Below are 72,089 nucleotides of genomic sequence, written 5' to 3'. Positions count from 1 at the left end.
ACGTATAGCTACAATTTACTTCCTGCCAAAGGTGCACAAGATGTTTGACACCATCCCAGAGGGCAGGCCAAGTTCTATAGGTTGGATAACGGAGGCATTTGTCAAGTACATTAACAATGTTTTGGGACCTGAGGTCAGCGAGATACCCGCATACCTCAGGGACAGCATGCACACTCTACAGATTTTGGAAGAAATGGATTGGAAGGAAGAGCACCTATTTGTGACATTGGATGTCAAAGCTCTATGCACGCCAATTGAACACCATCTGGCACTGAAAGCGGTGGACTACACATTTCAAAAAACGTCTGCATCCTACTACTCCCACATAGAAATGACCAAGGAGGTTTTCGGGTTCACACTTAACAACACTATCTTCCTATTCAATAGAGTTTTCTAACGCCAAACCAAGGGGATAGCAATGGTGGCTACTTATGCACCACACTTGCGAACCTATTTAGGAATCACTTTGAACAGGTGCATGTCTTCTCCAACAAGGACTTTGTGGCACATGTACATGCATTGCACATATTTATAGACAATGTTCTAATGATATGGTCAGGAACTGAGCTGCAATTAGCTGACTTTAAGGAATAGTTGAACAAGAACCAGTTTGGAATAGAGTTCACAGCAACGCGTAGTGCTGAGCAAATAGTATTCCTGGACTTAAACATCTCGGTCAATCAAGGCACAATCCTCACTAGGACGTTTAGGAACCAACTGAAGTAAACTCTGTGTTACATGCAACTAGTTGCCATCGGAAACCAACAATCAACAATATTACCAAAGTTGAATATACAAGAGTGAGAAGGAACTGTAACAATGAGACAGCATTTGCAGCAGAGTGTGAACTACTCAGAGAGTGCTTCACGCAAAGAGATTACTGGCAAGAGCCCATAACAACAGCCAGCAAGAAAGCTGAACACACATCAAGGAAGAATTTACTCAAGCCAAAAGATCAGACCAAGAGCATTGACAACACATTAAGATATGTCACGCAATATCAACAAGAGAGCCATAAAATCCAGAACATTCTAGCCAAGCACTGGCATCTACTCCAAATCTATGAGGACTTAAAAACATGGATAACGGACAAACCACTCATAGCTTACAGCAGAGCACCAACATTAAAGACAATATTGAGCCCATCATATATGAGAATGGAGGAACCAAGAAGGGATAACTGGCTATCAGCAGCAAAACCAAAAGGTTTTTACAAGTGGCACATGCTCTATGTGAAGTTTTGCTCAGGACACCAAAACATTAATCTTTCGAGACAACCTCAAACATAATATAACAGACTTTGTGAATTGCAAAACCAAGTATGTTATATATGTAATAATATCTGTATGCAAGCTCATGTATATAGGCAGTACCATCAGGGAACTGTGAATAAGGATACGTGAACATCTAGGATCACTGAAGTCACAGGATGCCAAATTCCCCCTGGCACAACACTGGCAGGAACAACACCAACTGGAGAGAAAGGAGGACGTCAGATTTGTGAGCCTGGAAATCATCAGGCCAGAGCCCAGAGGAGGGGACCGTGAACTAAGACTACGCCAAAGGGAGGCTATATTCATTTGTAAATATAGAAATGTGCTGATTGGCCTAAACACAGAACATTAACTAAATGTGTTTCTTTGATATGTTTAATACTGTGGACTGAGTTGATGGTCACTAAGATGACTACAGTGATTTGAAAGTTTTTAACTAGAATGATGGATGTTCTTCAACCTATAAATTAACATCCTTGAGAACACTTTAACCCTTCTGTGGCTGGTTACACCAGTGGAGGGGACATGTCATATATGCCCCCATTTGCAATGTGAACGTTTCTTCAGAGATCATCTTATTAGCAGCAATCACTAGAGATGTTGACCATCCATCTATGGTGGCCACAGACATAAATTACTGATACATTCAATTACGGAGTGTTCATTTTCATCATGGGTCTATGGAACACCTTTCTTTGTGGGGCTAATGGAATACCCAAACACCCGTTTGGTGACACATCATGTTCACAATTTTATTGCAAATATTTTGAAACAAGACCACGGAGGAGCCGTGTTTGAAACTAATCAGTATTCCCAACAGAACACAGTCTTCTCCCCTTTTTTTAATACAATAGGGGGCTTTGCCAAAACTGTAACTTCACTGCACAAATGGGCCCCAAATATTATCCAGTGCAATGAGGGGAGCAATCGAGCCGCGTCATTGGCTCATCCCAAACAGCTGACCATGGATATATAAGAAGGTTTTTTGGCCGGGAACAATGGATGGACAGCTTACACTTTAATGGTAGCACTCTTGCAGTCTCGCGGTGTCACTCACTGAAGCAGATCACTGCGAGACCAGGAGACTACACGGACACTCACCAGAGAGTAAGAGGTAAGACTGCCAACAATTCTGGGCCCCACATTTAGTTTATTTAAAAGTGCTATTTGGTCACAACTAGTGATCCTCCTTATAATAGAGAGCTAACCTAACTTTACGGAAGTTTGTGTCCATTGCAACCCCTTCTCTCCTTCCCTTTTTAACAGGTCACATCGCACTCACGGCACCATGCACTAGGAAATGGGCACTAATATAGGCACCTTGCAACGCTAACGATAACAGTGCTTACAGACAAGCGAAAATTTGAAAACTACACTCCTTAAAACCACCTGTGTTTTTTGTAACTTACATGAAGCTGAACCAACACAGCACTTATGCCATAATCACTGGGGCTACATTCAACTATTTGGGCAAGATAAAGGGCCTACTTCTAGAGTATAGATGCGCCCACAACAACTTAACTATTTTCTGAAACTGACACGTACAAACGGGAGTGGGCAACACACTTGCCTCAGCACAGGACAATTTAATTTAACGCACTTGGGACCCCCCAAAAAACACCATGAAGGAACTTCCGCGCATTGAGAATATTGATTGCTGGTTACATAGTATTCACTGCATCGGTCGGGTACGCAAGATCCTCAGCACAGGAGCAATAGGATAACGCACCACGGAACCCCATTAACGCTATGGAGGACTCTCCTCATTTTGTATGTACTGAGCACTGGATATGTAGCAGTGGTACCTCGGAACTTTCAAATTAATGAGGCACCTTGTCATTTATGCAACGTTAAGGATTACAGCACTTATAGGCAAGCAAATATTTGAAAACCACACTCCTTAAAACCACGTGTGTTTTTTGTAATTTACGTGAAGCTCAACCAACACGGCACTTATGCTATAATCACTGGGGCTACATTCAACTATTTGGGCAAGATAATGGGCCTACCTCTACAGTATAGAGTCACCCACAACAACTTAACTATTTACTGAAAATGACACGTACTAAATGGAGTGGGCAACACACTTGCCTCAGCACAGGACCATTTAATTTAACATGCCTGGGACCCCCCAAAAAACGCCATGAAGGAACTTCTTCACATTGTAAATATTGATTGCTGTTTACATAGTATTCACTGCATCGGTCGGGCATGCAATATCCTCTGAACAGGAGTAATAGGTTAACGCACCATGGAACCCCATCAACGCTATGGAGGACTCTCCTCATTCTGTATGTACTGAGAACTGGATATGTAGTTTTCACTGCATTATTTTGGCACGCTACTTCTTTAGCCAACTAACGAGCACAGCCAACACTGATCGGTGGCATGACCAGGCCTTGTGCCCCCTTTCTCTTAAATCTGGTGAATTGCACCTAATGGAGGCACTAAGAAACCCAAGCTAACCATGGAATTATTAGCATTAGGACCAACAGACGAGAATTCATTACTACCTCAATCTCTTTCCACATAGGTGTCACCTTCTACCATTGCTGAACATAAGAATTCCAATTCCAACCATCCGGGAACACGCTAACCCTACATTTGGTAAGCTTTACTCAACCAACCTCATAGTCTTACGCAAATCTTAATTAGACCAACATATAAGGCAACTAATGAGCAATTTCTCTCTCTTTTTCTCTCTCTTTTTACCGCCCCAAAATAATTTTAAAAACATGTTTTCCCTGTTGTATTTTGCTAATAACGCCATGAAACAATAACAATTGCATAATATGACTATAACTCACTGACAATGGTAAAATACAATGGTAATTTAACCCATCTGACCAATTAACATACACACAAATGCCTTGCTAATACGTGAATATGTCACACCTGACAAATGTCACGGGACTATTAACATTGTTTATGAACTTGTCAACTATGGTCTCCCTGTCAAATACTGACAACCAATTATGGGCTTTAATGTAATAATTATGAATGTTCCTCTATCACCACTCACCATGCACCATGTCACTAATGTCACTAATATGGAGCCTTGAGAAAGACCTCAAAGGTTGAAACACGTGTCGACACTAATGGAATAAAAGTATATCACATACTCTGTACCAAATATGAAGTTTTAGCAAAGAATCTGTTGGTCACAAGAGTGATAACCAATGCGTGAATTACTGAAGTAAAAATAAATCAACACATGTTGCAAACACCTAACGTGTGTGGAAATTGATACTCATTGGATACTAAGGAACCATCTCCAGTGCCTAATTTCAAGTTTTTGGATCTCAGTAACCCACAACAACCCTTGCAAACATTGGGACCTTAGGAGCTTGGTCCCTCTGAGATCCACCTGACTGGCGGCAGGCAACGTAAAGTAGATAGCAACGCACACACTAGCGCAAGACCCACAGTCCTAACAAGCTCTCAAACCACTTTAACTATATGTACAATAATGGCTCCAAAACAGAGATTCTGTTCTTCCCTGCTTCAGTTATTCCTACTCTCTCCTCATTCTCTCTTCTCCTCTCTACTATCATATTCTCATTGTCTGCATACAACCTTGGAGCCCTTTTTGACTCCACAATTTCTTTTCACCTTATATTCCTAATATTTCTCACTCATCCTTTCTTCGGATCTATGATATTTGGGAAGCCCACCCACTCTGTCGTTTCATGCAATATCATGCTTTTCACACTGAACCTTTCTCATTTTGATGATTGTTCCGCTCTGCTTCTTGGCCTACTAGCCTATCAACTTCCTCCCTCGCGCTCCATTTAAAGCTCTGCCATTTGTACTTACGTCTGTCCCTCCTCTCGTACTTCCATTTCTGCTTCTCCTCAGTCCATCTCCATGCTGCCCTTTGACTCTCGCTTTATTTTTCTCAATCTATGTATTGTCTTTAAATGCATTCATGGCTTGCCTCCGCATTCTCTTGTCTAAGTCTATATGCCAGCTCCTACTTCACGTTCTCAGACTCTTTTTCTCTTTTTAGTTACCAAGCCTCCCTGTGCGCAACCTCGGTTCTGCTTACACCAAAACAGCGGAATTCTCAACCTCCTGCGATTGGATCTTCCGCTACTTGTTCCATATTCCGCTGTAGCCGCAGAGTTCCCTTTCTCTCTGCACTTCTGTAATTAGTTTAATTCATTTATTTGCATAAAGGTGTAGCTTTTATTTTTGCATAGCTCATTGGTGAAAGTGCCTAATAGATAGAAACAGACATATTGAAAAGAAATCTGCTATTATTACTTCTGCGATGGAAAGAAATTGACGAGTTTGAGATTGTATTCATTTTCCTATATAATGCGACCTATGAACCTGAGTTCAAACTTGAGTAGACACAACTTTCCAGAAATAAGTCCAATTTAGGGAGTGATGTGTCCCCTAATGCTGCGAATTCCATGAGCAGAGCCCCCCAGAGTTCAGCCAGCCCCATGAGACAACGAAGAGACCAGCCGACACCAGTGTTTTTTTAATAGATATATGTTTTGTAGGGGGAGGATTTATCATGCATTAATAGCCAGTGTTAATACTATAGAGCAGAGGTCTTCAAACTGTGGGGTGTGCCCCCATAGGGGGGCACGGCCGCATCCCAGGGGGGCGCCAGAGCCCAGCATGAAATGTGTGTAAAAAAATAACTTTTTTTTTTTTTTTTAGATTGTAGTAAATGGGAAGGGGCAGCTCACATGGTCAGACTGGAACATAAAATGGTCTTAGGCACCAATGAAAAAATGGCCAGCAATTGCAAATGAATATTCCGTCCTTTAGTCACAGACTGTTTGAATAGTACCCAAGGGGTTGTTTTTTGTTCAAATGTAAACAAATTGTGATATTTAAAGAATATTTATTTAGCAACAATGGTCAAAACTACTAGCTGCATAGTGAAGTAACTCCTCAAAATGGCCCACATTGGCCAAAAAAGTGGCCCATTTTGACTGGCCTACACTAGCATTTTGCATTTTTGGTATGGTCATCGCCCTATTGCTATATAGGCCAGTCCAAGCCTGCCAGCTCATCCATAATGGGTGAGGGGGCGTCCACCCACTGGCCACCTCACCCATTATGGAGGAGCCGAGGAGCCAGCCCAGTGAAACACTGAGCACTACCTCAGCTGCTTTTTCCAGCTGAGGGAGTGCTCCAGGGCTGGCTGAACTGTCAAAGGGAAACACTCTTTGCCTTTGACAGTTCATTTCCCCAGCCGCACATGATCACTGAGCCATGGAACGCTGGGGGTGTTTTGCTTCACCAGCCTTGCATAGCTCATTGGAAATGCTGGCTGGGGCACTGCATGTATGTATGTGAGATGGGTGCTCCTGCGCCTCCTCACACATACGGGCAGAGCAACCTGGAGCGGGGCATTTTAGCAACCACGCGCAGGCCCCTGCAGAAGGTACGTTTATGGCGATTTATTTTTTATTTAACTGTGTATGGATGTGTGTATGCTTGTGTTATGGGACTGTGGTGGGAGCAGGATGGGCGGCAGCACTGGGATAGTGGTGGGAGTAGGATGGGGAGAGCCCAGGGTCTGTACTGGGAGTAGGGTGCGGTGACTGCACGCAAAAGTTCATAGAGATTTCTACATACTGTCCCTCTGGCACTTTTGGGGGGAGCCCGGCCTGCCCAAACTTTGCTCAGGGGGGGGGCAGGCCAAAAAAGTTTGAAGACCACTGCTATAGAGTAACTATTGCTAAATGAGCATTTCCGGTGATGAGCTATTCAAGGTCAGTCACCTGAATGTGCTCCTAAAAGCCGTGGAGGGTGAGGCTTGTGACACCCCTGACTTCAGCCCACACCCCCTAACCGTATGAGCGAGTCTGCAACTGGTGGCTAGGCAGATATTTTGGATTACAACTCCCATGATCAGTAACTTCTGACTGTGCTGGCTAATGCTGATCAGATTTGTAGTTCAAAGCCTATGGTGAGCCACATGTTGGAGGGTCCTGCCACCAGGGATGGGTGGAAATGTTAGCAGTCCTACCCACTCCATTACATGCAGTCCCCACCACTCTCCCCGGGCACTCAGTGGAACTGGGTTTATGACCTGCTGGACTCTGCTCACCTCCCTCCACCTCCTACTTTGAACAAGCTGTATAAAGCTGGCCCCCACCAATCATGCAAGGCTTTGTATGACAGCCCCATGCACAAACATTCAACCCAGTACGTGAGTGATGTTCTGCGAGTAAATGTTCAGAATAGTGTGCAGTCGGGGTAGCTTCTAAATTGAGTCTTTTAGGCACTAATAATTAACTACTTTCATAGCAACAAAAATTGCCTAAATGTCTATTGACTTAATGGTCCCCTAGGGTGTCGTTGTTTGACATAGAGTAAAAAAATCCTAGCTGCAAAATAAACAGGCGATTCCAATCAATAGTGCCAGAGGACTATATTGATTACAAGAACTCCATCCTTTAGTCATTAACCCTGTGAATTCTTTAAAGGCATTCGGGAGAACTCCCTGAACTCAGTAATGCATAGAACAGGATTCACGTTTACTGCCTGGAATAATGTGTGACTTGTGTTATCATGTCTCAGATTATCAGGGTAGGAAATTGGCTTCTGGGACTGAAGAATAGTCTCAAATAAGAGGAATGTGTGTAATTAACCAAAAAAGATAGACATCCCTTACAGAGGGTTTTAGTTTGAAATACAGAATCGCAGTTGTTATATGAATGAGTCGAACTTTACACTCCATAGTGTGAAGAAGTCAAGTGACTACACCAGAAAAGTGAGTCTGGGGAACCGTGCGGGTCAAAGGATGCGACCCGCTTCGTGTGTGGCCCAGCATCTCCTGGCAGTGATCAATACCGGAAACTTCCCTTGGTTCCGGTCGTTATTTTGAAACATCGTGTTCCTTTTCGGGAACACCATAGGCTATGGGCAGCTTTTCTGATTTCTGCAAGGGAACAGAGTGTGTTGTATGCCGGATTTCGAAATACAGTTTACATCTAAAGCTTGGGGAGGCCACTTCACTGCGGTTATATAGTCTGTAAAAAGAAAGTGTCAGGAGCAGTGGTAGAAGGGTACCGAAAAAAGTAGTGGAACTGTGGTCTCAGCAGGGAGAGGGTAGGAGGAAGCCTAGTGCAACCTGTGACAAGGTGTTGGAGCCGGGGCATTGCAATGGTCAAAGGGACTAGAAACTAAGGCGCCTATTACAACTTTACTCACACAGGGACGTGAATGGACAAATCCTCTATAGAGTATGGTGAATATGGTAGTAAAAAGTAGAGGAATGGTAAACAGAAAAAAATAAAAGTAGTGGGATCACTGGTCAGGAGAGGGATTGACTCCCCAAGTGTAAACTCAGAGACTGCTGTCTGGATGGAACGTACGGTGCAGTTCCAGAAGCCCCTCGCCTTATGGAAAACAGTGCAAGGCTGGTTGATGCCGAGAGCATGGAGTTCCTCAATCCATCCTGCAGGTTTACTGGTTATTAAGGAGGGAATATTGTTTACAAACGAGGTGCTTCACATCACATATGTGCACATGACCGTAATGAAGTTTCATCAAGTCTGTCAATATGGGGATGCCCAACAAGGGTTCCAAGCCCTGAATCCTGGTGTAAGAACTCCATGTGAGGAGCAGAAGTGAGGTATTCCTATGGGATTGGGGTTGGATCCTGAGTACTATAGATTCCACCTGGAACACCTCTGCCTACAACCTGTAAAGAGAGCCCCTCAGTTGTCAAGGAAGTACTTAACAAATGGTTGGTGGATAAGACCTACTGCGAGGTTAAGGAAAGGCCTGTGTGACATCAGTTCATTGATTCACTGCCTCCCTACCTTCAGAAAATTAAGTTATACTAGGGGAAAAATGCTCAGTGAAAGTTATCACTGAGCCTGGAAACGCTGATATGTAGTGAATACTACTTCAAAAAATAGTTTAAATGCTTGCAATTTAAATCTTTGTTTGTAGAAATAAACTGCAAAAAGTCTTCTAGTTTTCAGAGATCAGATATGTTTCGGTTTTATTTACTGAAAGAGTTGTTTGCAGAAGCCGTGGCCCATGCATTACGGACTCGAGTTCCTTCTTCAGGGCGGGCTACGTCAAAAACAGACTAGCGAGTGCGCAGCCATGTTCGTCACTCTTTAATGCGTTTGCAAACTAGTCTGTCTAGAATTCATCGGTACACATTGCCTTCACACAAATCCAATCGTCCTGTTCTGAATGGTTCTAGGACCAAATTACGGATTCAACAGGCGATGCGTCCGTATTTCAGGTCCCTTCATGCTCGGTAATCAATGCTTGCTAAGTTCAAAGGGGTATTGCAGAAGATCTGCACGATGATAAGGCAGAGTAGAACTCAGTGCGTTCTAGCTCCATGGCATATATACTCTTCCTTGCAGTGGGTGCCGGCGCGTCTCCGTGTTGGCGAACACAGACGTTGTCATGGGAGCCTGTGTTACATCAGTTCATTGATTCACTGCCTCCCTACCTTCTGAAAATGATAAGGCCAATTCTTGAAGAAACCATCCAATTGTCATGCCTCACTCACCTGTTGCATATGGTACCAGGAATCTGTATGCTTTTAGAACGGCAGCAAGACCGTTCTATAACAAGTGGAGTCTATTTTCCAAACTCCCCGCTAAATAGCATTGTATTCCAGCACCTAAAGTCACATAATTACGTTTGGGGCACATCAGTCACGTGCTTTTGGCATGTATTTAGGTCCTTTCCTCTAAGCGCCCCGTGCTTCTGATTGTTGCTACTTTGTTTCCTGTTTTGCAGTTTGACTTTCTTGGACCTCGTCCTTTAGCCCTGTTTCCTTAGGCTGCTACTGTTTCTCAGACTACTTCGAGTATTTCTTGTTTCACAAGGTCCGGGTTCCGGACCTTTTTCTCCACGCATGCATTTCTGTGCTTGGAGGCACTTTTTTGGAATACAGAAGCTGGTTGCTGTATCTTGCGGAGGTTCGCCGCCATAACCTTCATCAACCGATTTCTACAATACCAGTCACGGAGGTGTCCTGCCCTTATCAGAAGTAAGGTGGAAACTTCTTAGCGCCTGTTCCGCTGCCACACGTTTCCATATGCAAGAATAACATTCCATGATAGATTTACACTCCAAGTTGCGGGAGTTGAATATTCAGTACCTTGTTCAGTTATTTCTTGCCCAAAAACATACAGTCACTGAGCCATCACCAGTACTGTATTCCAGATGGGATTATATTTGTTTTCCAATGTAAAGCAAGGGTGATTAACGCACTACAGACCAGAGGAAGTACTTTCTGTTTGAACACTACTGGCGATGCAAGGATTATGTTGTATTATGCTTTGATACTAGAGAACTAAAGGACGCTATCCAGAGTGCACCTACGCGACACTAGCTCGGCCCTCGTTCCATTCGGGATTAGTTTCCTACTAACTTCCCTTTCCTTGTCGCTGTGTTTTGTGGTAGGATTTATCTGGAGCATCACAGTTCACCTCGTCATTCAGCAAACTACTCCTACAAGGTTAGTGTGGAAATAGTGGGATTAAGTGAGGTCAGCTGAAGTTTATTATTACTTACCTTATATTTTCTTGTATACAGATTGGAGAGTGTGCGTAATTACTCATCCTTTCAATTGATTCCTCACTCTGGCTGTGTTAATACATCGGGCAGTGGGTGTAAAGAATAGAAAGGATTCTTCAGTGAAGGTTAAGAAGAAATAATTTGGATCAATATTGTATCCTCTCATGTTAATATTCCACCCGTATCCTTTGTTGGTATAATAAACTCTTGTTAATGCCCTAGTGAATTAAGGGCGGCATGTCACCAATCTGCTCAGACCCATCAGAGAGCCATTTATGCCCAACCTACAAGTAGGGGCAGCAAGAAACCTACGGACATTATGCCACTGGAGTGCATAAGAGAAGAGAGCGCAACTGTGACCTACATCAAGAGACTGGTAAAGGCTTGAAATTCCAGCCTGTCCAGAGGTCTTTAAGGGTTATTCCTGTGGGAAGTGTGGACACCTGGCCCAATTCTGCACACAAAACATCAAAGAAGAACCGAAGGTGATTGGGCGTCTCCAAAACATCGCAAGCAGGAAGGACAACCAGACTTGGTGGACGAAAAACAACAACCCGAATATCTCTGTATTTCCTGAGGAGGAAGAAGGAGCAGAACCCAGATAGCAGACGCTATGCACTACTGGAGAAACTAGTTGGATGTGTCCAAGATCAGCATTCTAAAGGTGTCATCATCATCCAGCCATTCAACCACAGATAAAGGGAGTCCACAGGAATGAATTACAACGATATAACAACATTTATTTATTAATACAAAATAATGTGATTTAATCATGAGCAAATCCAAGAAAAAAAATTAATCAAAGCAGGAAGACAAGAAAACACTTTTCAACCGTACTGACGATGAATCAATACAGTCAACCATACCCATACTTTCAACAGCCATACATAATCACAATTTCTTCATGCTTTATTCCAAAAACCAAAAAGAAAAACTGTTCTAAAACATGGGACAATGACAGATTTTATTTGCACATGTGGACCAAAATGGAGAGAAAATATGTTTTCATATTTCCATTTTCTGGCTGCTTTAAAAAAAAAGACCGGTTTCAACTGAAAGTAATTAACCACGTCTTCATCAGGAAAACACAGTTAACCATGGAAATGTGCAGCCACCATCTCCAAAACGAGGTATAGGTTGTTGTTTATTATTTTTATATATCACAAAGCATTTGAGAATGTGCACCTTGGAGAAGATTAGACCGATGATCAAGGAAGGTCACAGTTCCAATTTAGCTTTTTAAAAGAACACTGGAGCCACAATGCTCTTATTACCAGGAATGCGGAGCCGACTCGATTTTCATAACACTGTGGCAGGAGACATGCTGCTCCCTATGTGAATCAGCTGGTGGACATGCATCTTCTGATGAACTCATTTGGCCAGGCTCCCTAATACATGCTCAACTCCTGTCATCTGAATGCACTTACAAAGATTAGACGGAAGTCCAAGTATTGCACAAATAGATCACTATGCCAATGATTGTAATCCTGGGGCTCCCAGAGGAGGTTCTGTTGGGTACAGATTTCCCAGTGTTAAACCTTTGTCTCCAGGAGGTCCTAAGGAAAAACAAACCTTGACATCAGGGAAGCAAGTTTTCTAGTGGCCACGACAAAGAGGACGACTTAGGAGAAAAGGTGGAGATGTGTCAAGCAACCTGCCCTTGTCTCAAGTGGATAGGAACCCCTCTCAACCCAGTGTGGGATGTCTACCAGAGTGGACGTCAGTCCTCCCTCACAGGGGGGAGGTGATAGTGGACAGGGCCCCATTTCCTGTCCCCTCCACAAGTACCTGTTTATAGATACGTCCAGAACCAACTTGCATCACCCCATACTTCTTCAAGAAAGTGCTGTCCAAGTGTTATCTTTTTATCTAGAGCCACAAGTGAGGAAATAGTAGTACAGAAGACAAACCCCAGTACAGCAACCCATCAGAGCCCATTGCAACTTTCCTGCAGTTGTATGAGCTGATGGACAGCATGGAGAGAGAGCACCAGAGAAAGAAGAACCAGAGATTGTACACAGATTCTCCAGATGCCGCCCACTGCTCTGAACCACAGCTACACATAGCCGCCTAACCACAGCAACCTACCTAGATCATCAGGGACAAGAGAGCAGGTAACTCCCACTTACCTTGGGAGTCACTGCACTAAGGCTCGCAACGCAAACTCAGACACTTTACATCGTAGGCCACCATTCTTAAATTGCTGCGGCAGAGCACAGAGAACAGGGGTGGGGGTTACACACACTATTTGTAACCTGCACCGATTGTAACCCTTCCCTGAGGGTGAAGACAAGGCCTGGTCTGGTTCAGTAATTCAATGGCAGAAGGAAGGGTAGGATAAGAGGGGAAATGGGAAACGGGAAGTTGTTGGTTATTCAGGTAAGGTCATAAGAAGAAGAGATGGCACACCAAGAGACCAGCAGGAGGAAGGACGGTAGATTGAAGCATGGAGATGGTTTGTGGAAAAGATGAGCTATTGAGTGGTGATAGCAAGTGGTACTGAGTGGCGAGTGTGCGTGCAAGGTCCATGACTAAGAGTGTTAGAGGGAGTGTAGGGAGTGAGTGGAAAGTGATTGTGAGCGTGAAAGCAGTGTAACTGGGAAGAAGGTGGAGAGAAGTGGTAGTAATGTGGAGGAGTAGTAGTAGTGTGGAGGAGGGAATAGTAGTGTGGAGGAGGGACTAATAAGACTGAAGGGTGGAGGCAGGTGAGAGAGATCGAACGGACAGAGGAGGAAGACAAAGAGGAATGAAGGGGAGACATTGGGTGGAGTAGGAGGCAAGATAGTAGAATGAGTCAAGGGAGAGTGATAGGAAGAGACTGGGAGAGGACATCAGAGTGTGAGCGTATGAAGACAGTGTGGAGCTTGAGAGTCTGTAAGGCACATCCCTATAGTAACCCTTAGGACTAAACTCAGTGATAGTGCAGGGCCTGTCTAGGAGGTCCCTGAGGGAGCTTAGACAGATAGGCCATTTGCCTTTAGGCTCTCCTTCATATCCAAGACAGAACTTAGACAGTAGGAAGAAACCAGCAGCATATACTAACATGGGAATCAGGTATGCCTGGTTTAGGGGGAAATTGGTACATTTAGATGAGAGAAAGAAGGGGACGGACCTATCGTCCTGATAAAAAAAATCATAATAATGTTCTGTGAGCCATCTGTGACATATGTTTGTCTACCTTGTTTCCAGCATAATTTGCCTCCGTGCGGATGTGCAGCCTGAGTGCTTTCTACCATTGTCAGGGAATTTACCGGCGGCTCCAATTTGCGCTTCATGATAGGGATCACGTGTCCACTCACAGAGGCCCACTTCATGCGTGGAGCCTTGAACTGTGCTGAAAGGAGTACACAGTCATTGATGCACGCCTAATCTCTGCAAACGTCTTTCTGAGAGTGGTCTTCATCCGTTTTCCTTTCTTAGGCAGCCAGCAAACCCATCTGTTAATGACACTAAATCATGGATGCAACTGTCACAAGTCTGGGGGTCCCCTTCTTACCAGCTCCAGGGGTCACAGCACCGAGTTGGTGTCTCCACTGGGCCTCAGATCTCCCAGTATCCCTCGGTGGTTAACAACCTTGTGACAAGTATCCCATTACTTTTCACCTGTACAAAGAAAATAACACAAAGTTCTAATGAAAGGCACAGGCAGATTATTCATAAAGTAAACAATACCTTTCTTATGACATTAGTTTGCTAGAAATGAGTTTCAGAAGCGCAAGAGATGTGGATAACATTCTCCTTAGGAGCAGCACATGCAATGCAAAGGGTCATGCTTTCAGAGAAGTGTTTGTGCCTTTCAGCACAGGTCGATGCACATTAGTGTGTCATTGACTACTTTCTAATAGCCGCTGCTAAAGTCATGTCAAACATAACCCGTATCTCTTGATTGTAGCTAGGAATAAGGCATTCTGCATTGATACAATCATTTTGCATTTCTCCAGATTCAGTATTTAATAAAATACACTATGATCCCCCTTAGCACCCCGCATTCAAGCATTGGGATCCATTCTCAACCACCCCTAATAGCACCAGCATTTAGGATGAATCCACTTAAACAAGCTTTTTCAAAAACACCACAAGTAAAGGGAATAGGAGTCTTTCTATGGCTAGTCGCTTCACGTACAAAGTGGCAGGCATAAACCCTTCTCTTGGAAACATGGAGCAGGCCCTTCTTCACTCCAACTGTTGCCAAGACCTTTTTACTCTTGACACCACTGCCCAACTGGACTGTGATGTGCCGGGTCAGACCCCCCCCTCCCCTTTATTACATGCCCCTTCATATCTGGCAAGTTATAGCAGCAAAGAATATTGGGCAATCCATTCTCTGATAAAAAGTCCAGTGGGTCTCGCATCCCGGTCCTGCAGAAATCCCTAACTTCCGATTCCTCTGTGCCGTCTGGAAATCCCACCATTCCCATCAAGGATGCTCTCTGGTGGTTTCCATGGCACACAACCTATGCTTTAATGCTTCATATTCCTTAAATTAAGGTCAATTCAATTTATTTTAATTTACTATTCGCTTTATTTCAGCTGTGCACCATAAAAGCAGATCAAGCACACACAACAATAAAAATGATAAAACCACTTTTCATACAATTTCGCTAAATAAAGAGAACAAAGTAATCAGGGGAGGTCTCAGTTGCTCAATACATCGTGAACACCTTCACTCTTCACTGGTCAGGGTTGGAGAGTGTCAGGGATCAACATTTCTAGAACTATGACATGCATCCAGCTGATCTCTAACAGTTTTTGAAGAAACGTTCCCTTGTTTCAATTCGGCAAATAAGAACATCGATATTGCATTAAGAATATTGACGACATGCATAGTTTCATGACAGTAGAGCTTCTCTCGTGGAATTAGTCGTCTGCAAGATTAATAATGGCTTCAACCATCTGACTCTCTGTTTTTTGCACAATGGGCAGAAGAAGATAAAATACACTTCGTCTTCAACTAGGGTGGGGCATACTGGTCAATATGGGTAGTCCCTTTCCCCAGTGTCTTGTACATTTTGCAAGTGGGAGGATAGACAGTTGAGGTTTTGTGAGAAACATTTCTTCCTTATCCCTGCTGGATAGTCGAGTGAAGACATGTCAGCGTCTGTCAACTCCTTGAACTGGAAAGCATCAGGAAGGCAATTGAGGAGCAGGGTCTGGGAGTGAAAGGGCTCTTTCCTGTAAAAGGTGAAGCGGTGAGCGGAATGAGGCCTTTATTTGGGGGGCTGATGAGGAGACCAGAAGACTATTAGACTCACTGGCCAGGGTTACACAGACCTCTCAGGGGCTGGTAGAGAGTGTGGCAGAATCAAAGGCAAATTAGGCTCCAGAAGGGATACAAGGGGCTCCTGCGGAGGCATACGTGGGCCTGGTGACTAGCATGCAAGGATTGTCATGGTCATGTCTTTTTAGGGGCTCTGTTTATTGTTGGATTGTTGGGGACTTGGGGTGTGAGGCACTGGGGTTTACCTCTATTGCGGTTGTCAACTGGGTGACAGGGACCAATAACCAGGCCAAGATGGAAATGTACGCTAAACTATTTTCTTTTATATAAAGAATGCAACACAGGACGACTAAAACAACAAACTGGCCCTCCAATGTAAATCAGGGCACTCTTGAGTCTTGTGAAACCTTAGGATAGCATCAGGTGGACTTGCAATGTAGTCCCAGTTCAAATTTTAAGGGGTTCCTACAGTCTTTATTCACCTTCTCCATGAAAGGACTTCCCTTTAGTCGGGGTGAAGGGTTTCCTGCACCTGTCTTCTCTGTGCCTCTCAAGTTTCCCCACTCCTGGGTTATTAGTCTCAGGTTTAAGTGGTTTCGGTGTGCTACTACTCTGTGCCTTTTGGTTTTACTGATACCTAAATACTACTTGGGATTGGCTCATTCCTTCTCTTGGCTGGTCCTTTCTCCGACTGAGTCTGCCTGTTCCTGCATTTCTGTCTCTCTGGGGTAAGGAAACCCAGACACATATCTTCAGGCAGCTGTTGTAGGGAGTCCCCACTGGGCCCCACCTCTGAGAATGACTTCCAGTTCTGATGTGGGACTTCCCCTGACTATTCCCTCCCACTGAGTGATCCTCACTCTGGTTCTCACATCCTGGCCCTGCCCTTGGGCTGGAAACTCCGTTGTTCTCAACTGTGTGACAATGGAGGCCTATTGTGATGACTGACTCCTTGTTTTCCTCTTCTGCAAGTGGCTTCCCCTTATATCATACTTTTGAGTATATGTATTTTATTTATTTATTTGCATAGCGCTTAAACCCGTGGGCGTCAAAGCACTGTGACCTGAGACAAGTGCCGAAACTAGAAGCAAGTATAAAGGAACAATGCAAGTGTTTCTGTGAGACCATTCGCAGAACCGCATGTTCTTGTGCTGGATAAGCACTGGACTCCAGCTGAGCTCCCGATCCAGGCTTTCAGACCACTTCTGGCCCCAAGATTTTCCGGTTCTGTAGTTCTGGGCCGTAGTAGTGTGTGTGTGCCAGATGAGCAGGCAATGCGAGGTGGAGGTGCACGATATCCTGCCTCTAGGGGCAGTATTGCAGAGCAGAGTGGGTCTTCCAACATTCCAAGATGGTGAGTGAAGATTTGGAAGAAGCTGAAGGCCAGTGGCAGGCTAAGCTTAGGTCTCCTCTAATATATGCCTCCTATTTTGTTTGTGTGTTGACAGTTATGAGAAATGCACTAACAGAATCCACAATATTATCAACCCGCATTGTATAATATTACGTCATCAATACATACCCCGCCTCGTTATTGCAATTATTGGCGTACCAGAAAGCGAACCTGTTTCGCGTTTAGTCTAGCCTTGAGACGTCAGCGGCGGAAGTTCCCGCGACATAACACCGGATTGTCTGTTGTGCTTGTTTTTTGAAAAACCTACATGAACATTGTCCTCCTTTCAGAGCCCCCCAGAATGATGCAAAAGAAGCAATTTCTCATTATTGACAAAATGTAATGTCATAATGTCATGGCCTTTCTGGTCATCATCTTTGTAAGTCAGCCATGACATTACCACGTTTTATAATGAGAACAAATGGCCATAAGGTTTGCATGTCATTTTCGTTGGCTATTTTAGATTTCTGAATTGAGCACGTGAAGAAGAAAAAAATGGCATTAAGTGCCGTTCCACTAATACAAAGCTGTGCTTGCTAATGCGCTACTGGACGGGCCGAAGTGATGCATTTTACAAGGTCAATAAAGTGTCACCAACCGTAAAAGCGATCTAAAACAAGTCATTTATTAGAAATTCATGTCAAATGTTGAAATGTGCACCACAGAGGCAGGGATCGCATTATTATATTGTGCACGAATTAAAAACGGATGAATATTTAGTATGTAATAACGTTTAACAACAGTTTCTAATGAGTATATCACTATTGTTTAAAGTACACATCACTGCTGGCTCTGACGTTACTCTCCACGCACTGAGTGATTCTCCAGTGTACCGGGGCCATCCCAGGCGCCTGTGTCTACAGTGAGCTGCTGAGAGCTCAATGACCCCTTTTCAGTGTGTCTGTTAATGTGTATCGTGTAATCGTGTATAGCGCTTGTCTATCACGCAATCGAGGAGTCACTGGCTCCCTTCATTGTTGGAAGGCATCCAAGATGTGCCAGGCACAGGAAAAGGAAATCATGTTGGTCCCTGGTGGATCCTAACGTCAGGGTTCTTGTTTGCTGGAAGGCAAGCTGGTTAGTTTTGAACCCTGGGAACAGAGGTGTTGCTGGGGTGTGGGGGGTGGAGGGGTGGGGCTGAGGGGACTATAGACCCGGGTCTTTTGGTTGTAGCCCCGGATAGAAGCTCAGGGGTTACAACCCAAAAGGCTAGTCCCAAAATTTGCATAGCCCCGGAACTTTTCCAAACCTAGCAACACCCCTGCCTGGGAATCTGCGGGCGTGTATGGATATGGGATAGTTGCAAGGTCAGACATTATAGTGAACTGCATATTTACAATTCCATTTACAAGGCTCTGCGACATGACCACCTAAAGGAACTCAAAGAGAGCCAACACTAGGTGTCCAACTTGTCTGGGAGGGACAAACCAGCTAGGGTGGAAACTTCAGGTTTTGTGAAGGGCAGGACCAAATCAAGAGTGCTCTGAGTTTATTGAAGCAAGAATTCTCTTTCCCTGCTGAAAAGATTTCAACCAGCCTCCCACAAAGAACAGCTATGAAACACTGCATCTGACATACCATTGCCCAATTGAGGACCTGAGTCTTAAGCCCCTTGACAAAAGAGACTATTTACAGCTAATGAAAGATTAGCATCTGAGGCAGGCGTGGCCAATGAGGTTACTCCGAACCTGGGCTGAATCGAACGATCTTAGCCCGGGTTTGCAGCAAGCTGCACACTGCTCACACCTGCCCTCCAGCTTCCCATTGGCCCCCCACCATTTTATGTCCACTCCTCTATCTTGCCACCTCCCAGCCGGTCTCCTCTCCCTCCCACTTAACGGTCTGTTTCGAGGGAAGCACTGGGCCACTCTTCAGCTGCTTCGAGGGCCGCCGTGTAAATGGAAGAGGGTATCCACATGATGCCCCGCCTTCCATTTCCATGGCAACCATGTTGGGTCAATATTTGTACCATTGGTATCTTGTAGGGATTTGGTATTATCCTGCATCCTAATGGAACCTTTGGTCAGTGTATTGATTGACAATGGAGTGTTAAGGGTTAGAATGTTTATGTGTGACTGGGGTTCTATTTGGTCAGTTGGGAGATGTAAGCCTACCTGGGAGGATGCAGGTGTATGTTGCCCTGAACCCAGATGTACCTGACATTATATGACCATCATAATGTACTGGAACTAAATAAAGAAGTTACTGGAACTTCACCTGAGGTCATGGTCATCTGTGGGGAACAAGGAGTTCTACATTGGCGACGAGGATGCTGGCTGTGCTGGGGGGACAGCATTGAAGATGGCACATACACCTCCCCCCAACCCAAGAAGAAGTCCTCCCAGGTAGGGCGAGCGCTTAAAACTGTAGGCGCAGAAGGGCCCAGCGCATGGAGCTCAGGGGCAGAAAGTAAGGGGCTGCGCCAGAGCCAGGGGCCAGCTGGCCTGTCACTAGAAGGACAGGTCAGGGAAAGAGGAAAGCAAGAGACTGAGGAGGGGCTGAGGGCCCAGAGACTGATTGCTTAAGGGGTCTGGGACCACTAGCTGCAGCATGGAGGGCTTGGTGCCCATGGCAGTAGCAATTTGAAGAGGCCTGGGGTCTAGTTACGCCTGGAAATTATGAGGAAGCCATGCTGGGCAGCTGAGGGATATAGCCAAGGCAGTAGCAACAGGAGAGGCTTGGAGCCTAAGCTCCGCCTGGAAATTAAGCAATGAGGAGGCATGCTGTGCAACTGAGGACTATAAGCCCAAGGCAGTAGCAACAGGAGAGGCTTGGAGCCTAAGCTGCGCCGGGAAAAGAAACAATGAGGAGTGATGTTGTACAGCTTGAGGCCTGGAGTTGGGGCAGCAGCAATAGAAGAGGTTGGGAACCTAAGCTGCGCCTATATGTTAAATAGAAGATTGGTGGCGAAGGTGAAAAGCGCCTGGAGCAGAGGAGGGTCCAGGGGGGCCATTCCAGCGTTTGAGGGGACTTGGAGCCCATACCTGCACCTAAGAGACTTGTAGCCCGTGGCTGCACCTTAGGGGCTTAGAGCCCATGTGCAGAGATGAAAGAATATTGCCCAAGACAACATGTGTAGTGCCTGGAGGGGCAAGGGCCCATTTGCAGCAGCGCTAAGGAGGTGCATGTAGGAGCTATCACTTATATGAGGTGATGAGGATCTTTGAGGGCATGTTGTCAGTAGTTCCTGAGGGGCTTGGAGCCTACTTAAGAACTGAGAGATGCGGTAGGAGGCAAAGGGAGTACAATTTTTATAGCAGGCGGCTGGCAGAAATGAAAAGCAGCATTATGAACATACCAGGAAAGGAACGCTTTGGGAGGTGATATTTACAAAAGGAAGTGTGGCAGATGGATTGATAAATCCATTTCTGTTGTGGGCGGCTGCATTTCCGCCCGTTGGAATTTTTTTCAAAAAGCTTAAGTTGTGAATGATCTTAATTGCCGGAATGAATAACAGAGGTACTTTTAAGTTAAGAGATGATGCTTTCACGAGCATAAGTAAAGGAAGCAATTTGGTCTTGCCTTCATTGAATTGGTTAAGTAGTTATAATTAGTTATTGATTCAGAATCTGTTGTCATGTGAGGCCTGAATGGCATTTGGACAGTGTGAGTGCATGAGAGCGTGAACCTGTATGTTGTCAGGTGTAGTTTCTTGTGGGATAGGTTGTCCTGTAATAGGGGTACTTCATGGAAGTTGTTGAAGCTTAAGAGCAGAGAACAAAGTTTATAGTTTTTAGATTGGATTTAGGTCTCAAGGGTGCTTGTAATTAGTCAACCAAGGGATTAAGTGATCCAAATGTGAGGTTTTATTAAGTAGGTTAAAATTGCATATTAGTAGAAAGAGATTGAGATATGCGTAGTAATAGTGTTTTCTGAAATGCTATTTGGTATTTATGTTGTAGGTACATTGGTATGAGAGGTATCTTGCAAGTGGTAGTAAGCATGTTTGATAGGTGTGCACGGGGTGTGTAAAAGTCGTGGCCTCTGTTACCTCTGTCAACAAATACTTGGTAATGTTATGATGCAAAGGCAAAAAATTGTGGTACGGTCATGTTTAACTAACACGCTTTTCTGTCATGATCTCTGCTTCCAAAAGGACAGGGTTTTCCCAACTCCCTTGGAAGCAGATCCATAACCCAGGTTCTGAGTGCCAGCCAGTCCCAATTGGGACCTTTTGGACCCAGTCCTGGCGCCAGTGGCACCAGGCTCATAAATATGCCCAGTCAGCGGCGGGCTCATAATGCTTGGGTGGACTTACCTGCAGCAGACCATGCTGCTTACAGTTGAGCCTCTGATCCTCTTTTGTTTGGAACTACTTTTCCTGTTGGGTGGGGCAGGAGCCACTCCCTAGGTGCAGAACACTGGAACTCTTCTGGAAAGCAGGAACTCTTTTCTTACCTAGGCGTGGCTGTGGAAGGAGACACCTAAGCACTACAGGAGGCTATTTAAACCACACCCGATGGATGAATCTTGCTTTGCGTTATTCTGCATCCTCTGCAGCAGAACGCTCATCGTGTCTTCTGCATCTGATCCTGGGCCTAAGGAAAAAGGCTTACCATCCTGAATCCAGTCTTCAGCAACACCTATAAAGACAAGAAAGAACAGGTTAGCATTACGGTCTTCAGTGACAGCTCTTCACTTACCTGGTCCATCGGCTGTCACCAACGCCTCGCGCTGCATTCCGGCATCTGAAAGACAAAGGCTTACCTACTCTTCGTGCGCTCCGGAGGTCTTCACACTGCATTCCGGCATCTGAAAGACAAAAGCTTACCAACTCTTCGCACGCTCCAGAGGCCTTCGGCGCTGCATCCCGCATCTGAAAGACAAAACAAGGTGCGTTTAAAGACATTGGGTAACTTTAATACTCACGTGCCATTACTCCTTTCCACATCTAACCCAGTGGGTATTCTGGCACCGTGCAGCCGCTCCGAACTTGTACCTGCAAAATAAAAAGACAGTTAGAGCGCATCGTGAAGCAGGCAACAAGCGCTTACTTACGTGCTTCCAGGCGCTTCTATTCATCACACGGGTTCCATCTTCAACTCACTTCAGCCCGTCATCCGCCATCGCGGGAACCCTGCAAAACAAGAGACATCATTACTAAAGACTTTAAAGACATTAGAATTACTCGAAACTTACCGTTCGTGCAGTAAACGACGGACAGCAGTCCTCTGAAGTCAAGAGGCCTGCTCCCCTTATCCAGTGAAGAAACTGGTTACAGCACCCTGCCCCGAGGCAGATGGAGAGCACGGCGTTCACTTACCTAAGGTGAGAGCGTTAACCTTTGGGGTTCTACCGGAGAAGAGAAAGGGAAGAAGAGAGAGACATTCAATAACCCAGTTCATTAATCCCATATTGTCTATCTGCAGACATCTTACCCTTCGAGTCAGACATACAGTGCACAGAGGTCCAGCCCAAAGAGCCAGCTGTGTGTTACACATCACCTTTGAAGATACGGTATACGCCCAGTCAAGACCGGCGCCTCTACGGGAATCAGGTGAGCGTTACAGAACGCAAAGCCTACCACAAAACTCCCGTCCAGGCGCTATGGAAACCTCGGATACCGACCAGCTAGCCCAGTTACTTGGGGAACTAAGGGCAGAAGTGCATGCAGCCCATCAGGAACCGAACGCTCTAAGAAGGGAACTGATTATTTCCAAGGAGCGAACAGATGATCTCGCTAGACAATTGCTACAGTCACAAGCCGGACAGACCCCGTTACCCGCATCTGGGGGAAATCGTCCTTCTACATCCTCTATGAATCCAGTGCAGATCAACCTACCTGGGAATGTACCTCTGGCTCCGCCCAAACGATTTTCTGGTGACCCAAAGAGGTTTGCAGTATTTATCAATCAGTGCCGGTTGCATTTCTTATGCCGGCCAGCAGCCTTTCCAACTGATCAAGCTAAAGTAGCTTTCGTGCTTTCATACCTTAGTGGCAATGCGGCAGACTGGTCGATCCCTCTAGTAAATCAAGATGATCCGGTCCTCCATGATTTTCAAGCTTTTCAGCTCAGTATGGAAAAACTGTTCACAAGACATTCACAGGGGCAGGCCTTGGACAATGAGCTTCTTTCGTTGCGACAAGGTAATCAAGACCTTTTGGCTTATATTGCGTCTTTCAACAGACTCATAGTGGAAACTCAATGGCCTGAGGACAAAAGGATTACGCTGTTTTATAGAGGTCTACGTGGAGAGCTCAAAGATGTGTTAGCCCAAGTAGTGAATCCCCCACAAGATTGTTCGGACTATATAGAATTAGTCGTTCAAATAGATCACAGACTGCAGAACAGGAAGGCCGATCGTTCCAAGTTTGATGCACGAGTATTTTCCAAACCGCCAACTCCTTCCAAAGGAGTAGACTCCGGGGAACCCATGCAAATAGCGGGTCTGAAAGGTCCTCTAACACAAAAGGAGTGGGAAAGGAGAAAACAGTTGCAATTATGCCTCTATTGCGGAAACTCAGGGCACTTTCTTCGAGACTGTCCGGTGAAACCTGCCAAGAAGGCAGTAGAAGCTGCAGTTACCAAAGTTACAAACTCTGAGCAGGGAAACGACCTCGCCCGACAAGAATAGAGGTCCTCTTGCCGAGTGTAAAAACCAGTTCCGTGACCTCGCATTTCGTGATACCTATGGTCCTCATTAGCCCTGATAATCCGGATCGATTACATGCAATTGAAGCTTACGTCGACAGCGGTGCCATCGGCAATTATGTGGATCATGAAATGGTTTTGAGGATGAATCTAACTCTTTGTCCCAAGGCTGTAAAGGACGTCATTACTACGGTGGATGGTACGGAGATAGCCTCCGGGCCAGTAACGCATACCACTCAAGAAGTGACGCTAGTAAGTCAAGATGGACACCATGAGAAGATCGTGTTCGATGTGATCAAGGCCCCTCAGTTTCAGATTATTCTAGGAATACCTTGGTTAGAGAAACACAATCCTCTGATCGATTGGCGAGCAAGAACGGTCCAGTTTTCAGAATGTGTCTCTACTTGTCACCCTCCACCTGGTGTTGCACTGGCAGCAATTTCTTCAGAGACTCCCCAGTTACCTCCCAAATACCTAGAATACCAAGATGTTTTCCGGAAGGATCAGGCTAACTCTCTACCTCCTCATAGGTCTTATGACTGCCAGATAGACCTGATACCTGGATCTACTCCTCCTTGTAGTAGAATTTATGCCCTCACCGAGCCTGTGAACCTTCACCTTCGACAATACCTGGATCAATACCTGGCAAATGGGTTTATTCGTCCTTCCAAGTCCCCTGCTTCTTCAGCTTTGTTCTTCGTTCCAAAAAAGGAAGGAGACCTTAGAACTTGTATAGATTATCGCTCCCTGAACCAGATCACCGTTAAGAATAGATATCCGTTACCTTTGATCCCTGAACTCCTGGACCAAGTCAGAAAAGCATGCATATATACAAAGCTGGATCTTAGAGGAGCTTACCACTTGGTACGAGTAAAAGAGGGCGATGAATGGAAGACGGCCTTCCGCACCAAGTATGGGCTATTTGAATATCAGGTCATGCCCTTCGGACTTTGCAATGCCCCGGCCGCCTTTCAATATTTTATGAACGATGTCCTCAGAGAGCTCATAGATGTGTGTGTTGTTGTTTACATTGACGACATCCTCGTTTATTCTTCATCGGAATCTGAACATCGGAAACACGTGAAAATGGTCCTCGAAAGATTGCGTCAACACAAACTTTTCGCTAAGTTGGAAAAATGTGTTTTCAACGTGACTGAAGTTGAATTCTTGGGATTCATATTATCACCTGGCGGAGTGCGTATGGATTCAATGAAGGTCGATGCAGTTCTCAAATGGCCATCACCATCCTCCGTAAAAGGTGTGCAAAGCATGTTAGGCTTCGCTAACTTTTACCACAGGTTTATCCCCGAATTCTTTCGAATAGTCCAGCCCATCACTGCCTTGTTAAAGAAAAACAAACGTTTTGAATGGTCTACCGAGGCGGAACAAGCTTTCCACGATTTGAAGACTAAATTTATCTCTGCACCAATCTTAAAAAACCCTCGCCCCGAACTCCCCTACATCGTGGAAACTGATGCTTCAAGCCTTGCCATGGGGGCAGTTCTATCACAAAAGGACCCGGTAACCAATCAGTTGCATCCCGTGGCATTTTGGTTCCGCAAATTCTCGCCTCCTGAAATCAATTACACGATTACTGACAAGGAACATCTGGCTATCAAGTCTGCCTTTAAGGCTTGGCGGCATTATCTGCTGGGGGCCCGACACACCGTTACTGTGATTACGGATCACCGAAACCTGCAATATTTGAAAAACGCAAAAGCCCAATCCTCTAGACAACTCCGTTGGGCATTATTCTTTGCCGAGTTTGACTTCATAATTACCTATCGACCTGGTACAAAAATCGGTAAAGCTGATGCCCTTTCTCGGATGGGAGTGGAAGAACACTTGATCAACCCTAAACCTGTACCAATCATTCCCGAACAAAGAATTCTGGGTGTAATCGCCACACAATCCATAGAGGAAGTTAAGGATAAAGCCAGGCAACTTGTAACTCTAGCAGACATACAGAATTGGCATCTGCAGGGAAAGGACTTTGCAGTAAAGGGCAACTTATTGTATTTCCAAGAACGATTATACCTACCCAGCACAGATTTACAGAAAAAAGTAATCTCTTGTTATCACGATTCTTTAATGGAAGGACATCCCGGTATGGCCAAGACCTCAGAAAAGATCAAGCGCTACTTCTGGTGGCCGTCTTGGAAAAAAGATATCAGAGACTTTATAATGTCCTGTGGAGTATGCGCCCAAAACAAGAGTCAAAAGGAAAGACCAGCAGGCCTCTTACGCCCTATTGACATCCCACCTCGCCCTTGGCATACGCTTTCTATGGACTTCATCACCGATCTACCTCCATGCTCCGGATACAATACGATTCTAGTAATCGTGGTCTTATTCTCCAAGATGGCGCATTTCATTCCGCTCAAAGGCTTGCCAACAGCAGCAACTCTGGCCCGAGAATTTCTCGAAAACATCGTCCGACTGCACGGTTTTCCTTCGGTTCTAATTTCGGATCCAGGTAGTCAATTTATTTCTCATTTTTGGCGAAGTTGCTGTCGGTCGGCTCAAATTGATGTGAGACTATCGACCAGTCACCACCCTCAGACCGACGGACAAACCGAGAGGACCAATCAAACTCTGGAACAGTATTTACGCTGCATGCTGCAACAAACTGAAAAAACTTGGAAAGACATCCTTTGGATAGCCGAATATGCCTACAATAACTCTGTCCATTCGGGAACTGGGAAAACCCCGTTTTTTCTTTTGTACAGCAGTCACCCTCGAACCTCGGAGTTGGATCCCCTCCAAGATCTTGAAACACCAGCAGTAGACTACCTGCATTCTACAATCACCCAAGCCTTTAAGGAAGCTGTTTCTCACCTTCAAAGGGCTAAAGAACAATACAAGAAAGGAACAGATCAACATCGGAAGGAAGCCCGTCAATATCAAGTAGGGGATCAAGTCTGGTTATCCACCAAATATCTACCTCTAAAAGGGCCACGCACATTCAACCCAAGATACCTTGGTCCCTATTCCATCACTACCATAGTAAACCCAGTAGCAGTCAAGTTGGACTTGCCCCCGCACATGAAGATACATCCGGTCTTCCACGTCTCTCTATTAAAACCCGTGCAACCTCAAACCCGACTGACTAAATCTCCAAAACCTATCCTAGTTGATGGAGAACTCGAGTTTGAAGTCAAAAGCATTCTGGACTCCAAGATCTCCAAATCTAAACTATTTTACCTAATTGACTGGAAAGGCTACGGCCCCCAAGAGAGATCCTGGGAACCTGCTGAATATGTCCACGCTCCTCGCCTAATCAAAAGATTTCACTGAACATTTCCTGACAAGCCAAAACCCCTGGAGAAGCCCGGTTTGGGAGGGGCCTTGAGGGGGGATACTGTCATGATCTCTGCTTCCAAAAGGTCAGGGTTTTCCCAACACCCTTGGAAGCAGATCCATAACCCAGGTTCCGAGTGCCAACCAGTCCCAATTGGGACCTTTTGGACCCAGTCCTGGCGCCAGTGGCACCAGGCTCATAAATATGCCCAGTCCCGGCGCTGGAAGCGCCGGGCTCATAATGCTTGGGTGGACTTACCTGCAGCAGACCATGCTGCTTACTTGCCTGCCAGTTGAGCCTCTGATCCTCTTCTGTTTGGAACTACTTTTCCTGTTGGGTGGGGCAGGAGCCACTCCCTAGGTGCAGAACACTGGAACTCTTCTGGAAAGCAGGAACTCTTTTCTTACCTAGGCGTGGCTGTGGAAGGAGACACCTAAGCACTACAGGAGGCTATTTAAACCACACCCGATGGATGAATCTTGCTTTGCGTTATTCTGCATCCTCTGCAGCAGAACGCTCATCGTGTCTTCTGCATCTGATCCTGGGCCTAAGGAAAAAGGCTTACCATCCTGAATCCAGTCTTCAGCAACACCTATAAAGACAAGACAGGTTAGCATTACGGTCTTCAGTGACAGCTCTTCACTTACCTGGTCCATCGGCTGTCACCAACGCCTCGCGCTGCATTCCGGCATCTGAAAGACAAAGGCTTACCTACTCTTCGTGCGCTCCGGAGGTCTTCACACTGCATTCCGGCATCTGAAAGACAAAAGCTTACCAACTCTTCGCACGGTCCAGAGGCCTTTGGCGCTGCATCCCGCATCTGAAAGACAAAACAAGGTGCGTTTAAAGACATTGGGGAACTTTAATACTCACGTGCCATTACTCCTTTCCACATCTAACCCAGTGGGTATTCCGGCACCCTGCAGCCGCTCCGAACTTGTACCTGCAAAATAAAAAGACAGTTAGAGCGCATCGTGAAGCAGGCAACAAGCGCTTACTTACGTGCTTCCAGGCGCTTCTATTCATCACACGGGTTCCATCTTCAACTCACTTCAGCCCGTCATCCGCCATCGCCGGAACCCTGCAAAACAAGAGACATCATTACTAAAGACTTTAAAGACATTAGAATTACTCGAAACTTACCGTTTGTGCAGTAAACGACGGACAGCAGTCCTCTGAAGTCAAGAGGCCTGCTCCCCTTATCCAGTGAAGAAACTGGTTACAGCACCCTGCCCCGAGGCAGATGGAGAGCACGGCGTTCACTTACCTAAGGTGAGAGCGTTAACCTTTGGGGTTCTACCGGAGAAGAGAATGGGAAGAAGAGAGAGACATTCAATAACCCAGTTCATTAATCCCATATTTTCTATCTGCAGACATCTTACCCTTCGAGTCAGACATACAGTGCACAGAGGACCAGCCCAAAGAGCCAGCCGTGTGTTACACATCACCTTTGAAGATATGGTATACGCCCAGTCAAGACCGGCACCTCTACGGGAATCAGGTGAGCGTTACATTTTCCTTTCACAGATGGATATTTAATGAAATATAGGTTGCATTGACAACATTGCTAGAGTTTGGTATGTGGAATCTGAAGTATAGTTATGTGCACTAATGTTTTATTTCCACAGGTGGGACTTTTGTAATGCAGATGTATTAAGACCTTATTTAATGCTAAAGTTTAGAGTGCTAAGTGTCAAACAAAGTTTTTTGTTTGGTTGTTTGGTTTAGAAACCATTCAGAGTTTCATGATGATACAGCAAAGACTATAGTAGAGTCATTGATGTTGGTATGATGCTGGTGTGAATGAAGTGTGGTTTTTCCTAATAGGAGCTGTATTGTATTTAGGAATACTTTCAACATGGGCAATTTAGGGGTAATGGTGTCACAAGAAGTGAAGTAGTTACCCGGGTATCTGGGATACTCAGTCTAGTTGGAGGTGGTGTGTATTTAGGTACATACCGGTTTACATTGTTGGGTGTGAGGGAGATGTGTGTGTGTTCTTTTGTGGGACGATGAAGTCAAGCTTAGGAAGAGAGGTATGGGTGCCTCTATTTGTAAAAGTTTTGGTACGGATGTTTGAGCAGTTGGGTGCCTTTTCCTCGCTTGGTAGAAAGAGGAAGGGGCATTGATTGTAATTGTGTCCCACGGCTGGGTGGACTATTTTGGAATATGTAATGAGACTAGCAGAATGTTCTCAGTTAGGAGTGATGAGGCAAGTGCATTGAACGGGGGGTTGTTTGTGTGCGTGTTGTTATTAGCCATTATGGTTAAGTTATCTACTTGTGTTTTTATGTCCCTAAGGAAGGGAGATATGTAGGGATTTGGTATTATCCTGCATCCTAATGGAACCTTTGGTCAGTGTATTGATTGACAATGGAGTGTTAAGGGTTAGAATGTTTATGTGTGACTGGGGTTCTATTTGGTCAGTTGGGAGGTGTAAGCCTACCTGGGAGGATGCAGGTGTATGTTGCCCTGAACCCAGATGTACCTGACATTATATGACCATCATAATGTACTGGAACTAAATAAAGAAGTTACTGGAACTTCACCTGAGGTCATGGTCATCTGTGGGGAACAAGGAGTTCGACATATCTGCACCCTGGTTAATACACTTAGGGTGCTAATAGCAATAATCAGCTCGCCTCCCCGAAAGCCTCACAAGATGGTAACAGTGCCATTACCCAGCATTAAGGCCCTTTCAAAGTTATGTTTGACCAAACTTATTTTCCTAAGGCCTAGCTTTACGTAAACATTTTTGGTCACTCACTAACTAATATCAATAAGATATTACACCTTACACATGCAATTCAGCAAAGTCCAACATCTGCATAATTAATGAGGAAGCAGAGTTAGAAAAAATATCAACTTCCTCCAAACAGGTCAGACAAACCATATACCTAGACAGCATTCGATGCTGAGTCAGAAAGCACAATCTATACTCACCTCGCATGTCAGGGGCAATGGAAAATCACATTAATAGCATTCATCATACATGGTTGAGTCCATGTCCAAATCTCAACACGTGACACATTTTTGCCATCTGCCAATTGAAGCACAGTGCAAAGAGAAATGTTTCAAGCTTGTATAATATTCCTTGAAATATTCCTGATTCAAGACATTTTTTAACTATTTGAAAAACACCAGGAGGTTCCATCAGGACGCACTGAGCCCTGCACCCGAGCAAGTTAGAGTGAGGTTTGAGACAATGCTCAGCCTGCCAACTAACATACTAAGGACAGTGAACTGATTGCTTTCCAGTCTTCAGCAGCCCTTTCTCTCAACCTACATTTCCTGCCTCCTACAACCCTTAGCACTCTGTTTATGCTAATGAGTGGAATCTCCGTACTGCCCTCTCCACTCTTCTGCCAATTTCCAGAGAGAGAGATTGGCAGCCTTAAATTGAGAAAGGGAAATGGCAGCTCTCTGCACAGGCCAGTTGTAGGTGTGTGGTGGCGGTCGGGGGAGACATGTTAGTTTCCCTTGTTAGGCCTTTGGATGCTTTGAAATGTCTTCTAATTTTTTTATATGCATTTTCATGACTTGTTAGGCCAGGTTATGCCTTGCTTTATGTGTGTAGCTTGATTTTATTGTGTCTATTGTGTAAGCAATGGACGCTGAAAAGACTAATACGTAACCATAGCAGAGAACAAAACAGGATTAATCTTGCAACCAAAAATAATTTTGTTTTATATTTAGAATCTTGGTCAGAGACAACGACTATACCTCAACACCAAATTGCATTTCCTGAATACAGAATAATTAGATGCTATTTATTGTTCAAGTTTAACATGTGTGACACCCTAGAAATCATAGGAGCGAAATTGGGAATTTCGAAAAACGTTAAGATACTGTAGACTTTGTGGATCAATGGCTATTGCATCTGCAAAACATACTGTATGCTATTGTGAAAACTTGAACTCTTTGCGCACAAAATACCCACTGGCTTATGATAACTCCAGGAACAATAGAAATATAATGGATATATATATGGGAATTATTCTTGCAAGATAATGACATGAACCTGATTTTTTATATGATGACATTTTATGAAGTTGTTTTAGCAATTCTAAAATAATGATCTACTTGCATTCTGTTTTAATTGATATTGATTTTATAGACTGATATCATGTTTAACTTTATAAGTATGTTGTTTATTGGAATGTATGTATAATGTTGGTATATGCAAAGCCTTTGTTGGTTATGTGTGTATTTTACAAATAGGTAAATAAATAAATAAGCAGATCACCATTCCACGTCTGCCCTATATTATACTGATTCCAGGCGACACACTGTGATCCTGTTTATGTATGTCCCATTGTACGTTTGCCCCTCTGAGGGTTTACTCCCTAGTGTGTCACTATGATGTAACCCCATGGTGCTCAGTGCAATTTGCACCCTTATATGTGTTGCCATCTGATGCCCAACATAATTCACAGAACTGGCTCCAGGATGTCTCACCTTGGCATTGTAGCATGCTGAGTTAGTCCTAGGGTTCTCACATGGACTTTGCCCTTTCTGGAATTCCGACTCTGGACTCACCTTGGGAATAAAGTCCCCTGCTCTCTACTTGGTACCAACTGCTGCATGTTGCCTCGGTCTTCCACTACTCACATGTTACCCCATTCTCACAAAGGAGCAGTCACTGCATGTTGTCCATTACCAGAGATACCAGGCCATTCCAGAGGGCCTCACACAATCTCTTCATGAGTACCTTACTCACTACACCGGATTGATGCTCCAAGTTGCCCACCCGGCCCTCCAGTAACCTACCTTTTTTAACCTTCACAACTTCTCTACTTAAACACACTACACATATACCAACTAAGCCACTCAAAAGCAGCAATTGAAAAACCCTCCCAAGAGACATCCAACAACAGAATCCTGCACCTCTACAATGTACTTGCAAACCATAGTAGTTGCCAATGAATGCTAAAACCATGGGAACACCTGACTAGCCTCCGGGCACAAATGTCTCTAAGATCGCAACATGGGACACCTAGAAACAGGGAGGCCTACAGAGCTCAGGGTACATCCAGCATACACATATCAGTACACATTTCAGCACAATAACGTTTTCACTCTCTCCCTCCACAACCAACCCCAAATACTTTCTTTGTGATCCACAAGAGCACCTGGGGATCAGGTAAATGACAGCAGTTGATGGTACAACATTCCAAATATAAGTATACATTATGGAATGCTCAGTCTCTATGGAACAAAATGTTCTTTATCACTGACTACTTTAACGCCAACTCTCCTCCCCTAGACCTTCCTGCTATCACTGAAACCTGGATTTCTCCATCTGACACTGTCACTCTGGTGGCACTACACAACCTCCAAACTATCCTTGATTCATTCTCCTCGACTGTCTGGCAGAGGTGGAGGCACTGGGTACCTACTCTCTTCCCACCTCAATGCCTCACAAATCTCCAATGCGTCATCCTCTCCTACCTCTTTTGAATTTGCGCGCCTCTCTCTGTTCACATCAACTTTATCTACTGCCCTCCTGGTCCCACTGGACCATTATTTGATGATCTGGGGCAACTCCTTGATTCTCTTTCCACTAAACATCACCTCGTTCTCTTAGGTGACTTTAACATTCTCTCTCCAATCGCTTCTCAGAAATCTGAACTTCAGTCTTTTCTCAGTGACCATGCTCTCCGCTCTATCCATAACCTACCTATTCATCTCAACCACTCTCTCGGCCACTACACCATCAATATCTGATCACTGTTTCCACCACCATCTCCTTTCAACCCTCTAACCTTTCCTCACCACTTGCTTCACCTATTGCTAAAAGGAAATGTAAACCTTCTGCCATTCCCCTTCACTCTCCTCCTTCACACCCAATGTCTCTTCCATCAACACTGCTTTTTCCAACTTCCAATCCCTACTATATGACTCATTCTCCTCTCACTTCTCGCTGCTTGCTTTCACCCCCATGTCTCAGCACCTTCAACCAAAGGTTACCCTATTCATACGCTCTCCTTGCATAGACATGCATTGGCTGCTGTGCAAATGGAGGCGTACCGGTTTGCATGAGGACCTGCAGCTCTAGCTCACTGCCCTGAACTCTCTCAGTTCCATTCTTGATAGATGGAAACAAGGGAATTCTACCTAATCCTCATTGACTCTCACTTCAACTATTCTCGCCAGCTAGAAGGCACCCTAAACTCACTCCTCCTAAGTCTGTGACTATGAACTCAACTCTCATAGCAATGACCTAGCTAAATACTTTGCTGCAAAAATGTCCTACTCTACCATCATCATCTACCTCCATCTCCCACTTTAGTCCCACTACTACTGACAAAGTGCTATCTCGTCTGATGAAGGTTAACCCCTCTTGTGCCCCCATCAGACCCTGCTGCTTCTTTAGTGGCCTCTCACCAGCTGAACTCTTCAACCTGTCCTTCAACTCTGCTTGCCTTCCCTCTGTTTTCAAAACAGCCACAGTCATCCCTCTCCTAAAAATGCAAGGGGCTGACCCGAACCTACCAGATACTTTTTTCCTTGTGTCTCTCCTTCCGCACTAGTCTACAGTGCTTGAAAGGGTTGTGTTTAACTGTCTTCCCAATTTCTTAGATATCCACAACCTTTGAGACCCCCTACAAGCAGGTTTCCGCTCCTGTCACTCCACGGAAACTGCTCTCATGAATGTGTCCAACTTCATCGCCTCTGCTAAGCACTCCAACTTATCCTCTATCCTAACTCTCCTTGACCTGTCTGCTGCATTTCACACTGTTGATCACTCTGATCTCCTTAATACTCTCTTTCTTCTTGAGATTCACGATCAAGCCCTTGCCTGGATTGAATCCTACCTTGCACCTCGCTAATTTTCTGTCTCCTGGAGCAACATCGCCTCTCAACTCATTCCTCTAGCAGTTGGTGTTCAAGAAGCGTCTGTCTTGGGTCTGCTCCTCTCTACACTCTACACCGCTGCTCTTGGGGCACTAATCTCCTCCTTTGGGGTCTCGTACCAACTCTTCACAGACAACACTCAAATCTTCTTTTCCTGATTTCTTCTCTGATCTCTCTATCAACATTTCTAACTTCCTTTATGCCATACAGAACTCAGTGGTCAGAATTCTCCTCAAACTCTCATGAAGGGACCACACCACACCAGCGCTAAAGATGATACATTGGCTGCCAGTCAAAAACAAATCACATTCAAAACAATGTGCATAACACACAGGGAAATCCACGGCCAATGAGCAGAATTCTTACAAAAGAAAATCACCATTTAACAGCCGACCAGAATACTCAGATCCAGAAATGACATCTGCCTGGAACCTAATCCTTACACAAGGAAAACACTTGGTGGATCAGCATTCTCTTGCCTAAACGGCAAATTTTGGAACTCCCTTCCGAAAGAAATACAAAACATGAAGGACCATCTAAAATTCAGAAAACTCCTGAAAAACCGGCTCTTCAACTCAGGACCAGATGAACACGAAAGAGCAACACTCACACCCCACGGAATGAACACACAAATGGCAAGATGTGGGACTAGACCAGACCTCAACAAAGTGCAGGGAAGTAGAGAGACCTCCGAATGGGAGGGAGACCCATATGCACCCATTCCCATAGAGGGCCCTACTGGACACATTGGAGAGAGATAGGAACGTCCTAAATTGAACGGTATTGCACCAAAAGCTGATAAATAAAAAGCTGAATGTGCATTTAGTGCGCATTTGGCTCAGTAAAAAATACGTAGCCCATGATGCCGAACAAGGGGAGAAGGGGTTAAATGGGTTTCCCCTGCATACATTAAATGTAAAGCGGGGGAAAAAAGGGGACATTCGGAAAAGCTTGAGTTACAAAATATGACCAAGTCTGCTCTGCTATTTTTTAACTCAAGCGTTTCGGAATGCGATCTTTCGGCGTAGATCCAGTTGAACCACAGACAGAGGAATTAGAATAGAAGGGGAAAGAGTGGTGACCGAACAGATAAACCACAGGTTCCAGGGAGCTCAAGAGCACAGAGAAGCAGTCCCTCCACCCTCAAGGGGCACAGGGAGGCAATGGTGGCTGCACACCAGGATATATTAGGGGACAAAGCAGTGTAGACATCCATTAGTCTGAACACCATGGGGGGGGAGTGGAGGAGTCATCAACACTAAATAGCCTTGCTAACAACCCACAACTCTGCAGGAATATAAGAGGGAGGCCCCCCTAGCACACCACAATGCACTACACTAGCAGTGACAGGTGCGCACAGGTGGTCAAAACTGTGGGATACAATAAAGCACTACCACTAACCCACCCCACTAAAAAACTCATCCGTCTGCTTACACCTCTCAAACTCTAAACAGAACACAACCAGACCTATACAGCACAACAAACCACATGCACTTTACGACACCACAACAACAAAACAAATCACACATAGACTCGGACAACAGCACATTACAACTACTGACTGAACAATTCACATCTAGGCTCAGCGAACGGTGTAAACTGAACTGAAACTGCCAACAGCACATCACAGCTCTATTGCACTTTTTTGCCGTTCAGCCCTACTAACTTAACTTACCCTGTTGCTTTTCAAATCTGTCAGAGCGCCAGGGGTCCACTCAGGTAGTGATAATGCACGTTATAAATATCCTTTAACATAACATAACATTAAATATTGGATGTCTTCGCACTCTCTGATATTAAACTTTACCAAAACAGAGGTGCGCTTCTTTCCTGCCAACAGCTCTCTCTCATCTCTTCCTCTGCCTATTCAGTTCCCACCTGACACTTTCCCCTACTCTTCTTTAGGTAGAAACCTCGACATCATCTATTACCCTTCTCACACCTTCTCGACTTTCATCTCCAAAATTGTAACAGCAGCTTGCCTCAACCTCCTAACCATCCTTTCAATACCACCAAGCATCTCTTTACCACTCTCGTCTTCTCTAAACTGGACTGCATTGCCAGCACTCTATTTGGTATCCCCAACTATGCATTCTGTCCTCTCGACAAGAACATTAACTTCACTACCGGGTTTCTCTTAGAACTCCCTCACTTCACACCTACTTCCTCATACCGTCACCAGGCTGGATGGAGGAAGATGCAAAACAGGTATAGATTTAATTCTCTTCCTCTAATTCACAAATCTATTCATGGTAAGGCACCACTGTTTTTATCCAACTCTACAAGCCTTCCTGTAATCTCTGCTCGGCCTCATCAACTACCCTTGTGGCTCCTCGCCATCCCTGCATTTTTTCTCACTTTTGCTTCTTCTCTCTTCTTGCTCCACTTGGATGGAATTCTCTTCCCCTGGACATCCGGGAAACAGTCCACATGGCTGTGTTCAAAGCCAAACTAAAAGCCTGCCTCCCTCAGCTCCGGGTTACCCTCTTAACCTACCTCTCATCTGCCTGCTAGCTAACATTTTTCCCTTGCCTCTAACCTGCCTCTGTCCCTCACTTCCTCTGCCTCCACTCTAGCACTTTCCCCATCATGGTCTCATCACAAGCACAGCTGTCTGTAATGCCTACCTGCACTTAAAAATGTGCAATGTTCATTGTCCTTAATCTATGTATATATGCTTATGTATTGTCCCCAGTGACTGTTCCATTTACTCTCATCCACAACCAGGTGAGAATGTCCCTCAAACTCACCCCATAGTAAGAAGCTCACTGCAACTCATCAAATCTGATTTCTTAGTGCTTGTACGTCCGTATGTGAACAAAAGAGCATTGCTCCTCCTGTATATAAATATATATATATATAAATAAGTAAGTTACAAAAAGAACATAATACAGACCTTTTCCTTGTGGATACAGAAGCGCACCAGCGTTAACATTATTGTGTTTAATGTGTTCAACAATGTTCTGCCTGTCTTTTATCTTTTGCTAGCATTGTAATGTGAATGAAGAGTGTAATGTGCAACCAAGATAACATTCTGCATTCTGCATGTCAAGCGTGTCAGATAATGACAATCCTGGCATTGCATTGTTCTTGATGGGTCATGTATTCAGCTTTAATAAAAAGTGGCAAAGGAAGCTACAGGTGCAGGTCCAGGCAAGCATTCCTGCACAAGGCTCAGCCTGTGCAAAACAGGCACCTCAGGCGTAGCCATTTCGTATTGAATGCAAATTACTGCCAATCGAACATTTCCAATTACCAAAAATGTGTATGTCGTCCTGGCACTGGTATCCAAAGCAACGGTCAATCGAAGATAATCGCTAAAACGCTAGTCTTCCGCCTAATCATGATAAGGGTGTTGATTAATGGTTGCTTATTCACGCCATCCCGCACAATATGTTGGTCCTCATTAATTTTACCAGATGCCAAATTCTGAATGATGGAGAAATTGGAACAAGGTCCCCAGATCATACCCACTAGCCACTCGATCCACAGATTTGGAGGTGTTATCTAGAAATGTAAGCGGTTACAAGAAGTTACAAAAACACTTTTAAAATCGTAAGTCACTCTAACAGGTGAAACTTGTTGGATATTGTGGCAAAAGGTTAAAAGCTGTTACACACTATGCCTAACTGTGGTCAGTCACAATTCTTTACCCTTCAATGAAAGTAGCGAAAGCAAGCTGGCATATATACCTGCAAATGCAAAAAACTCATTTTTACAGAGGCTTTTAAAATGGACAAAACAAAGCTGTCAATAGTGACATGTTGCCAATTTAATTAATGGGTCTACTATAGCATTATAAAATGTAATAGCCACTGAGGGACATGTCATGAGCTTTCAGTTTTGTAGAAACGAAAAACAACTGAGACAATTACTGTACCGCAAAAACTCTTTCCTGGAATTCTGATAATACCATAAACCCTACAGAAGGTGTAAGAAAAGACATTTGGTCTCAATACAAGTTTGGTGTTTTCTGCGGTAAATCCACTGGAATACTGACAAATGGAATTACTGTTACTGGCACTTGGTCCGGCGGAATTACAGCAATATCAAGTGGTGGTGTTGGCCCCCATTTATGCTCCATGGGGATTTTATCAGAATTACCACCAGCGGTATTTCCGCAAGTGGTCATTCTGCCGATTTTTGGCGGTAAGGTGGCAGAATTACCTCCAGCAGTTTGCTGGAGATTTTTCCTTCGTCTCACCACCAAAGTTGTAGTACGACTGTGAGATAATGCAGCAGTAATGCAGTGGTAACAGTGTTGTAAGTGGTTAGAATGGGTGTGAATTGCTGAGTACGTAGTTCCAGGCAATACGTATGAGATGCGCGCGTTAGAGGGTACATTTCCTCATATCCTCTCTGAGGGTCCGATGATGTAAAGAGGAAAATGGGCAAAAGAAGCACAGTTTAGGTTAAAAGCAGGCATAAAGAGGAGAGTGATACCTCAATGAAGGGACGCCATAGCTGTTACATCTTTTTCGAGTTACCTCAGGGTTCTGCTTCCAATTAGTTTGAGCTCATAGATGGAGCTTACAAGATACCGGCCCAAAGCGGTCTGATGGTGTTGGCTTTGGTTTTGGAGGATGCTCCTGAGACTGCCCTAATTTAGAGAAGATGAAGGGTTCCCGAAAGGCATCTGAGCTTTCAACCAGTCATGGAAGTTTGGGTTCATTATAGCAAACCCTAAAATAGCAAACATGTAATGTAAGGTGGTCCTGTATCCTGTATGGACACCTCTGCCCTATTGGCTGTCTCGTTGAATATGGCTTTGCAGGAAAAAGAGGGAGTTGCTATCTTATTAATGGGATGATGAGCTAGGCCTAGGTGAAACCAGAGCTGTAGATGTGCCCAGGTCAGAAGTGCACGGGTCCGGAGTGCCAGTATGATTAAATTATGAAGTGGTTTGTGGCGGCAGTGGTATTGGAATATGTATTGTATCCATAAGGGAGGCCCCTGGATCAGTAAACTGAAAGCACTGTGAGACCGGGTTTACTGCTGTGTGGGATGTGTGGTAAAGCCAAAGATGTGAGCAATGGTATTAGTCTGCATAGCTCAATGTGGTACTAGTAGTGAGGATGCTGCCGTGGGCCAAGGTGCACAGTCGGTACAGAGAAATTGGAACAGATAGAGAGGCGTGTCAGTTAGTTGGCAGTAGGATGGGGGAACTGGGACTAGTGAGGACTCCATTCATAGGATGCTCTTACATGGTGCTCTTACAATAGTGATCGTCCTTGTGTAAACATACTCTTCCCTTCGCACTCACGCCCACACAATGCCTTTTATTTCACCACAGGTGCCAGATTGTGCTTCTTGTTCCTTGTGGGAGTACTCCCATGATCCCCCTTTTGAGCCCTCCACCGCTTCCCACTTTCATAGTCTGAGTACATGCGAGGGTCACCCACATGTTGCCCCCTGCCTCCACTGCTGCCCTGTCAGAATTAAAATCGCTTCCAACAGTGTGAGCGCCCAGTCCTATTCATGCAACTCCAGTGCACTCTTAATGCACACCACTAACACACCGATCTATTATGAGACGGATAACCCCTGTGGCCTTCCTTTGCAAGCACACAAAAAGTGTAACAAGATGGTGGCTCTTTTTTCCATCATCTGAGATACTGACAATCCGGCTCTGCCTGCGTTGGATCCTGCCTGTCAGGTCCTCACTTCCATTAAGTATTGAACAATCTGGGAACTTGAAAGGGATACAAGGATTTAACCATGGGGACATCCAGTGAGAACATTGAGACGTTACACATCTTTATGTGTTGATTGCCTTGCTGTTATAATTAACGGATCTTTGAGTGGGCAGCTACAAAGGAAGAGTTAAAAGAAGAAAGATGCCGTGTGTTCCATTGGTCCTCTGTCTCAGCAGGACCAGCATGTAGGGAAGGGGGGGGGATAGCTCTGGAGAACTCGGACAAAAGGCAGACCGTGGGGATTCCAGGCCGAGAAGGCCACAGCCGCAAGGTCGACCCTTTGTTCATGACCTTCTTCCAGTCCACGGGGGTTGTTCCCCCTCACCCCACTCTGCTGTGTGATCCCCCTCAGCCAACTTCCACTGCCTCCCCCCACTAACATGCTGAGTGCTTCTCCCTCAGTTGCCTTTTGCTGGACACGGCAGCACTGGAAGCCGGACGCACAGCATCGGTGCATGACCTTTTGAGCCTCAGGTTCCAGGGTTGCAGTATCTAGACCACGAACAGAAGATGCACTGCAACAGGCCCTGCTGAGACATGGGTGATGAGCCTTAGCCTAGTTTCACACTGGAAGGTAGGGAGTGCAGCTCGCCAAGTCACCAGGTAGTGTTTTGCCTCCAGAAGAGCGAAGCACGTTTTGAAGCTTCTCCAGTGTTCTTCTTTGCTCCCTCTTGTGGAGGATGTATTTGTCTGTATGTCAAAAAGACAATGCAGCAGTCCCTCCTCATTTATAGGGGAATGAGGTGAGGGATCAATTACCTGGTTGCATATGCTCAAACACTTGGCAGCCACCCAATCAATAATGGTGGCTGCATTCGATCTTCATCAACTTCTTCTCAGGTGAAGGTTCATGGTGTATTGTCATTGCATCGAATGCCAAAGCATCGAATGCCTTACCATAGAAAAAGCATCGATAAAAAGCATCAAATGCATTTTTCCCCCATTGTATTTAATGGGGGTGTCCCCTCAGACCCTTCTTTTAACCTCAAAAACCCATTATAATTAAAATAAATCCTTTACCATTGACAAAAATGCATTTGATGCTTTCTTTTTCGATGCATCTTTCTCTATGGTAAGGCATTCGATGCGTTGGCATTCGATGCAAATACTAGATACCATATTCATGATGAATTGTACAAACCGATGAAGGCTTCATTTGGACTGAAACACGACAACATAATATTGAGTATATAAAATTGTATTTAGCCCCAAGAGTTTTCTAGTTTCTTTAATGGATCGGAAGACCCTTTTAATGGTCTTCTTCAATGGTCTTCTTACAAAGCCTCCATTATGAACACATAGAAATCCCAGAACCCTGCAAGGCAGCAAGTAATGTAATATGTGCTGAGTATCAATCTCCAAGAGAGTTTGCTCAAGAACTCAAGGGTGCATCTGCCCAGAGTCAACACTGAAACTGCTTTCTTTCTCGCCCGTCTAAAATATGTAGTGACCCAGTTAGTCCATGATATTTACGATTCTAGATCTTTGGAGTGGATTATCACTCAGGCTAAAAGGATCTATATGTTACACAATCCCACAGCTCTGATAACAAAGAAAAGAACCCAAAATGTGCCTGCATCATCTGACATGAAGTTAGCCCAAGTGAAGCACACTCACCAGTTGGATTTAGAGACAGTTGGTCCTCTGTTAAGGATAGCAACAGATAGAAAAGACCCTCTGCTTAAAGTCAACAGACTAAATCTCCACCAATCATGCAAAATATGAATCCAGCACTTAGGTTTTAGGTCTCACCTGGGATAGCGATATACTCTGTTGCCAAAGAGAGATAATGAGAGCCCAGGATCAGATTCCAAGAGGAATTTCTCTCAGAAAGACACCATTCACCTATTCCTAGAACCAACTTTCAAGACTGTGCTCTTCCTCCGCCTCCTAGGTTCCAGGATAATAGAACCCAGGGTGAATAATGACTAAGTTAATACAACAGCAGTTATCAGAATTCCCGAAGGAGAGACAATTATGCTCTGAGAGAGGAGCAGAGATATGAGCAAACACCGCCCCACATTTAATAGGGCAGGGAAAAGAGTTCGCAATTGGAGCAACAGATTAAACAAATGTCAGAGGGGATTCATCCAATGATAAGGTGCCAACAGGTAAACTCTTGTATTAATGCACCTCGAAGTTCTGTCCGAACTGAATCAATTGGGATGGCTAATGACAACAGGAAATATTACAAACAAAAATACACAAGGAGAAGAGGAAATGAGGTGTACGGTAGAAACAATATCCCAAGCCTCTGAGGAAATTGTTTTACATTTCATGAAAGCACCCCTCAGTTTACTGAAAGACTGGAAGAGTCCAGCAGGGAAGCCTCTTTATTCCTTTATTTACAATAAAGTAAAATCAAGAAAGTGAATTTCATTGAAGAGAAGAATGTGGCAGTAATATTTGGGAAAGTGGAGATCTCAGTTGAGACAGGGCCAATGGTTTTTCTTTTTCATGGATGGAGTTCCACCTCCACAAGAACAATGGATCAAGCATAAAAGAAGATCAACTAATACATACAAAAAGACAATAACATTAGGCAGGAAGCAATCTAAACTCAAGACCCAAAATGAAGACATTTAAATTGATTTGACTTAGAGACAGGAAAGGTAGGCTATTCCTTCATCTACAGGCACTTCTCTCGCCTGCAATCCAAATGGAATCAGTAATCTGGAACATGAGGAGAGCAAAGTTTCTTGTTCCATTCTTGATTGCAAAATGTATTTTGAGTCCTGCAGAGTCCTTGTGCAACCCATCTGAACTTGATCTTGAAGAGGATTCCCAGATAGCAGCGGCCCAAAAACAAGCTCATTAAACCGCAGACGTAAGAAAGATACATTCTGAAATAGTCACTAATTTGCACTTTCAATGTAAATTGGAACTTAAAGATGAGAGGTTTATTTCACCATTCCAAGTGCAGGGACTGCGTGACTTATTGGCTCTTGTAGATATAGAGTCGCTGGTTAAAATCATTGCCTTACCTTCAAGCCCCTCCTTGGGGAACCACACAATTTTGATGGAAAGGAGATTCCAGTAGATGGAGTTACTGAATTAGAAATCAATGTAGGGAGAGACTAACTTACGCGTATGGAGATGGTTGTGGCTTCTGAGGACACAGTCCAATTTTACTGGGAAATTATTTGCTTTGAAGACTTCCGCCATGTATAGATTGTGTGAACTTGGTGCCCTGCACCCGAATTAGGCCCCTGATCAAATTCAAAGGAATGCCAATTATTTGTTTGATTAGTGTGTGTCACTTTATTGAAAAGCATCCAGACTGAGTGGAAATGTATTACCTACATACCCAAGCCCTTGAAATCACCATTTTATCTGTGAAGGAGCAGGATGATAGTGAAAGGACTTCAAGATAAATCTTAAACATAAACCTTCTACAAAATTATGAATGGTTATCCATTTTGAATGGAAATGCATTGATGTGTTACCCTAAGTGCACCTCAAGGGCAACCAGTGGATAATTTAGGAAACAAAATAAGCAGTTCAGCTAATATACAGAAGAAGGGAAATATGGTATTTGTCCCCATTCAAATTATTCAAGGTACAGATCTTAGTCTCTCAAAAGTCTGTTTGACTTAAGAAAGAAGTTTCATCATTAAAGAACGTCTTAAGCAGCTGCAAAAAGATCAGAACATTCCCACTTTTAATCGGCTAACTGAATGAGAATCTGGTCTTGATACGAATCGTTCCAAGCACTTTAATTACTAGCAGGTGTATGTTGAAGATTGCAATTGAAACTAAGATGATAACTCCTACGTTTTGGGTCATGAAAGATCTTATTGCTGATTTATAAATGGGTAATGACATACTGAATCAAGAAGTTATACATTTTGATTTGAATAATAAAAAAGTCTGTTCCAGAACCGGGGCAAACCTAATGGTGTTTAGTGATCTCAAGAAAGCCTCTCGATCCACTAATTTGCTGCATATTGCTATGTAAGGGAAAGTACTATTCATGGGCATGCCTATCAATATTTCTTGCCTATAAAGATCAGAAAAGGACAATACTTGTTTAATGAACAAGGTTCCATTAATTTAAGCATTTTTCAGCAACATAGATTTTCACTACATCCAACTACATTAGTAGATTTCAAAGATGTTGAATGTGGGTTTATAATAAAGATCCCTGAAGGCATCTCTATTGGAATGGTGGTTTATTCCAAACATTTTTCAATTGACTTATCATATCCTAATCATTGGTCAAATACCTGAAGATTGTTATAACACTAATAGTAGAAAATCAGAGAATCTTTGATATAGACCCTGTACCCTTATGGAGTGGAGGGTGATGCCTGTGCTACTTCAGAAGATGAAACAGAGTTCTCAGTAACCAGTAACAACCTACCTCAATTTTAAGGAATCATTTGGCCAGGTAGCTACCATAGATAGAAATCTTTCCACCCAACTTAAGATACATCAGAAATTTCCACTCCAGAATTATTTCCAGGTTTCGTCAGATGGCCGAAGAACAGATCAGCATGGCCCATGCCTGTGAGACAGATTACATAGACAAGTTGAGGAAAGTGTTTCTGGATTTCCAGAAAAGTTTTCTGATGATTCATATGACTGTGGTCATACATCTCTACATTACACATCAATACAGGTGGACTCTAATACGGCACCAGCATGTGTAAAACAGAACAGGTTATCTGGCATGTACATGGAATCACTCCCAGGGATTGTCCAAAATGTGCAATCTCATGGGATCATATGCCCAATCCATAGTTCGTCAATAGCCCAGTACTAAGAATATTAAAAACAAATGGACAATGAAGACTCTCTGCAGACCTAGGGGAACCAAACAAAAGAGTGCACGTGTCAAGGTGACCGCTTGTTTATATTGTTCAGGAACTTGCACAGATCCAAGATTCTGAAGTATATGCTGCTTTTGATTTAACAAACGGATATTGTGCCTGTCTCTTTACTCTGTGAACATATATATAAACTTTCCTTTGCCTTTCAGGGATTTGGGGGGGGGACAATATGCATGAACGCGTATACCAAGGCATATATTAGTTTTGGAACATTGATTAGGCACAATTGCTATATAAAACATGTTTGATTAGCAATCCAAATTAAATGATTAGCATTTTGGTTCCAATGGAACAATACACACACTCAGCAGATGTATTTACAACCCTTTCCAAGCATCAAAATAAAAAATTAGCAGTATCTAACAATGGCTCCTGGGTATCGGTGGCAGTTCCCAATAAGGTGCTACTACAGGGAATAAGGAGCTGAGTGCACATAGTGCTGCAACCCCAAATCTAATTTTCATGTGGGAAACAAACTAATGTTTTGTCATTTTTTAAGCCATGGCGTGGAATATGGAGCAAGTGAAAGAGCGTACAGCAATTCATTTTTTGTACCACAATTCAAAGATCCACAGAAGCAAAAATAACATTTTGTACATGATAAAATGAGCCATTATGCTTTCAAAATGTTTGCTCTCTGATGGTATGTTGTAATTCTCCTTTAGGAAATCCCAAAACACAAACCTAATATCTCATGGATGTTATTTGCATAGGTACCAGCAGTCCGGGGGAGTTAAGTAGCAACTGTGTCAAGTAAATTAGACATTTAAGTTCAAAAGTACCAAAACAGAGCCTAGAAAATTCGATCCCTGCTTTCTATTCAATAACTCTCCCTTCAAAAATACCTCTCACACTAACAGGAAAATCCTCTCCCAACAGTAGAATCTTGGGGTTTCTCCAGTGTTTGAGCTTATGCACATGCAGTTACATTGTGGCCTGTGAAAAAGAATTGCAGGACTCCCTGTGCAGCGCTTACCTGCCAGGAATAACATGATGAGGCTGGATGTCAAGCTTCCGTCATAGGATGGCAGCAGCACACACACACAAATCAGAGGAATCCACATCTGCTGACTGCCTCTTCAATGACAGTGGGGGGCGAGCAATATGCACAGTGTGTTCTTGCTCTGTCTGTCATCTTCTGAGAGAGTTGCATCACAAACTCTATCCTTTAAAGATCAGGAGGTCCAATATTAGCTAGCCAGCATGGAGAAATCCAGAAACGATCTAAGAAGTCATGTGAGTGACAGAGCGTCAATTGTTTCTTGCTGCTTTTGCCCAATAGCTGCAGCAGAAGCACTTGAGTTTTGATGACGAAAATAAATAGCTGCAGCGTTATTTTCCCTATCTTGAATGAGAGACTCAAGTACCAGAATGTAATTTAGTTGAAGGCTGAAATGTAGCTTCTAGGTTTTTTAAATATATTTTTAAGACTTAGAGGCACAATATTGCCTGGTGAGGGCATCTGTGGTTCTTGTCGTTTGACACAGGCATAATGCTGCAGTATGTGTGGAGAGCAGAAAGGGTAAGGTGTTAGGGAGAATTCTCATAAATGGCTGACTTCCCTTACCTAATTAGTCCCTCAGCAGCTTTTCTGGATTTCCAGGGTTTATTTTTTTCACCTGATAAGAGTGTGAGCCTTTGTTCCATATTTACATGTGTTTTGCTGTGAGTATTTCTACTTTTTGTGTGATCTGGAGCACTGGAGCCTCACCTACTCCAGGGCCTCATATTTTTCATGTGTGTTACACAGCACCTTCAGTGCAGTGACACAGGGTTGTCTTTTAGACTTCCCCCTGACTCTCTTTTTCTGGGGCTGACTACTGTCCCCCAGAAAAAGTAAAGTTGCCATTAACTTTATTTTAGTCACTTAAAACCACAGACCCAGTACACCCTGTCTTACATGGAGTATTGGAAAGGGTTAACTCTTATCCCTTTTGTCTGTGTCTCATCAAGCATTGTTTCGCTCCCTTTACATTAAGACTTGGCTGGTGGCAGTGGTAACTACCCTAACTTTTCTACCGCGATTATCTTATATAAACGTGATATTCTTTTAGGCTATCATTTTAGCCATGAACATAAACCCGCTTGACCAAATACATTTTATTTTGGCACCGCTTGGTTTATTTGCCATTTCTTTTTGTTAAAGTCTTTCTCATGTTTTTCTCTGCGTGCCAAACCGGGGATGATTCCTTTGTTCGCTGTCTTTTCGGGGGCTTCTGCACAGAAGCCCTCCTTAAGGCATTTGAAAGTCTAGAAAGGCAGGATGTGAGGGAGGGATCTTCGAACCCCTACCATGGGTTCCCTTGGTAACCCAAGTCGCACTCCTGTTTGATTGGCTGAGGGGACTGTCTTTGCCAGGACAGTCACCCTGCTGTGTGATTAACAGCCAGGCTGTTTGAATGGGGGAGAACTGCAAAAGCAGGTCTCTGGGACTGGAAAGGCAGAGTCGCCACTGGAATGAAAGAACCAATGAGGAGCTGGCAGAAGAGGACCCCTGCAACGACTGAACCATCCGGTGAAGCCCTGCTGCAGGTCTGAATCCTCAGCATCCGACAACAGAGAAGATCCTCCAGGAAACTTCTTCCCTGCAGCTGGTGGGACCAACCAGTTTGCCCAAACTACAAGCCAGGACCCCTCCTCTGGTCGAATTTGCTGTACAGAGCTACAGTGGGCTGGATAGCCAGGCAGGTCGGACCCTGCTTGGGTTTTAAGGAGCGCACCTTTTATTCGTTGTTTTGCTCTGCTGCTGGCTTCTTCCCTGGGTGGCGTAGGACCCTCCAGTCTTCCTACTTTGTGTCAGTCCAACAGTCGCTTCAGGTACCATGAGCCTGCAGGAACCACCAGGAACGTCTGCCTCAGCTACAGCTCCCTCTCCGTTTTAAGGTACTGTGCAAATCCGGTTGTACGTTTCGTTCAACCGCGGTGAAAGTGTTTGAAATCTTTCTCCAATCTGAGGGCTTGTCCTTCTCTTCTCTTTAAACTAACTTTTCTTTCAACCAACCTGGTCCAGAAACCGTGACATGAACTTTACCGCAAACTACCCTGAACTGTGTGATCTTGAGCAAAAGACGTTTGACCCATTGACTTTGGCCCTAAGCCTTTTCTAACTGATCTCATCACTGTAGTTCCTCTTGTTCAACTGCCCTGAGTACTTACCCTTTGGTTTGATTTAATTTCTAACAACTTTGTGTTTCCCTCCCTTTTAAATTGCTGGAGTGCCATTTTGCTCCCACTTCATTCTGTGAGCTTAGCTTGTCTGGAATTTAAGGGAAGTGGAGTGGTGTATTAAGAGAGTGATTTTTAAACTGATAATAGTGTAATGTTATACAACTGAAGAGTGAAATAATTGTATATTCTTTTACTTGAAAACCTTGAGTCAGTGTTTGCCTGAATCATAGTAATTGCTGTCCTTTGTGTAACTATTTGATACTGCTCACTTACTCTTGAGATAAGTCTGGCTGCTCCGCTACTGCTACCACTATAACTGTGTAGTACAGGCTTGTACCAAAGGTGAAATTGTACTGTCACGTGTAGTATTAATGGTGTGTCGTGTTCCCAAAGGGTACTACTGCACATGATTCTGCCTAACATAAGGTGACAGGAAACAAAGTAAACGCTTTTTGGTATTTCTGATAAAGCAATAACGAAAAAAAAGGGTGCTAGTTTTAAAATGATTTTTGTGTGTGACACATTTACCTGTGATTAAAGCAAGATGCATATTTCAGTATAATGTGAAGCTTTGTGTGGGCTTCAGGATTAAACGCACCCAGTTCTTATCACTGAAACAGCACTGGCTATAATCCCCAATGAGCGGTTGCTAACAATGAGCTACTTCCCATTTACATGTATTCCTATAAAAACAGAGTGTTAAGTAAGTTATGTATTGCGGTGCTCAGGCCCAGTGAGACTGCCTGGCTGCAGAGGTAGTGGTAGGCGAGGAATTGTCTCCAGGGGCAAAGAGTGTCTCTGCAGTGCCTAGTGCAGTAACACTGTTTCTGCAAATAGGGGAACAGAAGCAGAGATTGTTCCCCTAGCCAGATGGACCGTATAAATCCCTACGTTGTCGCAAGCATGCTGTACCCGGTCAAACTACAGCTGCAGCACTAGCCACATTCCTTTTAACAGTTTATTCAGCGACAAGCCCTCTGAAGTCGCAATAATTGGAAGCAGCGCTCAAAATCAGTGTAGTATCTAAAGCTGGAAATTGGGTCAAAATCCCAAATGCTAATTTAAATATTGCATGAAATCAATCAGAATTGATAACTTTGGGAAGTTAAAATGCTTATATTTATGTGAGGTTTTGCCCGCATATATGTACTAATTGACCTTTCAAATTGGGTCAATTGTGTAAAGGTCAATTGTCATTCGGACAATTGTAATTCGGTCAATTTGTATACAACCCCAGCATTTAACTGCCTATATCCAAGTTTCTAAAAATCTAACTTTATTGGGCAGGGAATGTCACAAACCGTTCTGCTGAACGTGCTGACAAATGTATTTTCTTTACTAAATTTGTAATTCTACCTTTATTTGCTACCACACTGCACTTAGACAGACCTTATGAAAAGGTTCAGGTAGGTGAGAGATAAAGGAAACTGACACAGCTTTCGGGATCGCTGCCATAGGTCTTGCGGTACGTCTGTCATTGCCTCTTTGATCACCTACATTCATTAATGCTAGCCCGTCCATGTGCACGTTGCACTGCCCCGGACACAAATGGAAGTGCGGGGAGGAATTCACCTTATCTGCTTCGAAGATAGAAATGAGATGGTGCTTGGGTTCAAAGAGTACTCCCTTGGACTGCTAGTTCAAGCTCGGGGGAAATGGAGGACTGGAGGCTGCGGGGCAGAGGAATTGCTGGGCATTGCTGAACCAGGCTGGGACACTAGAGGAGGGTGGGAGGAACTGGGTTATGCGGGGCAACAATCCCAAATCAGCAAGGTGCTGAGGCACTGCTCATATTTAGCAAGGGTGCACATTCCTCCCTTTATAAGTGGTTGCCCGGGCCGCACCCATCCTTTCAAAACAAGTTTGTCGTGCAACCCCAAATCTGAAAATCTGATTCTCCCAACACTTTGCCTCTTGCTGCTCTCCTCTCCCCCACCCCTCCACTGACCCAGAAGTCTAAAAACCTAAATCTTCATTCCAGGGCTCCTTTCATCAGATGGAAATGGCGGGGCTGATATCACTTCTCCAGAGAGCCAAAGACACTACTCACCCCGTCACTCTGCATCCTCGACGTTGAAGTGCAGAATGAAGACAGAGTGCCTGTGCTTTTCTGACAACCTCATCTCTGGCTTTGCTTGCGGGACACGCATGTGTGGCCTGGACGCAATTGCTACAATTCTAGCATTTGTACCGGAGCCCACTCTGCATCTCCACGCCTCGCCTGTGCGTGCTCAAGTCTCACTGCATTGCTGGGCACCATTAACAGAAGCAGCTACCAGCTCGAAGTACATATCTCAGAAAATGGGACATACTCAATCAAATGACACTCAATTAATTTATTTTTTTTTAAAAAAAATGTTATTGTATTTGGTTACTTCAAACCTTTACAAAAAACTATTTCAAGTAATCACATAAATAAAAGAAGAAAATGCTAAGAGAACATTTAAATAGTACACACATTAATTGGTATTGCATAGTGAATTACAATATGATAACGCTTATTTCATGCCTTGTATACACCATTTGATTACATTATCAGTGGGAATTAATTCAAAATATTCGTACACAAAGCCATGCTTCACTTTATGGAAAGAGGAAACTCAGTCTATGCAGATGACCCGCTAATAAAAAGTAAAACTATGGAAGAACACTTGGTGGAGATCTGCCACATGATGACAGCATTAAGGAATGGAGCCACAAAATGATCTCTTCAAAAAGCACAGTGTTAAAAAAACAAAGTCAACTTTTTACTTCATGAAATTACATCCAACGGCCTGAACCCTCAGAAAATTATGGTTGGAGATTTGAAGAATCCCACGAACATACGTGAATTACAAAGTACCTGAGGACTGACCAACTACAGTGATCAATTCGTAGAGACTTATTTAGAGATCAATTATACAGAGGTCACTCCGCCCTTCGCCCATCTAGCGGGGAAGTGGGAATGGAGGGATTCACAAGCAGAGGAGGTAAAACCATTGAAAGGTAGTCTTTCCCAAGCTCTGCACATTTAATACCCCATTAAATATAAGGACTGTTACCTGGAGGCAGGATTTTCTCACACCTTTTTAACTGAAGCCTTGTATCAGATGTATGAGCAGGTTAATGACATAATTTCATATGCGAGCAAGGCATTATTACCAGATAAAGTAAAAGTTAATGAGTGTGAAAAAGTACATCTGGCAATGATAGAGGCAGTGAAAGAATCCCGTCTGTTGACCCACAGGGGAGCTGTTATAGTTGGGGCCCCCTACCAACCTCTTTAATATTTCTATGATATGGTATGATATAAGTCATTTATAACACGCCTGTACACAAGTGTTTCTAGGCGCAACAAGACAAGGGAGGGAAGACAGAGGGAGGACAAAACAAACGATCTTACTAGGCCTTGTGTCATTCAGATTGTGCAAGTGCAACGACGCAAAGTGCAGGGGGAGGGAGAAGGGTGAAGTGCTAGGGAGCGGGAAGGGGGTGCAATCAGGGCAGCATTGCTCTGCAGGCGAACAGCAAGGGAAGCGTTGTTCTGGGTAAGTCCAAGGAGGCAGGGCACTGTAGGGTAACAGTTACAGTCGCTAAGTGGGCAGATGGCCCAGAGGCAATGCAGGAGAGACTGGTCATGGAGGTGCTTGGTACCCAGTGAGACTATGAGGGTAACCCGGGAACCAGTCAGCGCAGCAGACAGAGAGGTCAGCAGGGGAGAGAGAGAGAAAGCAAAGTCAAAAAGGAAGGTCTTGTAGAGTGACCGAATATGGATTGGAAATGTCTCTAATTGAAGCATTACTTCCTGGATGATGTCCACGCAAAGCTACCGTGTAGAGCTCAGTTATGGCACAAATTAAAAGAGTATCATGGCTCAAGTATTGTCAGGCCCGCATGATTGTGATGAGGATAACTGTTTGGAAGATTAATATTTAAAAACATCTGACAATAGGGAGGCATATCTAGATTATCCTTTCAAGGGGTATGAAGAAAATATCTGTCAGGAAATACCCATATGTGAACGAATGTTCCTACCATATCACAGACAACAGTACGACGGCATTAGTAGCTGGACTCGTAATGTTTACACCCCTGAGCCTTCAGCCGGATACAAAATTGGACCCAGGAATAGTCTGGTGGCATATATATATCAAGCAATATAATACAATTGTTTTGAACCATCCATTAAAGATAGTCCCATTGTGTTTGACTGAGAAGTCGAAAATGTAATGGAAGTAATAAAAAAAGATCAGTACTTCCCGTGCACATGGTCCCAATGAGCTATCCAATTTCCTATTTAAGCCCAATCTTGCTTACTGGGCAACGGCTCTCTCCCTTCTTTTTAAAAGCATAGTGAGTACTGAATGTTCTCCTGAATCTAGGCCTATGGCACACATTGTGCCTATATACAAAGAGGGAGCACAATCTCCCCCAACCAACTGCAGACTCATTGCCATTTTGGATGCTGATAGTAAGGTATTTGCATCTATATTACTATCGCACTTGAGCTGGTGACATCCGGAATGGGCGGGATCAATATGTGGCAGATCGGGTTCCGTCGAAACATGGGCACATCATTGAACGGTCTCATGTGGCAGTGTATACAACAGCTTGCGTGGGGAGGGAAATATGATTAATTTTCTTTTGCATCTATTGACCTCAAAGCCACTTTTGATGGAGTAGACTGTAATGTCCTGTGGTCAAAACTTAGATCATGGGGAATTCCAGCAGGCCTATTGAGGCTAATAAGGCACAAGGGTTTTGTTAAGCGACCGAGGACACGGATAGGGAATGTCGTGTGATGATCTTAACAGAGACAACGGCAGAAAAAGGATGGTATAACTGCAACGTGTGAAAAGCAAAATACATAGTCCGACATGGATGCTTATTCTACTCTAAATGCGTTTTGGACATTGTTGCGTGCATTGTGAACTTGAGGTAGAATAAATCAGTGATTGAGCCACTGAAGTGTGCCTGAAATAAACCTTTAATAAGTCTAGCAATTATTGTATATAATTCTAAAAAGGCAAATTATGTGTTATTCCTATCTATTCTTTCTTATTTACAGTCACTGCTCAAAGTGTTACACTTGTGGACCCCCCTGTTTTTTTTAAGAGGCCTGAACGAGAATGGCAGCCTCTCCAAAAGCAAAGAACCACATGCCGCGGGTCACAGCTCAGGAGATTCCATTTAAAAAAGAAAACATTTTTTTTATTTTTTAGCGGTACCTAGGGGGACCACAGGGGTAGCAAGGGAGACCTCAGGTGTCGCAGTTACAACCCCTGGCGGCCCCCAAATGACGTCTATGCTTTGCTTCTACAAATTTGAAGCACCATGAAAGAACTCATAAATAATCTGGTAAAAGTTAAAACATTTCTTTTTACTCAAGACTGGACATTTGTCAGACGATCAAAAGAAATTGGGGTCACTAGCACCTTTTCTTGCAATCTACCCAGATAGGTCTACCAGGCGTTTGATCCTTCGATTTCGAAGGAATCTCATTATGACCAAACAGATATTGGTCAGCTATGGAGACTGTCTATATACTGGCTACCTGCAAGTTTTGTGAGGGGACAGGTAACATGAAATGCTCAGGCACCTTCTGGTCGGTAGTACGGATATTCAGGGTCTGAGATGGAATATGTTGAGGACGGTTTCAGGGCTATTTGCAATAGGGGATGAGGATTTGGTGCGGAAGTGCTGCTTGGCTGGTCTCACGACATCAACACTAGTTGCAGTAACTGGTTTCTTAAGGCTTTTGAAACTTGAGCAACTAGTGGAGGGGATGTTTAGACTACTGCGATTTTATCTTAAGCAAATGGAATAACGATGTAGGCTTTGTTTTGATGAATGTCTTAATGAATGTTCTTTTTGCTTAGTTGCTATATTTGGTCTCTTTTTAAAAAATTGTTAAAGGTTCATTTGATTTCTTTTTTTAACCAAGCAACAAGATCAAAAATTAAAAATGTATATAAAGTTGTCCTTACTGCCCTAAATCGCCAACTCCATGAATTAGTGATTATTACTGTTTTTAATTTTATGCCAGAAATTGATTTGTTGAATACTTGATACATTGAACATCTAGGTGCATGTTGTATGCTAACAACAAAACCTTGAAACATGGACAATTGATCCATACCATAGATAACTCACATCAAGCAATATAACAATCAATTTGAAAAAGATTAAAGGTCACTCTCAAATAAAAGTTACTGACAAAATAAGAAGTGATTTGGCAGATCCATTAGCCAGAACTGGAGATCTCCAAGAGGAATCCATTGATATGGAACACTTCCTGGGAGAAACATAAATAGCCGCAGTGACTCATTCACAACCTCATACTGAAAGTGCATGCTCTACTCTTCAATGAAGTAGAGATGCTCCAGGTCCCAATTTAATTACTGCTAAAATCCAATCATTTGATAATGTTGTCAGTATCTACAAGTTACTGACATTTCCACACTCTGAACAAGATTACAAGATGGAGGAAGATGTTAGTGTATTTATGAAATTCCAGAACATGTCCTAGATTCAGAATGGATTGTTGGTTAAGAAACCCCTATCTGGCTATGATCAGTGGTTACTACCTGCGGCATTCCGAAGCATAATGTTAAATCACACCCATAATGTAGCTACCACCATTCAAATGATATTTCAAAGCACAATGGTTATCCTATGTTAGGGTCACACATAGGTCAAGACCTAAATACATATTTAACTCCAAATCCATGCTGGGAGGGTAGCTGAGGGTCAGCACGTTTGTCTAGGAAGCAAGACAACATAGGGCAACACATGATCGAATCCCAGTCCTGGGCTTGAAGACTGGTCTCTGGTATTTTGCACTTTATAGAAGATTAATTAATTAAGGTGTATGATGTGTGCACAGTTTCATTTGAGTTTTCCCACACACTGTGATCCCCTGCAGAAAAGAGGAATGACATTTCCTTACTCTGATTTGCAGATTTATTTAAACTGACCTGTGATTCGTTCCACCCAGGAAATAAATATATGTTGACTGTTTATGAAGTGTATGGAATGTCTCAAAGATCCGAATTATAAGGCAGAAACAGTTGCCTCTTTATTAATTAGGATTTCCACAAATTTTGAACCTGGATTGGGAGTCAAAGCCTCGGATCTTCCCTTGCGTTGCACCACACTCAAATTCGAGTTACATTTATTCTATTTATTGCTTCTCTTCTGAGTTATAACTTCATTGTTAAAAACATATTTTTCCGGATCTTGCCTTCAAAGTTCCACACAATTTAAGGTTTATTTTCAACGTTGTTTTCCAAATAAACAATAACTCTTTTATTCGCGTTTTCTGGATTTTACAACTAATTAAAATTGTAGCGTGTTAGACGTAGGCTAAAGCCAGTCAAAGCTGGAAAATACACAGAGGTAACTCCTATTTGTTTAGGGGGAGGATTTTGGAGATCTACTTTTAATTATATATTTGTGAGCTCCATTCCCCTATCCATAAAAAATCCCTTTTTGAGCGTTGGGATCAAAAAAGAGGGGAGGGGCTGGTTTTCTGATGTAGGGATCTTCCTGATCCGTATTGGTCTACTCAGATCACACAACATGCCGACCGGATCCAGTGGTATAGTGATAAATGTAACCACTTTCTTCAGGGCTGGAGACTCGCACTGAATATGTGTGGTCAGATTTCTTCTGGTTTTTTGCTGAAACTGAAGTTTTCAAAAATAGGAGGACACCCCAATAGAGCTGAAACAACTCCCATCTATCAGGGTAAAAGAGTTGAGCTGGTATTTCCCGGTCCCGAAACCAAACGTCTATCTTGTATACCTACAGGGGAAATGTTCCGTAAGTATATGCATGGAAACTAGAAGAACTGCTATACCACACTAAACAGACATCATAGTGTAGTATCAATATACACTTAAAATACATAAAAACACTAGCTCCATAATTCTCATAGATCAGCTCAGGGAGAGCTTGATCTGTCGTGCATGAAAGCCCAAATGGGAAACATCCTACACAGATTCTCCAGAGGTCTCCAAAAGTATCCAAAAAGTCTATAGTGCAGCCCCCCAAAGGCCTCCATGTGTCCCTCCCTGTTCATATGGAACAAAGTTTATGTGGGGGGGGGGGCTGTACTGTAGCCTAGGGCTGATGTCACTGATATGAATTTTGAAAGGGATGCCTGCATAGTAACATATTAGACTAAGAACGGATGTGGACGGCTTAAATGAATCCATGTGCTGGCAGACGTTGGCAACCCTTTAAACTGCCAGCCTACTTTATCCCTCATCTATTCATGTATATACTGTATGGTGGTCCATTTTACAACTGCTTGATGTATTACTGTTAGGTTGTTGTGTTTTGAGTAGTACTCTGGAGTCAAAGATTTCTTTACAACTGGACATATGGTAAATGCCTTTTAGCTATTAATAATCTTCCTTTCGTAAAATACACGGTATCATTTGTGCTTGCTATGAATCTTCCCAGTGCAAATGTGGTCCTATGGTGTGTTAGATCTATCAAAAACTTGTTGTATTGCGTACATGTTGATGCATATTTTAAAATCCTCCTGCATTAGGGAAATGCTCATGCATATTCTGCCATTCATCACACTGGCAACAGTTGATACTGGCAGCCACGACTCGAGTCAACGTCATTTGAGCCATTTGTAGCTTCTTTGAGTAATGTTAGTATTGTAGGCATGAGATTGATTCGACTTACACATTCCGACACAAGTCTGTTCACCTCTTTAACCCACTATAACATCATAAGGTGGCTCTGTTATTCCATTTGATGATTCATTTGTTTATTTGACGATTTTGAAACTTTCCAGAGTTCGAGCTTAGCTCTTTTCTTTGATAACTTCGACTTATGGGAGTGTTTACCATACTGGACACCACTTTAAGATGGCTGCCACGCACTAGTTCACCGTGGTGGATTCGGCCGTGCCTTGCGTTCCGCCGGACACGTGACATATGAGACTAATCACGTGTCCGCTACTACAATAGAACCCGCAGAACACCAAACTAGGTTCGGATGTTGACCGCGGAATGAGTACTACGGCGGCTATTTAGCCCCAGGGAGGAAAGTGAGGCCCACGGAAGCCGCGCTCCACTATAATTACGCACCTCGTATGGGAATTTCGGAGAGTATCCCCTTACGGAGCGGGTTGATGCAGCGACCCTTTCACCTTGTGCATGCCGCTGTTAACTCGTATTGTACTCCCTCACGCTCATTTATAAGGGGCAGCCTTTAATATGTTACTATGCAGGTTTCCCTTTCAAAATTCATATCAGTGACATCAGCCCTAGGCTATAGTGCAGCCCCCCCACATACACTTTGTTCCATATGAACAGGGAGGGAAACATGGAGACTTTTTGGATACTTTTGGAGACCTCTGGAGAATCTCTGTAGGATGTTTCCCATTTGGGCTTTCATGCACGACAGATCAAGCTCTCCCTGAGCTGATCTATGAGAATTATGTAGCTAGTGTTTTTATGTATTTTAAATGTATATTGATACTACACTATGATGTCTGCTTAGTGTGGTATAGCAGTTCTTCTAGTTTCCATGCATATACTTACGGAACATTTCCCCTGTAGGTATACAAGATAGACATTTGGTTTCGAGACCGGAAAATACCAGCTCGACTCTTTTACCCTGATGGATGGGAGTTGTTTCAGCTCTATTGGGGTGTCCTCCTATTTTTGAAAACTTCAGTTTCAGCAAAAAAACAGGAGAAATCTGACCGCACATATTCAGTGCGAGTCTCCAGCCCTGAAGAAAGTGGTTACATTTATCACTATACCACTGGAACCGGTCGGCTTGTTGTGTGATCTGAGTAGACCAATACGGATCAGGAAGATCCCTACATCAGAAAACCACCCCCCCCCCTCTTTTTTTGATCCCAACACCAAAAAGGGATTTTTTATGGATAGGGGAATGGAGCTCACAAATATATAATTAAAAGTGAATCGCCAAAATCCTCCCCCTAAACAAATAGGAGTTACCTCTGTCTATTAGCCAGCTTTGATTGGCTTTAACCCTCTTTATTAATTAACCACATCCTTTCTCATGTTGGTCTTCCTCAGGGAATTTGGTCCACCACCTATAGTCACTTTACCAGTTAAGTAATCATTAAGATGTGGGAAATTCTAGGAGTCACAATTAAACAACACATCTTCTAAAACCCGGCATTGAATGTGGCTAGAGCAGTATAACAAGGCAAATATGGGAATTGTAAACAGGTTTGTGGGGAGTTCTGGACCCATTTTGGATTACGATTTCCCTTGCTTATTATGGCTTTGAGATCTACCCTTTCATCTGCCACAAAATTGTCCCTTTTTGAACTCTTGACTAGTAGAAAAATGTTATTACCTCCATATCTGTTATAACGGACACATTAGCAGATGCTGAATAAGCCTCTATGACGCATACATATTTTCAAAATCTCTTATAACAGTTGCCACATACATTTGCCTGTGCCCATGAAACCTTGAGAAATCAGCGGTCAGTAGGTAGAAACAAGGGAATATGAAGTAGGTGGCTGAGTCTACCTCTATAACTTTAAAAGAAACAAATATAAGGAGATGAAGTCTATCTTAGATAGGAGCCTTTGAAATTATGCACACAATGTCCCCGGTCATATACAGACGGCAAAAGGGAACAGACAGAAGAATGTTGGGTACATTTTAACTACCTGAAAAGCTGTCATAGCCGATTCACTCTTAAAGAGAGGAATCATACGAACCCATAATTGAGATTGTCTCTGAATAAGGTTAATTAAGATCAGAAGTAATAATGAACTGGAATCTGCATTAGAAAGCTAGCCAGGACGTTTGTGTGACATTATGAATATTTGGATGATATTATTAAAATTGGATTGTTAAAGATAAATAAATAAATCACTCACAGTACAACGAATGAATGACTGGCCTGGCCTGGCCTGGATGACCCCATCTCCATCTCCATCTCCAAAGGAAAGACCCAGAGTTGTAGAGAGTGGAAGGGCAAGAAAGACGCTGCAATTCAAAGAAAAAGCAACAATGAGCAGTTTGAAGAATTTCAAGACATGTTAATTTTGCACAAAGTTGAGGGTTGTGTAGAAGCATTATTGAAATAAAGGCTTGATTCGAAAGATATCTAATAACTTACATTGTGGAACTTTACATGTATTGTGGTAAATATAATACATGTCTATATCAAACTATACATATAACTAGATTGATTTTTTGAAAGTTGCAATATTTAACTTAGATGCGAAAAGTTGAGTATTTTGTATTTTCAAATATGCATGTATCTCATTAGAGTGCACTTATGATCCTGGAGAACAACTGCCTGGTTCAGAATACAAAGACCTAAGGAAGATGTTACACCTGCACATTAGGTAATTGCAAGTCAAAGCAATACACATGCGCCTGTCATTCCTATCACCTTTCTGTTCCTCTGAATGTCCTGCTCTTAATATGTTCAGGAATCCTGGATGCTGCCTCCTGGACAGGTGGTGCTCCCTGGACAAGTGAAAACACTGCAGCTATCACCATGGCTAAGCCTCTGACCTCTACTGTACATGCCCCGATGAGTTGGGCAGTGCCATGGCAATGGGGAGTTGCTGAGTGTGCTGTAGGAACAGCGTGAGTGGGAGTCATTAAAGGTGGAGTGCGCACAGGAACAGCAGCAGTGATAACAGACTCAGGGGCGGTAATGTTAATGTATCCATATACATATTGGGTGTGTTACACTAACACAACAATCCCCAGTGTGCATTACCCAAAGTCAATCCACATTCTAGCCCATCAATTCCAAGTGTCTCCTGACCAAAATGTAGTCCCCTCCCTAACCCAACAATCCAAGTGCTTGTTCCCCAAAAGCCATTCACTTAATTTAACAAGAAATTGAGTGGCCACTGCTCATGGTCAAAGTATCTCATCAGCTGTACATGATTATTGTAAAATGATGCAATGCACCCCAACCATTTGGAACACCTCTTGGACCTGTCTGGAGACAAATGTGGTGAGGACTGAATAGGATGGAAGGGGCAGCAGAGTTTGTGTTTTTTTGGCCTGAAAGGGAGCATGTGAGGATGAAGATGGACTACTCCTGCCAAACAATTGGGCCAGTCAAGGAGGCATTAGTTTGGGACTTCACCTCAGTAAATGTCTGTGACCATGTGCATACTCAGTGAGAGTCTGGATGCTGTGATGTTATGCAGTGAGCATGTGGAAGACTGTGTTGCAGCAACAAAGTTGATCAGAACTTAGTCACTTGCTTCTGACCTGGGTTGCGTCCTCAAATGCCTGATTGTGGGGAGAAGATGCCACTGCACAGACTGCAATGCTGTCATTCTGAGCTTTGATGCGAGCAGCATCATCCCATATAGCTGGCGACTTCATTCGGCCAACAGCAGCCTTCTTCCATGCCTCAATGACCAGCATTCTGGCCTCAGAAAGCTCCAGCGACATTTCCTCCCACAGCTTCTATGTTATCTGCATGCCAAGTTAACCCGGGCAAACTAGTTCACGTGTCCTCCAAGGTTCCTTCCAGTCTGTGCTGCTGTTTCCAGTCACCCACCATTACCTGGACCCTGGAAATCAGATTGCTGACGTCCTCCGCCACCGATGCCATATTGGGAAGGAAGCGTGGGGCCCTTGTGGCCAAGCCTACCATGTTCAGTGGGGCTTCAGGATTTCATCCCTCAGGATGCATTTCTGGTTGAGCATGTATCTATCATTCTGCTTTACTACAGTTTTAATGTTGACTGCATATTCTTCAAGGGGTTAGTAGTTGGGACTTCAGCTGGGGTGGCAGGTACCTGAGGCTCTAGATATTCAACTCAGTTAATTGGATCTTCCCCTTTCTTCCCCTCTCTTGCTTTGCATGAGCCCTGACTTTCTTCATGTCTCCTGTAAAAGAGAGCATGGTGTGATTCAGAGTGTACATTATTCCCTGTTGTAACATGACATTAACATGTGCCAGCTGTGCTAAGTTTGATTATGCAGTGCCCATGTACTTGCCTTCCACACCTGACTGCAGGCAGGACACCATAATGTTTTGACTCTTAAATATATGAGCCCCTCACAGCATGGGCATGAATGCTGTGCGGTTTTGGTCACAGGGAGCATACAAAGATGTGTCTTCTCTACCACAAGTCAATGCACAAGGACCGTGAGATCAAGTTACATAGAATTGTATTTTTCTGCCTTTGAATCAAATGGCTGGTGGTACCAAATTTAGACCGGTTGGGGAAGGCAGTGACAAGACAATAAGAAGGTTATCTACAGAAATCAGGGAGCTGTTGAGGGTGAGACCAGCCAGCTGTGGCAGCAGATGGTCCTGCAAGGTCAGATGTGGCTAAACAGAATGGAATATTGTGAAGATCTGGCTATTGGTGGCAAGGCAGTGTAGAAAACCTTGCAGCATGGTGTGCCACAGGCAACAACACATGGTCACATCAGGAATGGGAGGGGTGGAGGAGCGCCACAGGTACATTTTACCAGTTCTAATAGCTATTGCAGAAGAGTCACAAGCACTTTAAGGTATGGTTGGCTCTCCTAGGGTGCACTTCTAACACCTGTCCTCAATGTTTGGTATTGTTCAAGCTCTTCCGGGATATCTGTGACTCTTGGTACTGTTGCATGCAGTCCCGACATGATGAAGTAGTTGGAGGTGCGTGCTGGGTCTAGGGCTGTTTGGTATTAAATGTGCACGTGTGTGACATCCAGGGTGTTGTGTCTTTGCATTCAGCCCTGGGTGTGTAGATTGACATTATCCCCTCAGAGACCACGCAGTTCGGTGGTTTTTCTACTCTGCTTGCAGATTTCTACTGAAATGGCCTAGGATATGTGTGAGGTGCCGCAGGCAGCATTAGACACAAACTTTCCAAAAGTCCTTCTGGCCTCATCTGACCAGAGCTTGCATATTTCTTAGGGATTCAAATCCAATCATTTTTAAGAATAATAAAAAAGATATGCAAATTGGGCTCATACCTTTTCATGGTCCAGAAAGGCTGACTACACTGGGCCTCATTTTTAGCCAGATGTAACTTTAATAAAAGATGTAAAAGCCTACGGCGTTCATTAACATTACGCCCGATATTCATGGATTTGTATGGCAGTAAGGAAGGGTAGAACACAACATGCATTTCCGCTGCTCCCTTCCTCTCCGCCATTCAAATTTTCCAGAATTTGAGCCTGCACGCTTTGTCATGCACGCGCCAATTCTGGGGATCCCATTGGGGAGGTTTTCGAAATTCTTTCTTGAAAAGTAGCTTTCCGTAACACTTTACATTCATTAACTTATAAAGAACTGTGTATAGTATTATATTTAATTTGTGCACTTCTAGAGTTCATTAAAGGAAGAATCTGCGTGTTATTACTTATTTTAAAGCACAAAGTGAAAACGTAGATGCATTTCATTAAACTGCTTAAACTATTTTTCTGCAATACTTTAGAAATTCTATATTAGTTTCTTTTTTTATCCAAGCTGATTACTCATTGATTATATGTACCATCAAATAGAAGATCTCTTACATTATATATTAAGCACGTGGCCACGTATTAAAAAGGGTCACAGTTTATGGCCTGGTATTATCCTTCATCGTAAGTAAAAAGGATATAGCTAGACACCTCTGAGTTCCTCTTTTCGGTCATGGAACTCCTATGGAACAATATCCTTCTAAAGTACCGTAGGGGGGACTTTAAAACATACATAATTAAGGCACCAAGAATGGGACAGGAGGGTTTTAAAAGAATGGGGTTGTCTCTGCCCGCACTGCAATTTTTTTTCCCTAAACAAAACTCTAAAATTCCATTTGTTTTTTATGAAAGTGAAACACTGTTTGCTGAATGCTTACAAATACTTGTGAATATGGACAACTATAGCATGAGTAAACTTCAGCCCTGTCGCCTGAAATGGGCTCTATGTCCAGAAGGTGTTCTTTGCAGAGGGTATCAAATAGCCGGCCGCATGGTGCTACCCTCAGGGCCAGAAGAAGAACCTTTTTTTGTGCAAGGCAGGGACCGTATGATCAGTAAGCTCCTGTCATGTGGCATATGGACCAGTTGAACGAACCAAACTGGTCTATTGAGTAATGAAGACTGAACCTAAGGTAGGGTTAAGAGAGAGACACTGGTCACATGAAGGAACAAAGGATCCCACAGAAATGTTAGGGTTTTCTCCTTCCTAATCAATTGTGAGCACTAATCCTGAACCATTACGTCAAAAGAAAAAGCTTGATCTCATAACAAGTAATCAGTTGTTAGGTGATCTTAACTCTATATAATCTGAACTTAACTGTGCAGAGTTATATTGAACTTATATGTCTGGCTTGCAAAATAACTTGTGGGCTAAAATATAGCCACTGAATGCCAGAAATAAAGATTCTAGAGTGATTTGTAAAGTGCCATTGCAGTCTAAAGTGAACACAGAAATGGTGATGTCAGACATGAGGCCTATTGAACTAAAGACAGGCCTAAATCTCAAATGAAGGAGACATATGCTGGGAAGTTCAAAAGTGTGAAGATATGTGCAGTGCATTTCAGGAAGGAAAGGGAAAGACATGTGGCTCAAAATTCTGTTTTACTAAATCCATGGAAAGCTACACATTTTACTTAAAGAGACAGATAGCAGTGTGAACATTATCTGCAATGTAATACCAGATTGTGCTCCAGTAATCTCGATTGAAAACAAGCTTATTGTAATTATAAGAAATAAAATAACTTACTTTTTCCTCATCGAAATGACAGTGTGCTAAGAAAAGTGCTCACTTGGTTTCAGAGTTTGAACATGGTTTTCTCATGTAACTGCACTACACCTATGGACAATCCAGAAGTGATACTCATGTCTTTTACAACTGTGAGATTAAAGAAGTACCTTACACATGGATATAAGGCTGATGTGCCTTATAAAATGACATGTAAAATGCATTGTGTGAGAGTTTAAAAGACAATTCTTGCAGAATTTTACATGCAGCTGGGCATTTCTCCTGAAAATAAAACTTAACCTCGAAGACCTTTCCTCTGCTGGTCCTGGAGAGGGAGGTCTGGTTGTCAACAATCAATCAGGTCCATTGCTTGAAAGAATTTACAGAAATACACATCCTAGATTTAAACCATGGTGGAAATAGATATAGCCCTGCTTGTTCTTTCAGCAGAAGTGACCTTGAGGTCACAACTCCCATAAAATAAACATTAGAGTTGCATCCAGGGCCATTACAAGGCCAAGAAGGGATGGGTGAAGATAAACATGAGCCAGCCTCTGGCTGATCACATGCTAATGGGGAAATTAAACTTAAGAGAACAAAGGAAAGGCTGGAGTTTAGTTAATGGAAAAATACATATTATTGCATAAAAAGCACAGCGTATATGCCACAAGAAAACCCATGTCTCTGCATAGGAAGGGGGTGCCGACTTCAGATTAGCATCATCTGATAGTTCATAAAACTATATCCATACATGTAAAGATTTAAAAAATGAGGGTGCTTGCTGTTCCCTGATGCCCATTACAAGGGCTCTCCTGTAAGTAAAACTATCCCAAAGCCATAGATTGTGTAGGCCCTGCATTGTTCTCAAGTATTGTTCTAGTATTTCCCCATGGCAAAATATCCTGTTTGTCTGTGCAGATCCTTAGCATATTTAATTAAAGTAAATCAATGAATTCCCCTGTAGAAATCACAGGGTGTGTTTTGTTAGCATTCAAAACTAACAAGCTCTTCCCAGTTTGTTTTGAGTCGGTATAGACGTAAAGATTTGCCAAAAGAATGAATCCCAAAACCAAGTTTCCAAGTGAGTGTGCAGGGTGCAAAACGAAATTCCCCATTGGTCCTCTTCATTTTAAATCAGAAGTGTGGAGCCTTGTGTTTCCTTTGCATGTGTGGTGGGAAAAACAAAATTGCCCCTTTGTTCCCATTGTGCTCTGACCCAAACCACAAAGCCCTGACTGTTCTTTTTATGTGTGGCACAAAGAATGTTCCCATTGCTTTTTTTTCCCTTATATTGCATCTGTGGTAATAATTGAAAAAATGATTTTTCCCCTTGAATCCCTTTTTCCAAAGAGTTTATTTTATCAGAATCCCAAAACGATTTTCGCATTATGTTCCCCCTCTTCGACACTCACTGGCCTTCCTTTCAGAGGGGCCAAATCTAATTGATGTTTGGAGGGTGGGGGTTGCTGGGAGAAAAGTATTATGACCAAATCAGCAATCATTGTGTGTTTTGAATTGTTCTTTTTCTGTACTGATGAGGGGTTTGAAAGAAAAGCTGTGGGAAATTGTGACTGCATATCTCAGTATTTTCTCTGTGTTGGTGTCATTACAGAAGTCATTTTTGTTCTTGTTTTACCACAGCAATGGTGGCTGATATTAGTCTGTTTGTAAAGTTTAGTTTAAATAAATTAAATAATTGTTATTCTTACTACACTCCGGCCTGGTTCCTAGTACATTGTGGCACCTGGTATTTGTTGGAGTTGGGTGCGACACAGGTTGGAGGCCTTAGCAAAGTGAACCTGAATCAAAACAATAGTGATTCGTTTTGTGTAACTTTGATTGGGTGGGGGAAGGAACTCCCTGAGTTGAGGGTGACTGCATAATAAATTGCGACAAAATGTGACGCAATTGCCCCTATCCCTTACTCAAAATTGGTCAGGAAATGACACAATCATTGGTATAATGACTCTTTGAAAATATCTAAGAGGAATTATTGCAAGAAAGAAAAACATGTTCTTAAAATTAGAGAGCCCAATGAGTGCCAGGATGCAAAGCTTGCATTAAAAACACATAAAAAAGAAATAATCTTAGCCAAGTCTACTCATATACAAAAAGAGATTACTATGGCAATGAACTGGTCGAAAACCTTGTTCACGGCCATTAAGATTTGTGTTTTGCCATCATGTGCCTCTTCCAGTCTCTCTCAATCGTTTGAATTGGCCAATGAATATAATGTTTTGTTTTCAGATAAAATAAATCAGATTTGCATAAACATTGACTCTCAGATTTTAGTGCACCAGGATGTTACTTTTGACGATGAAACTCAATTGGCCTCAAACATATCATCTCCTATATTTGCTTTTCCCCTGTTAGTTTGCAGACACTATCCTTGCTTATGGATAAGGGTAAACCCACTAATCTTACCTATGACCCTATTCCAGTTTATTTGGTCAAACAGCATATTTCAGCCCAGAGTGAGATTGTTCACTCTTTTGTCAATTTCTCACTGAGTCAAGGATGTGTCCCATCTGAACTTCAAAAGTCATATTTGATGCCACTTTTTAAAAAGACATATTTGGACCATCAGACTCTATCCAACTATTGTCCAATTGCAGGTCTTCTTTGGCCTGCAAATATTTTGGAGAAAGTAGTGACTATACAGCTCCAGGTTTTTTTGGAAGAAAATGTCATCCTAGATACGTTCCAGTCAGGGTTCAGACAAGGACACAGAATGGAGACAGCTCTTGTCACAATCTGGGATGACATTCTCGGAGCTGGGATGAGGGTGACATTACCATGCTTGTCATGTTGGACGTATCGTAGCCTTCAATACTGTTGATTTTAATATTCTCATCTCCAGGTTATCTACAGGTGCTCGGGTATCTGAAGGTGTTTTCAAATGGTTCTCCTCTTTCTTGACAGATCAACATCAACAGGTCAAATTGGGTACTTTTGTGTCTGACTCATTATCAGTGCAGTGTTGAGTTACTCTGTGCTCTTCTCTATCCCCATTACTGTTTAATGTGTACATTCGCCCACTTATGATTATCTTTTCACAATTTGAATTGCAGTATCATTCATCAGGGGATGAGACTCAAATGTATGTGTGGTTTAAGAACTCTGTGGACTCAGCCCGTGTCTTTTCATGTGTTGAGAAAATTAAAACCTGGATTTTGGAGAACAAGCTTCAACTGAACCCGTGCAAAATAGAAATGATTTTGTTTGGTTCCAAGAATAGATATGAAAATATCATGTTCGTTCCCTTTCCATCTCTTTTCAATGTGCCAATAAAGTTCTCAGAGAAAGTAAACAACCTTGGCTGCATTTGGCAGTCAAACATGAATTGCATTGGCCAGGTGAATCAAATCATTAAAACAGTGTACTACCAACTTTAACTGTTGAAACCCTTAATGGCTCTTCATTATGGATACTGATCGTGTTTCAGTGGTTGGAGCATGTACAAATTTGAGACTAGACTATTGTAATTCTCTTCTGCTGTGCATGCCGAAATACCAATTGCAGCGTCTGCAGATTGCCCAAAATTCTGCAGTAAGACTTATTTTCTCTATGGCTAGAAGCAATCTGTATCACATTTCCACAGGAGTTTTCACTGGCTCCCGGAGCAGTAACGAGTCTTGTCTAAGACGTTGTGCTTGGTCTTCAAGCATTTCACGGCGTGGCACCAGCCTATGTTTCAGCAAAAATTGTCCCCTATCACCACAGTCGATCCTTGAGGTCATCAGGAGGGTCTCTTCTGGTAGTTTCATTCTCCAGATTTGTCTCCTATGAGAACGGTTGCTTTTCATGTATGGCTCTGCGAATCTGGAATGATCTACCACTTGATCTCCGAAAAAAATGGAATCTCTTGAGATCTTTAGAAAAAAGTTTACAACTCATCTGTTTCAGTAATGTATGTTCCCGCTGCTGACTGTCGTTTTTTTCTATCAATTGCGCCCAGGTGCATTTCTTGCTTGGTTCTTCGGATATGCGAGTTATACATTCTATTCATTCATTCACCTACAGTTAATAGTTGTATGATGGCCATGGCCTAATTAAACACAAGCCAAACTGTGGTATCTTCTTTCCCTACAAGTCCAATTATTTATGTGTCTATTATTCTATATATGCAGAGATTTGAGAGACAGCCTGCCGTTAGGTCCTCACAGACACCCTCCTCACAATAAAATAGAAGACAAGATCCAGAGCTTTGGTGATGGAGAGAAGAGAACAGTATAGAGGCCTGTCTTCCTATTGATGGTGGACGCACCATGCAAACTCAGGAAAGCAAGAGCAACACAGCCAAGTAAACAGGGTAGGGCCTGAGTGGGCAAGGCCCACCCAAAATCTGTAAATGCCCACTCAGGAGCGCTACATTAGCTTCAGACTCCACTTGTTAGACACTTGTGTCTAGGCCTCTAAAGCAACGCAACATGGGTAGCAACATAGGAGGGGGGCAGACAGGTCTGCATCTGGGGAAGGAAGAAAGGAAATACTGGACCACATGTTTAAAATGGGCCATATGTTATTAGCGCATGAGAGGAAAAGGCCTGACAAGAGGAGCAGTGGCATGAAATGAAGCGAGAAAGTTGCCCTTAGGGTGTGAGCGGAGAAAGGATGAAAGAGGTGAGCAAAGAAAATAGATGCAAATAGTGGGCTAAGGAGGGGTTTGGCTAAAGAATTGAGTAAGGCAAAAAAATAAAGATGGGTTTTAAATGAAAAGGTGAGTCAGGCAAAAAGATGAAAGGTGTGGGCTAGGAACAGGGTTGTATGGATAGATGATAGGGTACAAGGACAAAAAGTGTGGTTTGGGGGGAATTTGTCAGACAGATTGTATTATGAGTATGCAAAGAATGCAGAGGCGGGGAAGGGCTACTGAATCATTCCATGAAGTAGATGGTCCTTAACGGGCGATCAGATTTTTAAGCATATCAGTGGTGCCACAGAAACTCCCACGGTCCCACTACCATGCTTTATCTGCAGATACAAGTCTGCAGTGAGCTTTTAGCCAGGGCCGCTCTTAGACCAGATTATTGCACCCCAGGCAGGAAGCATGGTTGGAGCCCCCCACACAAAATGTTGGGAGAGGTGCTAACCTCAGAGACGATGGGGAGAGGGGCAAGCATACTTGTGTGGGGGGCAAACTCACTTGTCTCATTAGAATGTGTATTTCTTCTCACATTCTAATGAGACTATTCTAGTACAGCTTCAATGTTACAATCTGTTAACTCTCGCCTTCTTATTTATTGATTTCATTTGTATAGTGCGCATGCAACCCGGAAGAATTGAGCCACTCTAACAGGTAAATGTTCTCACATTGGTTTCCTTCACGTCTGAAAAAGTTTTAGCATCTTGACGACACTGGGTAAAAAGAGAGGTTCAAGATCCCGACTTGCAGAGCAAAAAATGCACCGAAAAAAATAGGATGCTGTCTGAAACTGACAACCCCGTTTTTATGTTCCTGCGCATGTTGTCGATCACATGATGGGAAATCGCTGTGAGATGCTTATGGCTTCCTGTTTTAACAGGGGTCGCGAGGGCGCAAGGAAGCCCTGAAAGGGACAGAGAAGGGATCATTAAAAGGGAGGCGGAGGGAAGAGACAGGAGGTCACTTCTTTCAAATGGCGAAATCCCCAGTGCGGTTGTTACATATTGTGCGCCACTTCCCGACTCTCTAAAGGCTCCGCGGCATTATACATGGTTCACACCCAGACCCTTTTAATACCCCGGTGCGACGACGCAGCCACGCAGCACATAACATAACTTGGAAAGATGTTCCTGCCCCGCCAGGGGAATCTGGTACGAGCAATAGTACAGCACGTTTCAATGGTTACAAAAACATAGCGGGGAGCACGTGCCGAAAGCGCGCGACACGAGGCCCCCTTTTGTTTCTAAAAAAATATTATTTCATCCATTTGAGTTCTCAAATTCGTGCACGTTTGTAGAATGGAAGTTGACGCATTTCGCTCCAATTTGTGATGTGATATTTGTCAAGAAGGGAGCGGAACTGGTCATGTTGTTGGAGGGAGGGGGGGTCAGTGGGGAGGGGGGGCGTTGTGTTTCCGTGCAGAAAGAAAGGAGCCACGTTTGGGTCCACACTCACTGCCTATCTCCATCTGGTAGCACGTCTCTGGGAAAGAAATCGATAGCAATAACCTTTGACGGCCTCCCAGGGTGTTTATTTCTCAGTGGAGTGCTGTGTGGGTTTGCTATTTTCTGACTGCTTACAGCAAATAGATTGTGCTGTATGTTGGTTCCTACTGAAGGCCACAAACCATTATTTAAAGTAGACACGTAAGGCTGAATGATATATTCAAAGCACTTTTACAGAATATCACTAGGATTTGTTTTCTTCCGGTTAGACAAGTGACGCATTAGCTAGTAGGCACTTTGATAAATCGCACGGACTGAGTGCCCGCTTATCAGATAGTCGTACATCCAAACCTCCTGATTTAGGCTGGAGACTCCCTATTTTGTAATAAAATGTTTTGCTATTTTTTACTTTCTCCCTCCTAAAATATCCCAAGTCCCAATGCAGTTCAACAGGAAAATTCAATTCTCCCTCTTTCCGTACCAAAATCTCACTCCTTGGTGATCCAAAATGGTGGCCTGTATGATATTATATATATGCATGAATTTTATAGAGCTGACCACCGAGGCCCCTGGCAGCTCGAATATGGTTTGCTATAAGAAGAAAACAAATAATAATGTGTTTATGCGCGTGGCGATCGAGTTTTTGCACGGTGAAGACATTTTCCCTTCTGACTGAAATTTAGGGAAGTGTCAGGGCTCGTTTCCTGCGAGCGAGAAAATATGAGGCTTTGCTGCTGGTGTTATTTATTGCAGACCTTGTGTGGAACCTGGCGCTGAAGCCGCGCTTGATGGGTTTCTGCCTTGAACTTTTCCGCTGATCGATGGCTGGGCATTACAGCTGCCCAAGAGAGCGGCCAAAATGACGCCATAGCTAGCTGGGGATTGCTGCAATTCTCTGCCTTGGCGGTATTCTGCCTCCCAAAACATGGCAACCGGAAGTAGCCATCAGAAAAGGCACCAGTTTGCGGATAAAGAAGCGATCTCGGGAATCAAGACACAAAAGCAGAATTTCTCTATAGAGGCCAGACACATCAAATATGTAGCTATAAAAGCCAAATTGACGTTTACTAAACGTAACTTGTTCCTGACGGGAATTTATTGAATTTTTTTTTTAAATAATTGATAATGAACAAGTTTTTTATGCTGCATTTAGCACTGTCCAATTATTCAGAAAATGCAATATTGTGTAAGGTAGGTCCAAAAACGTGAGTCGTTTAAAAAATAATCCAATGAGCCAATAAAGTGCAGGAGAAGCAAGAAAAACTAAAGTTTATTACATGCAAACTCACCCGGGAATAATCCAAAAATCATTCAAAATTGTCATCATTAAATGGCAGTTTATATAGGAGTGTATGACATCATGGCTTTCACAATGTTTCAAGATACATGTAAATTCACATTCACTGATTGGACAGAGGCTGCTGTCTCCAATGGGATTCTTTACAATACCTAGCCCTATTGGGCTGTCCTATTCCTCGTGACCATGCTAATGACTTTCTCTTGAGAATGATCTAATAATGGGATTAGCAAGCTTCTCCAGTTCTAATTGGACAATAGACATTTTAACATTTTACAACATGCAACTCAGTTTTCATTGGCTGTCTCACCTCGAGTGTTTCTGGGTGGGTTGTTTTCACCTTGATTGACCAATCACTTTGTGAGGTGCAGAGAGTGTGGCAACAAAAAAAGAATACTTCATCTAGTTTTCATGGGACTCAGAGGTTGGTACCATCTGACCGTTCTCAGCCTTGTGACTAGTCAATTGACAGTTCATATATTACCACTTCTCGTTGGAAGCATGTTTCACCATTTGGTCCATCGCCTTCCTGGATGGAACTGCATGACTTCATAGGGCTCTTTTAACTACTTGCTGCGAGACCATGCGCAAGTCTAAAGATTTGCATTTATGTGTGGGTTGGTGTGAGCAGCCCTAACTCTTTTGAACATATTTGACGATGTATCACAACATTTGATGTATTCCCCATTATATTTCCTACATTGGTCAAGCCTCTTCTTGCTTCCATGGTCATTGGGTACCTATTTCTTTATATTATTAGTTGATATACCCATGTTGCCTGCTACTCGTAACTCCACTCCTAGGTGGACCTTTTCCAACAGGAGGTAGTTGTCTTTTGCATGATCGACTTGGTCTTGTGCACATCTTTGCACATTATCTCATTCTCACCAATCTGTGGCCTTTGTTTTGTTAGTTTTTAAGAACATTATTTGTCATATGCTTCACTCGTTTGAGGCTTGGGAACCTGCTGGACTCTCTACTCCTAGCCAATCCCTGTGCAGCTTTTTGCATATTCCCTCATGGAGTCTGGCCTTGACCTTTGTCATGTGTGGGACAAGCCGGATTGGGTTGTGTTTTTTCGTCATTGATTATTCTCAGAAACTCGTCAATTCTTTTGGCTGCTTCTCAAGAGACCTATATGTTGTGTAGATTAGCAAGGTGATTGGCTCTCTGTATTGTTCAT

At 43.5% G+C, this 72,089-nt stretch overlaps 1 long non-coding RNA gene across 1 annotated transcript; it reads right to left on the bottom strand.

Annotated features, from left to right (window-relative positions):
• Positions 1-11,529: 11,529 nt before the first annotated feature.
• Positions 11,530-69,444, bottom strand: LOC138504393 (uncharacterized). Its single transcript, XR_011279836.1, has 2 exons — positions 58,732-69,444; positions 11,530-14,402 (listed from the first exon to the last, which is right to left on the bottom strand). It is a non-coding gene; the product is annotated as an uncharacterized lncRNA (long non-coding RNA).
• Positions 69,445-72,089: the final 2,645 nt, after the last annotated feature.

This window comes from Ambystoma mexicanum, chromosome 11 (assembly GCF_040938575.1).
Source record: "Ambystoma mexicanum isolate Mex_15411 chromosome 11, UKY_AmexF1_1, whole genome shotgun sequence".
NCBI lineage: Eukaryota > Metazoa > Chordata > Amphibia > Caudata > Ambystomatidae > Ambystoma > Ambystoma mexicanum.
This window is presented reverse-complemented; position numbering and strand designations above follow the sequence as displayed.